The sequence below is a fragment of the Rhododendron vialii genome, chromosome 13a (genome assembly GCF_030253575.1).
Source record: "Rhododendron vialii isolate Sample 1 chromosome 13a, ASM3025357v1".
NCBI lineage: Eukaryota > Viridiplantae > Streptophyta > Magnoliopsida > Ericales > Ericaceae > Rhododendron > Rhododendron vialii.
In genome coordinates, this window is record NC_080569.1 from 11,807,911 (window position 1) to 11,879,999 (window position 72,089).

At 38.8% G+C, this 72,089-nt stretch overlaps 1 long non-coding RNA gene, 1 other non-coding gene and 1 pseudogene across 2 annotated transcripts; all 3 read left to right on the forward strand.

Moving 5' to 3' along the window:
• The first annotated feature begins 25,044 nt into the window (after nucleotides 1–25,044).
• Nucleotides 25,045–27,090, forward strand: LOC131314991 (uncharacterized). The gene is made up of 2 exons (XR_009196559.1): nucleotides 25,045–25,502; nucleotides 25,970–27,090. It is a non-coding gene; the product is annotated as an uncharacterized LOC131314991 (long non-coding RNA).
• A 2,735-nt stretch (nucleotides 27,091–29,825) lies between these two features.
• LOC131313878 (uncharacterized) lies at nucleotides 29,826–31,768 on the forward strand (annotated as a pseudogene).
• A 26,136-nt stretch (nucleotides 31,769–57,904) lies between these two features.
• Nucleotides 57,905–58,013, forward strand: LOC131315435 (small nucleolar RNA R71). The gene has a single exon (XR_009196761.1). It is a non-coding gene; the product is annotated as a small nucleolar RNA R71 (small nucleolar RNA).
• Nucleotides 58,014–72,089: the final 14,076 nt, after the last annotated feature.

Below are 72,089 nucleotides of genomic sequence, written 5' to 3' on the forward strand. Positions count from 1 at the left end.
AATGAATAAAGATAGGAAAAATAAACAAATGACGACTTAAGAAATAAAAAATTTGATTTTTTTTTTAACCTTTTTGTCAAAATTGAAGTGATCTTTTTAATTTTTTGTCAAAATTTTAGGGAGCAATCATTTGTGTCAATGAAAGGAATTAAGAAAGTATAAAAATTGAACCAAGAAAAAAATTACGATAAGGGAACACTTAAAAACAAAATAGAAAATTGCTTAAAAAAATTGTCTTTTGTGATCTTTTATTTTTTTCAGAATATTTTACTTTTTAAACTCCTCCTACCGAGATGACTAACTAATTCTAAAGAGTTGACATATATTTATAAAATAAAAAAAGGTAAAAAAAAATAAAAAACTCTCGAAAACTTGGCAATACAAGTTGAAATCTTAGACCTGAATGACTGGAATTGGTCAAAAGACTCAAAACAAGGGGAAACACATGGATAAGACTAGTTTTGTAATTTAGCTTCACTGCATAAAGCATTCCGTCCAAAGCCTGACAAGCATTGAAGGACGGAATGGAGACTCTCGTTTTTACAGCGCGTGAGTTCCACTGCTGACCCTTTATAGTCAGCCCTATAGGCTGATTTTAGCTTTTGCCATTTTTGAAATCAATGGTTGAGATTGCTTCATAATTTGGCAGGTAAAAAATATTTTTTACCCGTCAAAATTGATTTTTAATTCGGACCGTTCAAAAACGCTTTGAACGCATGCAATTGGGTTCTGTAAACACATTTTCATGATATCCTTCATAAAAAAAGATATTCTCATTACTCCAGTGCCCAGTTAATCCATTTTGTTCCATTTTTTTTTTTACCTTGAAAGTTGAATATATTTATTCAAGTTCAAAGTAGTCTAAAGTCTTAAGGCCTCATTTGGTTAAAATTCTTATAAGTATTTATTTTGCGTTTTGCGAGACATGTTATTCTGTTACATAATTATTTAAATCCATGGGCTTATATTATTTGTGTCAAATCCGAGGACATACATTTGTTTGGGCCTTTTACCTTCCCGTCCAAAGGAATAATCTTTTCATTTATCACCTTCCATTGTTCCGTGAAAAAAAAAAAAAAAAAACTTCCATTGATCCCGTTTGGCTTATGAAAGCAAAACCCTTTATTAGTTGTAGGGCCGTAAATGAACTGAGCCGTTCGTGAACTGTTCGAGGCTCGACTCGGTAAAGGCTCGTTCGAGTTCGATTCGTTTACTAAACGAACTGAACTTGAACCTCAATTTTAGGCTCGTTTCATAAATGAGCCGAACATGAACGCAGCAGTATTCGGCTCGATTACGCTCGCGAACCTGAAGTATATGTGTATCATGGGGATTTTATATAGTTATATAGTAAAAATTTTAAAACTTGTACAAGTCTAAACGTTTACAATTACTAAAAATTTACTTATGTATATGTTTTTATCTTTTTATATGTATATGAACATATTTATGTACATAATGAAATTTTTATTTGCAGTTTTAGATCTGTATAAGAACATAAAAATATGATATTATTGAATCGTTAAGGCTCGTAAACAAGCTCGAGTTCGACCCAAACTTGGGCAAGCTCGGTTAGAGTTTGGCTCGTCATAATTTTCATTGAGTTCGGCTCGAGCTCGAGTTCGCTAAAAAACTTAACGAACGAATCTGAGTATTCTAATATTCGGCTCGATTCGGCTCGTTTACGGCCCTAATTAGTTGTACTTGTTGCCCAAACACGGTTGACCTACATATCGCCTCAACGCCTGCTAGCCGACTCGACTAATCTCTGAAACTAATCACTGCTTTTTGTTGACGAAGGAGAGAGAGAGAGAGAGTGAGAGTGAGAGTGAGAGAGATCAGGCGAGTACCTTAGTTGTAGATGAACAATGAGAGAGAGGGGCAGCAACAACAATGGTGTCCGGCCAGGCCATAGCCGAGTCCTGAGAGTCTCTCCTCCGCGAAACAAACCCTAGAACGGTGGGAATGGAGAGAGAGAGAGAGAGAGAGGAGATGTGCTACTGCTATACGAAGGCTGCCATATGTGGGAATGGTGAGTCGTGGGCGTATGTCGGAATGGGAATGGGAGGCCTTCCAGAACGGTCGCTTCTGAATTCTCCAATCGTATGTTTGCCCTAACCATTATCGATTCTTTTACTCCCCTGTTATGGTTTTAAGATATACATTGCTGATTGGTTTTACCTGTTAGGGTTTCAGGATATTCAGATTTCGATTATCTGTGTCTTTGATTCATAGGGTAAACGAAGAAGGTTGCGGAAGGGAAGTCTCGTCTCTCTGCATTCATCTTGTCTTAGGTACTCTCTCTCTCACGCACACATATAGGCCAACAGAGGTGTAGATAGAGAATATGAGTTTAGGTGATTAGGGTTTTAGACCTATTTTTTGTCATGGAACCAAAAAAATGATGTCGGTATACTTATAGGCTATGTTGCATGGACTCGGGTATTCACATAGCAAAGTATTCATATATCTCATTTGTTTTTTGGATTAAAGGTTTTTTAATATGTGCCTAGGGGCATTTCATGCATGCCATAGGGGTTCTATGCTAGTTAAGTGGAAATAAAGATTTGTAGAATATGCTTGTACTCTACATGTCCAAATAAACATGGTAGACACCCATCCCATACCCTTGTTTGAGTGTCGAGTGTGTGGCGCATGCACTTTATACTCGTTGGAGAGTCATGTAACACAAGTTATGTGTGGCCAACTTGTAGCTTGCAACTGTTGCGACTCCTGATTTACTTCTAATAGTTGTGGTTATTTGTGCCGATTACATCTCTTAAGACACCAGGGTGTTAGTATATCTAGTAAAAATTTGGCGGGCTGATAGTTTAGCCTGCTGTGAACAATTCGTGTTTTATTTACTTACATGGATGCTAGTAGATACATTTGTTGGGTTGAGTCCTCCATTGTTTTTTTTGGATCCGCTATGTTGTTGTTTCTGCATTATGACTGTTCTCGGTGATTTCTTCATTTTATGAGTTCAGAAATATTGTTTATGCGTTACATATTTCGGAATGTATAATTTCTTGTTCTTTTTGTTTAGGTGCTCTGGTGGATTTTTTCTGGATTCCTTTATTTTTTTCCATTCGTGACTTGCTCTCTCTTTATTGATGCATTAGCCTTGTTTGTAGTTGTTGCTTTTGGAGTCGTTTTGGTAGCTCTTTAAGAGGTTACTTTAGTTGTTCCCATAATGTCTTAGTTGTTGGTGCTGTAATTGGATGCGCTTTGATTCCCCTTCAAGGTTGTTGGCTTCATCCTTTTTAATTCGCATTATGGCAAAGGTTTGATAATTACCATTCTATGCATTGCATGCAACACGGAAATTGAAATGTTAATTGAAATATATTTGTTCATTTGTAGCTTCTGTTGCATCATCTCTATGTAGAGATATCATAGTGAAGTATTGTCTCTAGTTGTCCAAATAATTCTGTGGACAAAATAAAATTATTCAATATCATATGAAAGGCAAGTTGCATTTCAAAAGTTAAGGTAATGCATATGATGCATATACTTTGAGAGGAGGTGATAGGCGTGGGAAAGGAGTTTACGAACACAATGCAAGACTTACTGCAAATGACATGTTTCTGAAAACATCTTTGCATGTTCCTTCTCAATTTTTTACTTTGGGTGACTCCCTTGGGTGAAGGATTAAGCGAATCAATCACAATGGATTCAGGGAGGAGAAGCAGAACATAGATTTTTTTCGGCTACATTTATCTTACAGCTTCAAATCTCGGTGTTTCAACTCGTGTAAGTTTCCATACCCCTAGTTTTTATCAAGCTTTCCTCTTCTCTTTGGGCATGTTCTTTCGTTTGAAAATTCGGTAGATCAGAATAGTACTTGATTTGTTATTTTTGTATTGTGCTTCATGGATGGATCACAAAGATGCACTTGCATAGAGCTGCTTGAATGAGGTTTTGGGCATCAACTACTGCCAGCCTAACCCAAAACAAGTAAATCTCACTGTGCTATAAGGAGGATCAGCTAGTATTTTTGTGGTTCCCTTGGACACTTAGGGAATCAAGAAGCATGAGTGTATGATGCTCATCGATGTTTGTGATAATGGGTAGTTGGATATTTGTTTGAGGGTGCTGCTCCTACAATCTCTATCTGGTTGAGTGGTTGAGTGAGAGTCTATGGCTCTAGAAATGGGGAGTATGAGTGATTGTATGTGAATCGTTCTTTGAGAGTCTTCGATTTGTGTGGAACATGAATTATTCGAAGGTGTTTGTGTGTGCTTGAGAGAATGGGTTTTTGTGGGCTTCCCTATGGGTGCGTGTTGCATTTGGGGAGAACAAGATAATACGGATGAAACTTCAAATTGCAGTTTTACAAATACTATTGGTTGACGCAGACAAATGTAGCATAACATATGAGCTACTTGAGTTTCGTTTGCAGTTTTGGCTTGTTTTGATTTCCTCGTTCTCTATTTTTTGGGCATAGTGTCCGAAAATGGGAACTATTGTTGTACGCATATAGTTGGGGATTATACTATTGCGTCTAACTAGTCACTATTTGTTACGCCAGCCATTTTTGATCAGTCTCATTCTTTTTCGTATTGCATTCTCTTATAGTCTTACTTTACCCTGGAATTTATGCTGAAGATTGGTTTGTCCTGTGTTTGAGCAGATTCAAGCTTTGTACTATTAAACCTGCTGGTGTAAAGGATTTCCTGTAGCAGGAATTGTAGCTAGTGCTGCTGGATTGGCACTATCTCCTATTGCAGGGAGAGTGGTATGTGTTGAGTGCTGTTGTATTAAATCTCAATACTTAGTTGCCAGCTCAAGTTGCAATTTAAGGCTTGTTCATTGTTACCGATTTCTCTTAGGTTCACTTTTTGATATGCATTTCTCTAATGTCCACATGTCTGGATGTTTATTTGCTGATATCAATGTTAGTGGCAAAGAACAAGGAAGGTCAACACTGAGCAATTGATGCTTTTCTCTTAGTATGATACCTGTGTGGTTTGAATTTGAATCACTTTTATTATAGTTTGAGCTTCAACTATTTTCCTATACAAGTGTAGATTTTATCATTGTAATACACATGCTTAATCTGAATGGTGTTTTTAAACTGAGTATATTGTTGGAAGTTCTTGAAAGTATGTAATATTTGGAAATTTTGAAACGTAATGGTCAAGTTTGTTGCATTTGAAATGACTTTGACCCATGATTGGCTTTAAGACTTTCAAAAGATCTTTACTCCCTGAAAGGATCATTTTACATGTTTGTGCTTCATCCAGTCACTACTTCCCTTTGCCTCATTCTTAGTACTTGTTTTGAGCATCTTATGGGCATTTATACTTTTTTTTTAATGAATAAATACGGAGGACTTGAATTATTTTTCGTTAGTTATGATTTCAGCTTATGTTTGACTTCATGAACAGTTTTTAGCAACCTCTGTTGGAAATTTGAAGTTCCATGCATATGTATGGCAGCTTTGTATTCAGTTTAATTGTGACCCATAGATATCTATACTAGTATAACTAGAAAGCACAAGTTGGTATCCGGTTCTTTTCGAAGTCTTATTAGGTTTTTCTTTTTATCATACCTAAAATTGCGCTTTAACTTTTGGGACTTGTGTGTTTTTTTTCTTTTGCCTGGCCTATTCTTTAGGGGGCATTTTGTAGGTTAACCTCCTCTTATTCTTCTTCTTTGAAAAGTAGGAATGACTGCAAGGATGGTAAAGCACCCATGAGTTGTTGCTAACTATATACCTGGTATGGAATCTACAACCGTTTAAGGACATGAGAAATCAAGTAATTAGCAAAGGCTTGGTTGGTATGCATAAAGGACAAGTTGGGACCCATGAACTTATGGTTTGGTCTCTAAGCTTATCGCCTTCGTTTTTCTTGAACTTATGGTTTTATTTAGTTTAGATTTTATTTTTTAAATATTATTACGGAGCTTTTTGTGCATCTACCTATAAATCTGTTGGTTCAATATCCAGGCCTAAAACTATAGTTTCAAATATTGCAGTTCTGTATTTTCTTTGAATTGATGTGAAGGATGGAATGCATTTTTTCCGTTTCAGTTGCTTGCTCTTCCTTGACTTTGCTGCTGCTCTATTATGAATTGCCTTGATATTTTCTTCATTTTGTGGTCCCTAAGATGGATTTTTACTCTGCCGTTTCTGGGAATGGATGATGCTAATTATTGAGTTTAGGTGTTTTTCTAGTTTGGTAGAATATAAGTGATTCATAGTCCTACCTGGTTGGTGGCATACAATTATTTACTATTTATTTTATTGTCCTATAGAATTTTTGTTCTCTTTTTTTGATTTTGAGAGAGAAAGAAACAAGGATTTCTTTTTTCTGTTAAGGTACTTGCCATTTTTTTTTATTGTGAGCAGCCATTCAATTTCAAAAGTTCATTCTGTTAAGACTCCAAGAAAATAAAGAGAACAAGAAAACAGATGCTATTGTATCATCTCGACAGATACCTGTCTTACAGAAAAGAAATGTACCGATTCTTTTTTATTCAAATTACTTTTTATTTTTCCATTCATATTCATACGCAATTAAAACGTTTAGATTATAGACTGTTGTCGTGATATATTGGCTGGGAGCAGTTTGATTAACGTAACAATATTTTTCATCGTTTTCCTTAAATATTCTCATGTTCTTGACCTGACCAACATTCTCTCCTTTCTCCTTGCTTATTAATTGGCATCTCCTTCCAAATTAAATAGTTTTTTTTTGTTGGATTTGTTTTCGATATCCCGTTTTTGTTGTGGGATAGTTTTACCAACAATTGTTAAAAGCCGCTATCACAACTTTACCTTTTTCCTTTGTTCTTTGGTTGACATGTGTGTTTATAATGCGCAAATCTTGATTTTTTTGTTTATTTTTTAATTTTTCTTATCACATTCTAACAGTGGGGTTTATGATGGAGGTTGGCTTGATAAAGGATAAGAGGTGGAGATGGGACTGGTGCTCTTGTGGTTGGGGGTTGAGATTGCAGTCCAGTGGATATTTGGGGGTTCATGTTTCCAGCTGAGGTTTTTCCGTTTAGGGAGGTGGTGTTCTGTGGTTGGTGATGATGTGTTTTCATATACTTAGATGGTTTTAAACTTGTAAGCATAGTTTAATAAATTGTTACATTGCACAATTACTTTTCTTTTACAATCGTAACACTTTACTAATCGTAGGGGTTGATGGAAACTCCTTGTACTTAAAAAAGAGGAAAGATGGGAACTCTTCAGAACCAATACGCTTGGGAGGGTGGTAATAAGTTGTCAGGATCAAATTCTTGAGCAAGTTCTTGGGAATAAGTCTTGTTACTTAGCTTACCCTTGTTATCTCGGGATGGGGCGAAACCAAGTATATCCACTTCATCAGGAAGGCTTGTGCATTTCCTAACACAAAGGGCATAAGAGGGGGGCTCAGGAATTTTATGAGCATATGTACTAGCTGAACACAGCACAATTGGAAGTTAAAGGAATCACAACTCACGGTCTATGAGGTATTGAGGTAGTCCTTGTTCAACCACTGGTTGGACAAGTTCATGCCGCAGGCAAGTAGGTTTGCAACCATTGATTGTAAGTGTTCTTTTTTTATCGTTTCATGAATTTTCGTTGAATGGCATGAATAAAATGTTCACCTTTTATCTCTGATATGTTTCTATTTCTGTTCTATAACTATTAGAAGTTTATGCAAGTTTTTTCTCATGTGCAGGCCCGACCCAGAGATTTCCGAGGCCTTAGGTGGGATTTGAAAATGGGGCCTATCATTTTTAAGAATATTTATTAGTTGTTTGATAAAGGAAACAAATCAGCCTTGTAGTCTAGTGGCAAAGCTGTTGTACTCTCTTTAGAACCCCTAGGCCGAGAGTTCGATACTCCATAACACTCTTCAAAACCTTTTCTTTTGTACAGGTTCCAAAATTTTACATTAAACATGTATGGGCCAGGAATCGAACTCGCGATCCCGCACTACTTAAGCGCATGCAACTGACCACCGCACCACATTAGGCTAGTTGTGAACTAATTTACATATATAATATTTAACATAATTTGTTATTTGGGGGCCCAATTATTTGGCCCAAAAGTGGAGGCCCTAGGCGGCTGCCTGGTGGGCTTATGCCCAGGGCCGGCCCTGCCTATGTGCCATTGTGGTTGTTAAAACTGGAATGATTTATCACTCTTACAACTAAAGGAAAATTAGTTAAATTTTTGTGCTTACCTACTAAAAGCCATAAATCCTTTGGAAAGGTACACATATGGCGAGACTTCAACTAAGCAATATTGCATATGTTCTTCTGACTTGAGGTTTATAAGTTATAATTGTTTCCTTTCATATTTTTAGGTTAATTGTGCCTATTATGTCCCTTGTTCGGCACCTTGGTGTTAACTTTTGTAGTTAAAATTAGATTTGCAGATACTTAAGCCTGCAGTGAAAGGTAATCTTTTAATTTTGTTTTCATGGATGCTAGTGCTATGGAGCGTTGCTCGGTAAACTTCCTAGTTTTTTGTTGCCACGCCGCCACTGCTATCCTATAATGAACTACCTTGACGTTTTCTTCGTTTCTTGGCTTCTGTGATTTATCTTTATAGCAAGGAATTGGCAATATTAGTTTGGTTGTGCTGGTGATTTTTTTTTTGAATTCTACTCGTTTTCTTTTGCTGTCACCAGCATTGTTTTTAGTAGTTTCTTGTGCAATGGTTTTTTGGATCTTATTTCGAGATTCCTTTAATTATTCCCTTGATGTGTTATTTGTTTGTGCTGTGACTCGATGAATGGCTTACATCATCCTCTGAGGTTGTTGGCTGCATTCTCTTCACAAATGGGCTTCAAGACATTACTCATTGACTATCTTATGATATGTATAAGCAATGCATACTTGGATTGCCTAGGAAAGGGAATTTAGTGTGTATACTTCCGAAGAGATCCCAAGTGGGGAGATGTTCGTTAGGTAGATGTAAGTTTCTCGGGGTACATACTTAGGATACTTCACAAGGTTTATTGCATGCGTCTATGCATAAATACTCCCTCTTTGCTTTTCTTTGTTACTTCTAGGATATCCATGCCTAATGACGAAGCAACGACTGTCATGAAAGTAGTTGGAGTCCATACAAAGTAAATACTATTGGGGCTGACCGGGAAATATGACACTATATGTATCGTTTCGGATTTCGGTATCACATTTATACTACAAATTTAGATCTCTTGCTATAGGTTTTTGGACTCTTCTTTTGTTGAAATTAAAATGTCACACACAATTGTTCTTTGCTTACTCTTGGGCTTTCGTATATTAGTACATTACTTGCTTCCGTTCGACTCTTACTTCATCTTGGTTTACTAAATAATCTTTGTTGTTTTACTGCCTAGAACATCTTATTGGATGCTTTAATATGTAAAACCAATCTTTTTGAAGTTTTGACGTGTTTCGCTTTTTGCCTTTGATTGAAGATTTGTCTCTTTTGTTTTTGTGACATCATTGTTTTGAGTTTATAATACTATATTTATTAGGGTAATTGACTTCTTAAACAATTAGTTTGCTGTACATGTAAGCCTAGGATTATTTATTGTGTTGAAATAAAATTTGAAGAACAAAGATGAAGTACACCCATACAGGTTAACAGGAAGCAGATTACCCTACAGGCTACAACAAAAATTGGAAATTCGGCATATGTTAACTTATTTTGCAATTTCTAATCAATGTTGGGAGTGACAAGACTTTTGACCGAAGGTTTTATTATTCTTTTAGGTCAGAGGGATAGGGACCTAGTCTCCTACGCAATTAGTTGTGGACTAAGGTTAAGATTGGGAGTTGCTCTTTCCTTTAGGCAGGGGAAGCAAACTCACTTAGAGGGCTAGAAGGTCCATTAAGGGTTCCCTCTCTTCTCGAGACTGGATGCCCATAACCTAGATACCTCCTAGCTCTTGCTATGTGAAGAGGAATGTCTCTATTTATGCATGGCGGAAGGAGGAGTGAACAACTTTTAGCTTATAACTACCTAGATACAAAGAGAAGGAAGCCTGAGGCACTCAACTGAAGGGTTAAACTCTCGGTTTAAAGGCACTGCTGCTGCTGTTTGTGATACAACATGATCCGGGACTGCCTAATATTTTTTCCTCAACTATGAGAGGCTGTGATGATATACATCTCTTGAGTTCATAGTTCACAAAACGAGATCCATTTCTTGGCTTGGCAAGTCTGAGGGCCTGTTGGAGTGGTCCTCTCCCAATGGGGCAACTGTTTTTGCAGCCATGGTGGGAAACCCCTGTTCTTCTCCTATTAAAATGTAGATCCGAGCCTGGACATAATACAACTATATTCACCCTTCTCACTTGTGGGCAAGCTTATGACCTTCTCAGCACAAGGTAGATAAAAGTGAGTAGCTAAATGCTTATGTGCTTAGCCCATTTAATGGAATCTCTCCTTGCTGCATATGAATGTGTTTTATTGAGATTGGTTTGTATGGGGATACTAATTGTTCTTAGCAAAAAACTTAAAGGAAGCATAATATCCCGATGAAATGTTTTTACTTGTTGAGGTTGATAATTATGAATTTGGTGATGGTTGAGAGACTTTTGTGATGAGCACAATATACCAACAAATTACAAGGCCATCGTTGGTTTTGCCAACGGAAGTGGATCTTTGAAGTATTTGTGCTTGATGAAAATGGTGTTGTGATTCTCTATCAATGGTTGCGAGTAGATCATGGATGGGAGATCTATACCCAATACCAGGTAAACTGACTTCTCTATTCTTTAAAAAATGAAACAAAATAGTACCACTCCAAATTATTTATCTGGCTCGCGTACTTCCAATTAATTAAACTCCTAATTTGCTTGGAATAGAAAATCGCATTCATTGGGAATCTTGGTCACTTATGACTTCTCTATCATTGGGAACATTGGTAACATTGGTTTTCTATATGGGTTCATGATCTGGATATATCCTGATGAACATACCCACAATGATTGACATATCAATGTGGATATTGTATGTTGAAATTCACCAAGTTGTAATTTGTTGAGGGTACGCTATTTCCTTTTGATTAATCTTCAAAAGGTCAGAGACTCGTAATAATTCTGGTTTGGGTTAAGAAAAACTTTGTAGGATTATGTGATTGATGTTTTTAGTCAGCTAAGTTCAGTGGCTGTGACTGACAGGAACATTACAGTGAAAAATTTAGATTCAAACCTAGGTTGCTTAGAACGGAATCTTGGTACACCACATGGCCTAATTCGTGAATTGTGACACGTAATGACCGATTCTGTTGCCAAAACTCCAGGATTTAGTTTGTTTATTGTAATACTCTTGGAATTACTTTGAATCACTTTCTCTTGCAATAACTCTGCTATGTACAAGGTTTTATTTATTGGTTTTCCTTTGTCCATACATCATTGAGATCGCTTTAGGTTGCTAAATTTAGTAATTCACCCTTTTGAAACAAGTGTGTATCATATTTTGGAACGTTTGTTTGATCCGGTATGTTATGCATTTGACTTCCAGCAGGAAATACAATGTGTCAGTCTAAGACAAAGGTAACGACGAGAGGAATACACAAGCATTAAAACACCATCTCCACAGGGAGAGGGTGCTAGTTGTTGAATTGGAAATAAATAACTCCGAGATTCGTAAAAGGTGTACACAGACATACCTGGATATTGGTGTGTATGTTGATCTTTTGAGGTGCTACAAACCAGATAAATTTGATGACCCAGGACTTGCTTTTGGATTGGTTTTCTCTCAATCAATGCTCTAGTATTTGATGACCCAGGATTGGGCAACGTATTTGGGAAATAGAGATTGAGAGAGAGCAGGGTTGGCAATGGGGATGAGTCGGGGCCGGAAGGTACTATCCTCGTCCTCGACACGATCCCCAATGGGGATTTGTTCCCCCCCATCCCCGCCCCATCCCCATGTTTACAAACCACTCTCTCCTTACTACATGTACATGTTTTTAAAGAAGACCCAAAGGGGAGGTTGGATGTCCTTTGGGTGGCATTTTGTTGTGTATAACAGGTAAATGAGCAAAGTGAAACTATGTCCTCTTGCCATTTGCCCAATAGACAAAGTGTTCTTATTTTTTTTTGTGTTTTTTTATTGTTGTTGAATTCTAATTCAGGTTCAGAAGCGATGTTTGCTGATCTTAGGTACAGTTGTCTATCAAGGTAAATAAGCCTGTTTATGTTTCCTGTCAAGTACTACAGTTGATATGCCTCTTTTGTGGGATCAAATTGTGGATCAAACATAAAGTAGGCGCCCAATAGATTTTCTGTCAAAGTGATTTTTTGTGTTTTCTAAATACTGTCCTTAAGCTTTTCAGATAAAAGTGTGCTTATTTTTTCCACATATGACATTTACTTTCTGTTTTTAGTCAATGCAATTACTGGGACTAGAATTGAGAATCTTGCGTCCTTGGGCCTGTAAAGTTACATGTCAAAAATATTTATATTAGTTTCTTTATTGTTCTCGTCTATGCTTGAAGGCCACTTATTTGGGTGTAAAATTTATCCCATGCGCTGAATCCAACAGTTCACAAGGGATCTCATTTCCTTTGGGTGGCCAATCCCGCAAGAATTTAGAATATCTAATACTGAGGATTGTATGAAAGGTCTTTGACCGCTACTTTGTAATCATGCTATACACGTAATCCCTTAATTAAATAGTCTTCCATCGGCGCATGGCGAATCGCTCCTGCCCTGGAATAGAATATTCTAAGTTTTTGTGGGATGTGTTTGTCAAGCAGGCAACCAATAATCAAGAGTTAAAGTTGCATGCAAATGAGGACAATGTGGGGCCCGCTAGAATGTACACCCAATCTCAACATCTAATCTGGTAATTAAACAACGCTAGAAGCTCGATCACTTCAAGAATAAACACATTAAATCTGAAACAAGTAGTGCTAATTCAGGAGAGAGTTGTTAATACACTGAAGACTACATTATTTCTCCAGCTGTCCTTAACATTTCGTTGATGTAATCTGCTAAAGAAGCATTTCTTGCTAGAAACTGCAACAGTGAAATCAACTCCTCTAATGGAGAGATTACTTAATTGCGGATTGCGTTCACCTTTGTAGTTTACCCAGCCTTGATCCTTGTGTATATGGGGCAAGCAACTTATCTTTCCAGGCACTATATTATTGAAAGTGATTACCACATTGGATTCTATGTATCAGGTATCGGTAGGTACTATGTTTTTTGCTTTTTCTACTTGCAGTTTCTAGATTTTTCTCGTGGATAAGTTGTGTTGGTATTTGTAGGTGATAACTAATCCAAGAACCTTTAAGTTGAGTTTTAACAAGTAGTGCTCATCTTTTGTTTTTCTTTTTTTGGCCTCTCTCAAAGCCATCCCTTATGTTCTGTATAAGAATTCTTTCCAGTCCTACTTGTGTGGTGCTTTTAATTTGTACTTTTTCTCTTCTCAATTGATAGTCAATTTTGGCTTTTTTGGTTTCAGGTTATTCTATATGGTATCATGGTCTTATTGTTGGATGTGAAAAAAGAAAGAAGCTATCTTTTGCTTTCATGTGAAATCAATTATAAATATTGAAGTAACTAGATTCATGTATAAGTTGTGGGGTGAAAACTTAGCATCATATTTTTGTACCTATGTAGTGTGTTCTATTTTGTGCTCTTTACTATCGTGCTGCTCTAAATGATTGAGTACTATATACATGGTAAAACGAAAGGGGTTTCAGTTGTGCTTCAAATCATGACAACTTGTTGCTTGCTTATTTTACTTTTTACGAGTACATCACTGTAAGGAAATGAAGCCATGGCTGCCATGCATCTGTAGTGATCCATAATATACACTAAGAGAGTTTCTTGCTTCTTTGGCCCAAAGTTATATCAGTGTGAATAGGCCCTTTTGCAATGCTTCACAGTCATATGGAGTATTCACTAAATCTAATGTTAGTTATTGAAAACCAGAAAAACGCCAAGCAAGCAAGCGGTTATCGAATATCTATCTACCAATTACAATTCTAGCCACAGAATGTAACGGACATGACTTTTTCGTGGACGTTGCCTTGCCCATGAGCTACTTGACTTACGTTTGCAGTTTTAGTTGTTTAGCTGTTTTGCTTTCCCCTTTCTCTATGTTATGGCGTTGCAGTGAGTTTGTGTATGCATAGTGTCCGTAAATGGGAACTATTGTTGTACGCATGTTGTCGGCGATTATTCTACTGCAGTTAACTGGTCCTTATTTGTTGCTCCAGCCATCTTTGATCAGTCTCATTCTTGTTTGTATTGCATTCTCTTATACTATTACTTTACCTTGGAAATTATGTTAAAGATTGGTTTGTCCTGTGTTTGAGCAGATTCAAGCTTTGTACTCCTATTATTCCTGCCGGTGTAAAGGATTTCCTATAGTAGGAATTGTGGCTAGTGTTGCTGGATTGGCACTTATCTCCTATTGCAGGGAGAGTGGTATCCGTTGAGTGCTGTTGTAGTAAATCTCAATTCTTAGTTGCAACACATGTTTGCATGTTTATTTGTTGATATCAATGTCAGTGGCAAAGAACGACGAGGAAGATTAACACCGAGGTATGATACCCGTGTGGTTTGAATTTGAATCACTTTTATTATAGTTTGAGCTGTTGGACTCCCCTAAAAAATGCTTTTCCTCAACTATTTTCCTATACAAGTGTATATAAAAGTGTGATTTTGTCATTGTAATACACGTATGCTTAATTTGAAAGACGTTTTCAAACTGAGTATATCGTTGGAAGTTCTTGAAAGTCTGTAACATTTGAAAATTGTGTAACGTAATGGTCAACTTTGTTGCATTTGAAATGACTTTGACCCATGATTCACTTTAAGACTTTCAAAACACTTTTAAAACTGACACAACACGATACCCATCCCTATGAGGTAGTCCTAATTCAACCACAGGCTGGACAAGTTCATGCTGCAAGCAAGTAGGTTTGCAATGCAAGTGTTTTTTTTAAAAAATCATTTCTATGGATTTCTCTTGAATTTCATGAATAAATGTTTGCCTTTTATCTATGATTTGTTCCTATTTCTGTTCTCTAACTACTAGAAGTTTATGCAAGTTTTTTCCCATGTGCTATTGTGGTTGTTAAAACTGGAATGATTTAACACTCTTACAACTAAAGGGAAGTCAGTTAAATTTTGTACTTGCCTACTAAAAGGCGTAAATCCTTTGGAAAGGTACATATATGGTGGAGCTTGAACTAACCAATATTGTGTATGTTCTTTTGACTTGAGATTTATAAGTTATAATTGTTTCCTTTCATATTTTCAGGTTAATTTTGCCTATTATGTCCCTTCTTTGGCACCATGGTGTTGACTTTTCTAGTTAAAATTAGATGGGCACATACTTAAGCCTGCAGTGAAAGGTAGTTTTTTAATTTTGTTTTCATGGATGCTACTGCTATGAAGCGTTTGCTGGGTAAACTTAGTTTTTTGTTGCCATGCTGACACCGCTATTCTATGACGAACTACCTTGATGTTTTCTTCATTTCTTGGCTTCTGTGATTTATCTTTATAGTTAGAAATTGGCAATATTAGTTTAGTTGTGGTGGTGGTTTTGTTTTGAATTCTACACTTTTTCTTTTGCTTCACCAGCCTTGTCTTTTATAGCTGCTTGTGTCAGTTATTTGTGTTGTGACGGGATGGATAGTTTACATTATCCTCTGAGATTGTTGGCTACATTCTCTTTAGAAAAGGGCTTCGAGTCATAGTCATTACTCATTGACTATCTTTTGAGATGTATAAGCAATGCATACTTGGATTGCTTGGGAAATGGAACTTAGTGCATATACTTCCGAAGAGATCCCAAATGGGAAGATGTTCGTTAGATAGATGTCAGTCTCTCGATACTTCACAAGGTTTTTTGAAAGTGTCTATGGGTGAATACTCCCCCTTTGCTTTTCTTTGTTAATTCTAGGATATCCATGCCTAATGACAAAGCAACGGCTGTCATGAAAGCAGTTGGAGTCCATACAATGTAAATTCTATCGGGGTACACCTCGAAGTGTGACCCTATATGTATCGATTCGGCATCACATTTATACGCCGCAAATTTAGATCTTTTGCTATTTTTTGGACTCTTCTTTTGTTGAAATTAAAAGGTGACACAATTATTCTTTCCTTACTCTTGGGCTTTTGTATATTAGTACATTACTTGCTTCCGTTCGACTGTTATAGATGTACATCTTCCATTCGTTGCTTCTTTAAATGGATGTCTTACTTCATTCTGGTTTGCTAAGTAATCTTCATTATTTTAATGCATGCACCTAGAACATCTTATTGGATGCTTTAATATGTAAACCCAATCTTTGTGAAGTTTTGATGTATTTTGCTTTTGGCCTTTGGTTCAAGATTTGTCCTTTCGTTTTTGTGACATCATTGTTTTGAGGCTATAAAACTATATTTATTAGGGTAATTGACTACTTACACAACTAGTCTTCTTTACATATAAATCGAGGAATATTGTGTTGAAATAAATTTTGACGAACAAAGATAAAGTACACCCATGTAGGGTTAATAGGAAATAGATTACCCTATAGGCTACTACAAAAATCGGAATTTCGCCATATGTTAACTTATTTTGCAATTTCTAGTCAACGTTGGAAGTGACGAGACTTCTTGCCGAAGGTCTTATCATTCTTTTCGGTCAGTGGGAGTGGGACTTTGTCTCTTACACAATTAGTTGTGGACTAAGATTGAGATAGGGAGTTGCTCTTTCGTTTAGGCAAGGGAAGCAAACTCGCTTAGAGAGCTAGAAGTCCCATTTAGGGTTCCCTCTCTTCTCGAGACCGGATGCCCACAACCTAGATACCTCCTAGCTCTTGCTTCAAGAAGCGGAATGTCTCTACTTATGCATGGCACAAGGAGGAGTGAATGACTTTTAGCTCATAACTACCTACATACAAGGAGAGGGAAGCCCGCGACACTCAACTGACGGGTTAAACTCTTGGTATAAAGGTTGACAAGAGGCCTTACCTTAAAAGGTAAAAGAAGATTGACGGAGGAAATCCCTAAGGTCACTCACTCATAGATGAGCTTTTTATTTTACAAATACATGTTGCAACACTTGTTTGGGGTCTACAATTCTAGACTCAGTAGGTTGATGAACACAAGACAAGCATTGAATTTAGAAAATACTAGAGATGAGGGAAAGGATGAAGTTAGGGGAATGGGCAAAACATGATGGACTTTATCTGGAGAGGCTCAAGGGCCGAGGAGGATGAGAGACAAGCTCAGGAACTTTGAGGAGGTACAAGCTCAATAGAAGGTAATCGTGAAATTATTGGAAATACAGCTTGAGCTCCTGGAGGTGGATCGAACATTGCTCGTACAACTTGACGCTAGGTTTTCTACCTTGATGCCATTAATGTTTTTGATATTTCAATAATTTATCCTGAATGACGTGAGGAAACTATGTCCCTATTCTATTTATTGTTTTGAAGGTAATTTTCCCTATGCTATTTTTCTTGGTCAAATGCTGTCAAATTGATACGAATAACACTCGACATTGAGGGAAAGTCACTTAAATAACATGCTTGTTCATTTACTATACGAACCTAGTTAATTTTAAATATAGAAGGAAATATAAAAGGATGGCATAATAGATACCATGTATTGATGGAACGTAGGTTTTGTGTTTCTATTTGTCTGGACTCCTGGTTTACTTTTAACATTTGTGGTTTTTAGTGCTGACTAGCTAGGGACAAGGCATTTACCACAAGGCTCGGACATCCCAATCATATTGGCACTGCCATACCTAGACAATCATATGCCACCACAAGCCCGAGAGGGAACAGCTACACAAATGAGTTGGCAAGATATATGCCAACCAAAGCAGTGTTTAGCCAAAATAGAACGCAAACCAATACAATACTAATCAAACAAAAAAGCCAATATACGTGGAATCAACTTACCTTGCATGGAGGGGTAGACTTGACGTTGGGCTCGGGCCCGGGTCACTTTGTTTTTCCCCAACTCAAGGAAGTACTGATAATCCTAGTCGAGTCGACGAAATATCTACAACACATGTTTTTGATTTGTGGAAATTCTACCGTTGTTTGGGCCAAAACGAGGATGACTGATGAGAATTATTAGCAGAAGTCGCCAAAATTGATTGATATCAAGGGGCATGTGCAGCCAATTAACATGGAATATATCAATTTACTACACGGCATTTGGGAAGAACTAGGAGCTTTCAATCAATTATCTTTTTTTTGAACTGCAAAAAAATTTATGGTGGCTACTGGTCACCTTATCTTCCCTTGGAGGCCTCTGGGAGACAAGAAGAAAGGCCCAAAATTATACAAATTCTTTTAACAGCTATTAGCCTATCGCAATTCACAACAACAGCACACCCCTAAGATTGGTACGTAGTTGAGATAGTTATGTTTGGGTGTTTTGTTTCCAACGTTCCTTTTTGTTTTGGTTGGACGTCTTGCCTTCTGGTTTTGGGTCTTGGGTGGCGATTGCCGCTGTGCCCTTAGTCCCTTTAATCTTTGGTTTCTTTTTCAAATATTAATAATTTTTTTTTTTGCCGAGTAAGAAAAAAAGCAGCACACACCTAAGATATTGTAGTAGTATTTTGTGCTTTGTGTGGTATTGACGGGCAAGATGGTAATGAGTTGCGATTGGGATAAATCTTCGGCCCAAGGACGGATCTTAGACAAAAAAATTGATTTAAGTTGGTTCAATGCTAGCTATCATGTTGGTCTCTCTTTCTAAGTGAGAAGAGGGAAACTAAGTAGTCACAAATAATGAATCATCTAATAAGAAAGTAGCACACATAGAATAGCGTAATGAATGTTTCGCTTGACTGGAATGTGCTTCCTTGCTTGAAGCCTATATAGGACCTTAAACGTTATAATTCTGGCATATCCTCTGATCCTTATTTAATGTTAGTATTTATAATTACTAAGTATTCCCTAGAATGTGTTTTTAAGCATGTTACGTGAAGTGGTAGAATCAAGTCAACAAGGAATACATCAGAATTTAAAATAAATGCACGTATTAAATCCAGGGTCTGATAAAAATCGAAAGGGAAAAAAAGAGGATATGCTCCTATGGAACTATTTTCGGGTTTGGTGAAATTGAATCAAGAGTGTGCCTTTGTTTTGGGGTTTTTGATGTGATGAATTAAAATGCACCTTCTAGTATACCCTAGAATGTGTTTGATCACCTAATAAAACCGTACAATACACATAAGATCAAATGCCAAAACTTCATATAGGTCAAGATTATTTCTTTCACATAGGTCATGTCAAAGGAAGATCAAATGTCACAACTTCAAACTTATGGAGGTACGTAAATACTCCTATTTGGAACTCTAACTTGCTAACCTTTTTGTATCCTAGCAATTTTCGGGAAAAAAAATACCTGATCTACGACCAACCTTTTCCATTTTTACCTGGAAGTAGGAAAATGCCTCGAATCAACATGAAGGTGGGACTGAACAAGCACCGGTTGAAGTACAAACTCCATTTGTTGTTTCTTATATTGCAGCTACGGCCTACAGCTGATGATCAATCTACTCCTTTGATCTAGTCTAATAGTTTTTCCAATAGCTGGTAGAGTCCAATGTACTATAGCCAAAAGGCATTAAGCTAGTCAAGGTGTTCACCACTTTAAACAACAAAACAAGAAGGAAAAAAGGATATGCATTTTTTTATCGTACATGCCGGTAAACACTTGGAAATGACAAGTTCCACTTTATGGTCTTCGAATATTACCTTCATACACATTTGGGCTTCACTTCCAATGGATTTCTACCTTCAGTCTCTTTTCATTCCTGACTTCAATTTTGATGGACGAATATATAGTATATCTACCAAAAATAGTAGGTCAACAGATGACATCCAATGTGACAAAAGCTAAACATAAGAATTACGCACAATTTTATATTTCCTTTGGACAATTGTTAAGTTATGGAACACCGACTTCAAGAAAGTAACAGAAAAATAACACAAAGCATGATAATGACCACAATTGGCACTTAACATAAAAATCAAAGGGAAAAAAAGTGAGGATATGTGCCTTTGTTTTGGGATTTTTGATGTGATCAATTAAAATGCACCTTCGTTGTTTGAGTGTTAACCGAACCATCTTTACTTTCTATTATCACCATTTTATCATTGAAGTCCAAATGGAGGAACTACGATATAAATAAAGAATTCTTCTCACGTATTAAAGTCCTAATGCCATCAGATGGTATTTCAAAAATCAAGTGACAGTTAAATGATAGAAAAATCTATGAACCTACCAAAGGAGAAATGAACATACCTAAAAGTTCTTTCTCACATAGAGATATATACATATAGTATAGAAGGAGCCAAAGGCACCTTTAAATACTAATATGTAATTGTCTGCAAGAAACTAATTAATTAACCCAATGTAAAAACAGAGATTCGGGAGAAAGTAAGTACATAGGCAAACTAATTATAAACAAATACCATTAAAGTAATGTTCGAGCATATTAGAACATGAGTAGTAAACGGGAAAATATAACTCACAAATGCCGACACCAAAGAATACGAAGTAGATCGAGTCCAGCGGTAAATCACTGTATCCTTAAAGCATATTTCGCTCTCGCCAAGGTGTCCCCGATTCTGGACGTCCGCTTCCAGGATGCAACAGTCTTTACGCACACAAACACAACACTTCAAATGCGTGCCCACAAACTGAAACCATGCAGAACTCTCTTCGACTATATATGCTAAGTGCATGTGTGCTCTCTGAATTTTGGATGCATGAAATTGCTGGATATTTAAATAGGCGGACAGGTGACTGTCTGAATAGGTACGACTTGGTTCACAAAGGGTCACGCTTGAACAGGTTGCATTGGTTTGGAAATTAACTGTTGCAATGGTTCAAAACTCGCATTGGTTCGGTTTGCTTTCAAAAAACCATGCGGAAACCAACTATTGCAAAAATTGCATTGGTTCAAAACAAAAAGTAGAAAACACTTTCGTACATTTAAAAGAAGTAGTATAGATTTTGTTACTTCCACTTTTAAAATTTGACAGGCTGATATTTAAGCATGTTGTCAACATTTTGTCTTCTATTTCCTCACATGGATGTTATTTTGCCACGCGTTTGTTGTGTTCATTGTTTCTTAGTGTGCTATGTTGTTGCTCTATTATGACTCCCTTGGTGACTATGTGGTAATTTAAGTTTAAGAGTGGTAGTGGGCTTTGACGTGGATTCTGTTTCTTTTTTTCCCTCAACTTGCTTTTCTTTATAGACACATTAGCGTTGTTTTTAGCTGCTGTTTCAGGATTGATTTTTGGGAGCTCTCTTAGACATTGCTTTAGTCTTCCCATACGTCTTAGTCTTAGTTGTTTCTGTTGTAATTGGATAGGCTTGATTTGCCTGTAAGATTGTTGGCTTTATCCTCTTTAATTCACAACATGAGAAAGGTTTGAGATCTCACCATTCTATGCATTACATGCGACAAGGAAACTGAAATAATAATCGAAATTTGCTTGTTAATGTGCAACCACTCTTGTGTCATCTCTATGTAGGGATATCTCATTAACGAATGGTATCCAATTGTCCAATTAATTATGGGTACAAGATAACATCATTGACTATCATATAAAAGGCTAGTTGCATTTGAAAAATCAAGGTAGTTCATATTGTGGTTTGGTTGGGAAAGGGAATTTTGATGCGTATATCATTTGAGGAGAATATATGTGCGGGAAAGATGTTTGTGAACACAATGGAGTCAGGGAGGAGCGGAAGGGCTACATTTATATTACAGCTTCAACATTCGGGGTTACAACTTAAGTTTCATACCCCTGCTTTTGGTCAACCTTTTCTCTCTTTTTGGTCATGTTATGCTATTTGAACACTCGATAGATCAAAATAGTACTTGATTTGTTATTTTTGTATTGCGCTTCAAGGATAGTTCACAAAGATTACACTAGCAAAGAGCTTATTGAATGAGTTTTTAGGCAATCAACTGCCGCCTACATAGCCCAATGTAAGTTCTTCTCACTGTTCTATGAAGAGGTTCAACTAAAATATGTATGCTTCCCCAAGATATTTTGGGAATCGTTGAGCGTGAGTGTGTGAATTGGAGTTTATGATAGTGGGTATGTTAATTGTAGGTGGACAAATTCAAGTAGTGCTCTGAATAGTACTGGAATGCAACGGCTTCACGTGCCTTTTGAACATAACCCTAATTTGTCAATGAAACCCTTGTCCTGCAAAACAGACAAGGAGTGAGTGCACCTTTGCCTCTCGTGGCAAAGGCCCTCCGATGCCTTTGTTAGTATTTTGTACTAATGGAACCCTAATTATCAGTAGGTAAATATCGAATAATGCAATGTATTGCGTACCTCTTTCCTCTAGGTTTTACCTCATATTTATAGATTTTCGTATGCTTGTTGCCCAAGCATTCCTGTTGCCATAGGATTCCTAACTCGTATAGGAAACCCAGGATATCAAGTATTCTCGTTCCCTTATCAGTTTATTTCCTTAATCCTTGTAGGACTCTTTCCATAACAAGCCGAACATCCCATACTCGTTGGGTATCTTTCTTAGATCCTATATTCTTGGGATCTCATCCCTTAACGGAATACCAGTGATTCTGGACCCTTCTAGAATGTTCCCTCAAATAGGACTTCTCTCTTTGTTCGGCCATCTCATGGCCGAACAGACGGCCTGGACCAGTCACTTCACATGTAACTGGTCCTAAGAAAACTTCTTGGACCATATCCCTTCTAAGAAGCTCTCCTCCTGTTCGGCTCTCTCTTGCCGAACAAGTTTCTTAAATAGTGGCATCAATTGTATTTGGTCCAATAACATCTCGTGTTTTTGCACCGAGAATCGTACAACCTCTCTGGACCATTGACTTCTCATGTCACTGGTCCATAGCGTGTTGACCTTTTCTTTGACCGTGCTCGGGCTCGTTTTGTACTTGTTCGGGAATACCTCCCTACATTAATAGTTGTTTGAAAGTACTTAACATTTGGAAATTGTGTAATGTACTAGTCAACTTTGTTGCATTTGAAGTAACACTGAACCATAAATTGCTTTCAGACTTTCAAAAGATTTTACTCCTTGGAAAATATCATTTCACATGTGCTTCATCCAGTTACTATTTTTGCTTGCCTCATTCTTGCTTTTACATATACTAGTACAAGTTTTGAGCATTTTTGGGGTGTTTAAGCTTATTTGTTAAGAAAAAGAGACGGATGACCTCAATTTTTCTTCTTCTTTTTTAAATTTATGATTTCAGGTTATGTTTGACACTTTGACAATAATTATGTTCACAATTTTGTCCAACTTGTGTATTCGGGATTAGAGTTTCAGCTTTGTATTCATTTTTGTTGTGAAAAATGGAAAGCTATACTAATATGAAGGGACAACACAAGTTGGTGTTTGCCTCTTTCTGAAGCCATATCAGTTTTTTTTTTAATCATACCTAGACTGCCTTTTAACTACCACTTGTGTGTGTGTGTGTATATTTGAATTGCCTCAATGTTCTGTATGGAGTAAACTGGGATTTCCCCATCCCCTCTCTCTTTCCCACTTTTATGATTTGCATTTTCGTTTGAATTTTTTTGTCCCACGCAAAAACTTTTGGAATATCCGGTCCTCCATCAGAATTTCTTCCATTCGCACTCAAATTGGCAGCAACATATACAGTTTTGGCCCACTTCCTTCCCTGTACATAACTATTTGTCCCTTGTGATTATACTATTGTGACTTTCTCCATGGGGTATTTTTGGGATTATTCCCTATGTTTGACTACTATATTGGACTTTTGTATTTTACTACTTGTTACACGCAATTCAATGCGATGGAAATGGAGCAATGATAAAGTATTTTCTGTAAAATCAGTTTACACAAAATGGGAGCAGCAGCTGTATATGGAAGAAAAAGGTCTATTTTCCATTTGGAAAAACATCTGCCCTCCAAAGATTGAACTTTTCACTTGGTTAGCTATGCAAGGCAGCATTGCATCCAGAGCAGTGTTGGTCAGAAGGGGAATTTTGTCTCAAACCTAGGAACAATGTCCATTATGCAATTCAAATGCAGAAACACCAAACCATTTACTCTTACAGTGCATGTATCCTTGGGAAATTTGGTCTGAGAATCTCAGACTGAGATTCTTTGGTGGGGTTTGGTGTGGGTTTGCCTTGTTAATTTGGATGGGTTAAGGTGATTATGGTGGGATGCTAAATTCAAAAACCTGGAAAGGCTATGCTGGTTGGCATGTTTCTATGCAGTATTATGGTCTATTTGGACCTGCTGGAATAATTTTGTATTTAATAGTAAAACTTGGGAGAAAGCGTAGGTGGTTGATCTCATCAAAACAAGAATGGCACTATGGATCAAAGGAAAGTAGAACGTCAAGGATTATTCTGTGGAGGATTTTAAAAGGAATCTGGATGGGATTAAGAAGATCAAAATCTGAGTTCTGTTTTTTGTGTTTTGTTTGGGTGGTGTTTCTGTTGTGTTGGGTTCTTGTCTGTGGGGTCTTGGTTTTTTCTTTGTTTTGTCTTGGCTTCTTTTGGTGGGTTGTCTCTTCTCGGTTTTGTTTCTTGGCTGTTTTTTCTAGTTTGGGTTGGGTTGTTCTTGTGGGTTGTTTTGGTTTGGGTTTGTTTGTGTCTTGTGTCTTATGTCCTGGTGTTTCTTGTTTATGTCCTGTTTTAGAGTCTTGTGTCCTGTGTCTTGTGTCTCGAGTCTGTTTTGGTGTCTTGTGTTCTAGTGTGATTGGTGCTTTCTGTGTTTATCTCTTTTGCAACTCCTAGTTTCTTTGGAGGGCTAAGAGATCTTGTTTTATCTTCTGATGCAATATGGGTTGATGTATTTTTATTGGAGATTTTGATGTTTTGCATGAAGATGCTGTAATTCTTTCAACTCCAATGTTTTGGAGGGCTAAGAGTTTCCAGGAAGAACTGATCTTTGTGTTATGACATCTCTTTCAACTCCTACTATGTGGAGGGCTAAGAGATCTTTGGGAAGTAGTTTTGTTTTGTATGATAATATTGGTATTTCTGATCACTCTTTCAACTCCAACTTTTGGAGGGCTAAGAGTTTGGATATGTTCTGCTGTTTCCGAGATCAAAATGTATGAGGCTGGAGGGATAAGAGTTTTCAGGAAGTTATGACATCTCTTTCAACTCCCAAGATTGTGGAGGGCTAAGAGATCTTTGGGAAGCAACTTGTTTTTTGTTTGCTAATATTGGTATCTCTGATCACTCCTTCAACTCCAACTTTTGGAGGGCTAAGAGTCTGGATATGAGCTGCTGTTTCCGAGATCAAAATGTATGAGGCTGCTTGCTCTATGTTTGGGTTAGATTCTTTTCCAAGAGTAACCGATATTTGCGGTTCTGTAAAATGAAACCTCTAATCTCTTATCAACTCCTAATTCATGGAGGGCTGAGAATTTAATATTCAAGGGTTGGCGACAAAGGAATTAGTGACCGAAAATCGCAGCATCGCCAGCCATATAACTGAGGTTTCTCTCCATACGGCTTGATGCTAGAAGGCGTGACGATGACGCAAGAAGATGATAAAATGGCTTGAAATTTTATAGCAAAGGTGCGTACAACGCATAAAATAGCTTGAAATTTTGTAGCATCGCCCCCTCCCTTTTTTTTTTTGCAGAGTCTAGTGGGTTTGGCATGTCTAAATTTGTTGATGTCTTTTTGGCAAAAGTTTAGCTATGTTGTTTGGACTAAATGTGCAAATCTATGTTAAAAGGGGTTGACTTTAGTCAAAAAGCAATTTAGCAAAACTTTTAGTTGGGCCAAACAGACAAAAATATTTTTATTTTCAAAGATTCATTTTTATACTGGTTTGGGTGCATTTTATCCCTGCTAAACTATATGCGTTTGTTTGTTAGCTATCATGATCCTTTGATAACAACAAACTTTTTTCCTAATAAGCTTCCACAGTTCTGTTTATGCTAACTGTAGAAAAAAAAAAACTACAGCTCATGTTTGGAATAGACAGAATAACAGATTTCTGATGTAAACTTTGTGCCTATCTTGATATCATTTTTCAAGCTTGAATTTGCCGATTCAAGCGATGATGAGCGAAAACTTGATTAAGATCTCCTAGATTTCTCTCTTACAGGGAACTAGGTAAGTGAGTCTTAAAGGTTTTTGTTTTGTTTTGTTATCCTTTTTTTGCTTTTAACCTTTTGAAGCGTTTTCTATATTGTTATCGGGGCAAAAAATAAAACGTAAATTGTTAGTGTGGTATTGGTTTTTAGCAGTGTCTTGTTGGGAATGTGTCCATTGCAATGGGTTATGTGCAACAGTAGTAAAATTAACAGGCAGGAGAATATGGTACTTCAGTCATCCCTTTTCATTTTTTTTTGAATGGCGAAAAAGAAATTTTATTAATCTTTGACATTGTTACAAAGATTAATAGAACAAGAAGAGGACAAATAGTCCTATCCGAGACCCAAACCCTTGATTGGCAAGAAGCCAACCAAGGCAACACCCAATGGGGACAAAGCCCCAACACCTAAAAGCCTAAAAGCCCAGATAAAACAGTTAAAGCAAGTGGGACACAACCCAACATCCAAGAGGCCTAAAAGCTCAAATAACCTAGGACAAGCCCAACAAATAAAGCCCATACTGCAAACCCTAGCTACAACAACTGTTGCCCCCACCAAACACCACTCAACCCTCACTATTGAACCCACAGCCGCAACACCACTGTCCACCATAAAGCTGACAGCCAGAGGAACCCACCAGAGCCACCTACAGCTGCCGCTGCATCGCAAACCGTTAGGCAAAGAACCGGTCGAACCCAGGAGAAAGACCTGCGTGAGACAGACAGCTCCACCCCCAAGGAGAACAACCTAGCCGTTAAGCACAACCGGCTGCCTCAACAGTACAACCGGCAGTCGGAAAATCAAGGACGGGAGGAGAGAGCCAAACGGAGACAGCAACAACGAGAAGGAGAACAGCAGCGGGACAGAGGAGATGAAGGAGGGAGCAACAACCGCAGCATCAGGCTTGATGAAATTTGCTCAGAATGGGTATCCAGCTCAAGGTACCCATTTATATTGCTCCTTTTTGTCAATGAACAAGTGTAGCGTTTGTACCAAGTTTGACGACTTTTCAAATAGCCCTTTTTATGAGCATGGTATGGAAGTTTTTATCTTATCTTTCTTTGATTTTGCTTTCATTTTTTGGAAGTATGTTGAATTTCTTACTAAGCTATAATAAAAAGCTTGCAGGATGATGTGGCATTTTCGGAGTAGTAGAATTTGATAGGCTATGTTTGGATCAGGATTTTGCGAAGGAAAAGGAAAGAGAAAAAGGGTTTGAAAAACATTCTTATATTTGGTTTGAAGAGAAAAATAGGGGTAAAAGGAAATAAGAATGAACGGAAAAGATGGGGGAGAAGTTTAATGATAAATCGTTCTCCGTTTTTCTTGTTTTCCTATTCCACCCAATAAATTATGGGATTTAGAATGTATCTTTTCCTTCAACATTCTTATATTCATTTTTCTTGCAAAATACGGGATCCAAACAAACCCTTCAATTATTTGTTCAAAGAGGTTCCTTTTTATATTCATTCTTGTTTAAATTCAGGTAGTGGAACCTGGTCATTGTCAAACGAATTTGTCCAAGTTAATTAATGGGTGGTTATTGCAAGCATGATGGTAGGATACATATCTTTCTTATGAGTTCTTGCAAAATGTTCGATGTATTCAGTTTTATTATGTCAGGGCAAAGAAATTGAGGGCAATTTGGTTTACTTGTGATTGATTAATTGGTATCCAAACCAAACTGCGCATTGTGTCCCAATCAATTGGGGTTGGCTACATGAATGCTATTTTTCCATTGAGCTTTGTCTAGGGCTACTATTCACTTAGATTTAGTAAGCCCAAATGATTTCGTATCATGGCATCCAATGTCAGTTTAGATCTTCCTCCTTAGTCCTCCCCAAGCCCTAGTATCTATACTACTTTTATGTTAGTCTTTTTCACTACTGCGTCTGCAGGTCTATGGTAAGTATGACCAAAACACCTTAGTCTATTTTCTCTCAACTTATCCTGTATAGGTATAATTCTTACTATCTCACGAATAGTTTCGTTTCTAATTCTATCTCTCCTAGTCTTATCATACACCCTTCTCAACATCCTCATTTCAGCTACACTTATCTCACTCGTTTTTTCTTGATAGGTCAACACTCCGTTTTGTATAGCATCGTTGATCATGTAGCAGTTCTATAAAAATTTCCTTTCAATTTTACAGGTATACTTTGATCACACAATACACCAAAAGTGGCTCTCCACTTGAGCCACCCAATTTGGATCTTATAGGTTACGTCATCTGTAATCTCTCCATCCTTGTTAATAATTGAACCTAAGTACCTAAAATGCTCACTTTTTGGTATCTCCTGATTCTAAATCCTCACTTCTTCCACTAAACTTATAATGCATATACTCAGTTTTACTCTTATTCTAAATCCTTTGGTCTTTAGTGCTTCTCTCCAAATTTCTAATTTAGCACTAACCCCTCTTGCAGTTTCATCCACTAAGACTATATCATCTGCAAACAACATACACCACGTATCATCCTAAATATGTCTAGTCAACTCATCCGTAACTAAGGCAAAAAGATAAGGGCTCAAAGCTGACCCTTGGTGTAGCCCTAATGTAGTTGGATATTCACTTGTTTCCCCATATCCAACTTGTTTCCCCTACTGGTGATCTTATAGTAGTGACGGCACTTTCATACATGTCTCTAACTGCATCAATATATCCTTTTGTCACTCCCTTTCGCTCCAAAACCCACCATATGATGCCCCTGGGCACCATTTCGTAGGCTTTTTCTAAGTCTATAAAAATCAGATGGAGGTCCCTTTCACTCCAACATTGATTGACATAATGTTGATTTATATTAATAGCTTGCTAAGGCTTTTGCAATTGCAAAACAAAAAGGTATTATGTTCCTCATCTTCCTATAGTCACGGCTCTCTCTCTCTCTCTCTCTCTCTCTCTCTCTCTCGGATATCCTTCTTTCGATGGGGAGGATGTTTGTTCTTGGACATTATTGGGTGCCTAAGCTACTGTAGGATTGCGGCTGTAATTTCTTAAAAATGTTGCTTGTTTGATCTATGTTTGGCCTTTATTGTGTGCTTTCGATTAACGACTAAGCTATGATATAAACTCTTGTTTGTATGTACACAGTCTTGCAATTAGAAATTTCTCAGTGCCCCCTTTAATGCTCTCATGTATAAGGCATATCTGTGTGCAACAACAGAAATCGAAGTTTCTAACACAACTATTTTTCCATACCCGCTATTTATGAGCTAACTGGTAATTTTACATGCTATGTTTTATTGGTCTTTTGTTCTTTTGCATCTGAAAATTTTGAAGTTTTTACTCTTCTAATTTGAAGTACTGATTTTTTGTCTTACTTGATTGTATTCCTCACACATGCATCGCGTGTACCTTCATGTTAATAATGTTGAAGTATGAACATATCGTGTAGTTGTTCATGCTTTCTCTTACACATTTAGTTTGGAGTAAAATTTTCTTTTATTAAGGACAATACATACAAGGTTCTAATTTTTTCTGACTTCTGAACTTCTCCAGATTGTCTCTACCATACGGATTTTAATGTATATGTTTACGGGTATTTGTACTGAGCCTTGAGGAAACTGATTGTATCCAAATGATGTATTTGATTGTTCTTGACTTTACTAGGAGGCGAGTTCTGCTTTTTAGTGAAGTACCTGAAAAGGTTTTGAAATTTTCTACCTAGTTGACCATCATGCAACATCTCCATCTTCTGAATGCAATTATTTCTATTCTTGTTAAATGCAGTGCCGGGTTCTGTTTAACAATGATGCAATATGGTTTTCCTATTATTCGTATCCTTTTTGGTAAAGTATATGTCCTTTGGGCAAGTCGAAGATACATCACACTACTTTACTTTAAGTGCAAGTAGTAGATAAGTGGTGCCTGTGTGGACCAGAAGCCGGTTTTTAAGATGCCTATGAGGGGCTGGAGAAGGCGCATGTATAGCTTCATGGTTCCGGCTAAAGTATCTCCATATTGCCCTTGGGGCTATGGCCTCATCAGAAAATGGATACTATTCAATTGTCACCAAGGATTTCAAAGTAACTATTTCTAAACATATTTTATGCTGTTTTTTTCATTCTAAAATCAACCAAAAGCAATTTTTTTTTTTCATATCACATTAGTAATTATGGGATACTTTTGCAGGAAGTAAGTGAGACTTGCTACGAAACAATACGAAAGTCGTGGTCCGAAATCGATAGAGTTGCTTCCAATCCCCAGTCTCTCAATCTTGAGCCAAAAATTCAAGACTTGCTTGTAAATTCCACATTTCTAGCTACCCTTATCGTAAATTTACTTGTATTTAATTTCTTTAATTAGTGCTTTTCCCACTGTTGTCCTAATTTTTTTTTCAGGCACTTGAACAATTCTAAGGAACTCAAGAACTACTTGGACAATATGTATGCCGTTGCAGCTCAATGTAATCATCCACCATTATATCCTGTTACAGTGGTCTGTGGGGGAATTGATGGAGCAAATGAAAGAACTGATATTCTTGACCAGATATTTGCAGGCCTTGTTGCCTATACACCGGAACAGCCATGTTATCCCGTTCATGAAAAGCGATATTCTTTCGGAAATAGATATAGGATGGAATTGGCAAGTAAGTTTACATAGTTTTATGAGATGGTCTTGTTTCTGGCCGTGCTGTAGAAGCACCAACCAATAAAAGCCGTCCAAAAGTGTTCTGTACGGTCCGGATCTTAATGAAACCTTTTCCTGGAAAAGTTTAACTCTTTCCCGGAAAAGTTTAACTTTTCCAGGGAAAAGTTTCATTAACATCCAGACCGTTCAGAACACTTTTGGACGGTTACGATTTAGTGTGTTTACAGCACAACCGAAAACAAGTTTTTCTCTAGTTTTATATCCTTGTGAGTACCTTGTCTCTTACTAAAAAGTAAGGATAAAATGCAAACGACAATTTTCCTCTAGATTTTTTGTTACTTTGTAGTTCAAAGTTTTAATTTGGTCAATTTTTTTCCTCGCTCCATTTTCCTGCATTTGTCTCTATCCAAGTTTAAAATGTAACCGTATCGAAATATTAATAACCAAAGTGAGACATCAAACATAATTTAGGAGTGATATGTATATATACTTTATTGCCATTTCATTAGTGATTTATACGTGAAATTGGACAATTCGAACTCAAACTTTTGTACTTTAGGCCCAATTTTATGAAATTAGAACTTGGAGACTAAGATCTTCCAGGAATAACTCATTCACATGAATATACTTTTTCCAACCAAAGTGGAACAATATAAAAAAGGTCTTGATCCCTATTTTTGATACGTACAATCAAGCCACCAATATATAAAACCGTAAATTCAAGACTTGCTCGTAAATTGCCCATTTCTGGCTGCCCTTATCCTACAAAACTCGTAATATTTACAAACAAAATGTCACTTTCTTCTTTTGTGATTGTAGTTTGTGAGGTTCTTTTCCATTTTCTAATTGTAATTGAATAATAGTGTAGACATGTAGTGAGATGGTGTTACCCATCGGCCGTGGCACCGACGACCCTATCAGTTTCCACAAGCGCCTTTCAATCTAACGCAATGCACCATGGATTGCATAAGTTTGTACGGGTCCCACCGCGTCCCCACTGGGTCACAACCTACTACAACTACGGAGGTCATGTAAGTGATCTAATAGATTGTGCTATTTAACCACATCTAGTTTAGTCGGTCGCCTTTGTACTTTTTTTTGGGTGTCAATTGGTCAAATTTTGTCGATGAACAAAATTAATTTGGCTCTGTTCCGCTAAGGTTCTTATTTTGAAGTACTTATTTTCCGTTTGGGTTAAATACCGGGACACCCCTTGAACTATTCCTGTTTGTCTCGCTCACCCCCTCATAGAATTTTGCCTACGGCCAGCCCCCTGAGCAAAGGTTTTTTTGTCCTATACACACCTTCCGTTAGGGTTCTGTTTATAAATGTTAAAATTTTGGACAAAATTATTACAAAAATAATAAAATGTTCCTATATCGCCCCTAATATTTGCCCCACCCTTCCAACCTCCTCCACCACCGACCTCCACCCTTCCAACCTCCTTGCCAATAGTTCCACCCTCACCATCCTCTACTCCCTCTCCCTCTAGCTCATCACCTCCCTCCTTCCACTCCTCTCTATCCCCCATCCTCACCTCCCTCCTTTGGTTGCCCCATCCTCTCTCTCCTCCTCCCACCACCCTTTTCTCTCCTCCCCTCTTCGCTGCCGGCAACTGCCAGGGCCACATCGCCCTCCTCCACCCCCTCATTAACAAATCCCCCATTCTCTTCCTCGACTTCGATCACGACTCCAAGTTCGACATCCAAGATCTCTGCTGGATCCAGACCCAACTCGACAACAATTCATTCGGAACCCTTACTGCCCTCTCTGGACCCTCCCTCCTTTCTTTCGCTCTCCTACATCCAACGCGACCTCTTCAACTTGAGAAGGTTCTGTGCCCTAGGACTCAAAGGATTCTTTTTGTCATCGTGCACGGAGACGAGTCGGAGAAAGACGTTGTGTAATCGCAGCAAAGAAGTGTGGTGGCGGGTGGTAGTGGTGGTTGGAAAGAGGTGGAGGTGGATGGCGTTAATGGTGGTGGGGATTTCAATTGGGATTTCAATTGACACACAGAGAGAGAAGTGAGGAATGACTATTTTGGGTATATATATGTAAGGGCAAGATGGTCTTTTCATTCTTTCCATCCAATGGAGTTAGGTCCTCCAAATGGAAACTTTAATGAGGGGGTCTGGCCGTAGGCAAAATTCTATAAGCGGGTGAGCGAGACAAACATGAATAGTTCGAGGGGTATCTAGGTATTTAACCCTTTCTGTTTTCATGAGATATGTCATTCTCTTGTAATACATCACCTTTTAATTCAAGGGAAAATGACGGCCCAGAACGTGTTTTGATAATTAATACCCTTCAAGGACATTTTCAGCATTAACAAATGTTCTTAACTTGTCATTGGCGGGTATTAATTATCAAAACACGTCCTTAGCCGTCATTTTCCCTTAATTCAAAAAATAAGCTCTTATTTTAGGAGTTGTTTGATAACCTAAATTCAGTACTTAAAACTGAATCAATTAAGTAATAAATGATTAAGTAGATTTGATAACCACATTTTACATTGCTCAACAAATTAAGTATCACTTAAAATGTAGGCTACTTAATTTTTTTTTAATACTTTTTAGCCTACATTTTAAGTGACAAATTGTTGAGCAATGTAAAATGTGGTTAATTTGCTCAACAAATCAATTAAGTAATAAGTGAATTCTTGCGTGTTTGCATTCAACCACCATATCACCACCACAACCATTCCTACCACCACCACCACCACCCTTCCACCACCACTAGTTCTACTCCACTACCACTACCGCCATCACTCCACCACAACCACTCCACCATCACTACCTGTAACGCCCCGACTTTTCGGAAGCAATATAAAATAAAATCTTAAGAAAATTTGCTAAATAAATATAATTTTCCAAAATAAAGTTTAGCTATTACAGTCACAAGATAAATTTACTGATTCAAAATACATTAATTTCAGAGCTGACTCTAAGCTTGATACAAATCCGAAACATACTCGATCTTCATTCCTGATATTCTTTCCGTGTTGAACTGCAACATCTTTGAATTCTCTCCATTGAATCCTGCACCCATTGGCAAATTGATCGCCGAAGCAAACGATTTGTCAGGATACAGACGTATCCGTGAGTGATAAATCACCCAGTAGAATAATCCAACCCAACTACCCCTCTTACCTTACAGTTAGCAAGCAGCATGATAAATATGGTACGAAGAAGTAAAATAGAGATTCACAAACATCAATTTGTTACTATTCATTATTCTAATGTGAAATCTAAGATCTCTCCGCAAGATTTTTCCTCCCCAACCGCTAGCCATGTCCTGTCCCATGAGATCACTTTCTTTTGTTGTCGCGGATTGCACCTCAGTTATGTACCTAGCGTGTATCCCTCTCATTACAACAAAAGTAAGCTTATCATGCCCGAATCATAACTAGGGTTCGCCTATCTTATGCACCACTTCACAATCATCACAATCATCACTGAGCTTACTTTGCCAGTCTATCAATTCATCATTGGACACCCGCCAGTTTCAATTCATCACTGGACACCCGCCAGTTTCAATTCATCACTGGGCTTACTTTGCCAGTTTCAAACCATCACATCCAACTCATCACATCTCAAAATTCCGCCTGCAGGCATTCTAAATAAAACAAAACTTTCCAATTCATCCATTACCTAGCATCATCTAAATGAACTCTATTCGCATACCACCCCATGTCTCTAGGGTCCAATCTAGCATTCAATCAAGCAGTGGTGTAACATACAATTAATCAAATAATAAACAAAACAATCAGTAAGTAACGTAATCACGCATCTTTTTATGAATGGGCCGTTGCCCTTAATCTCGTGTGGACAAGATGATAATAAGTAAGAACTTTTTTTAAAAAAAATATTAAAAAAATATTTTTCTAGACTCTCATTAATTATTTCTAAGTAATTAGATTAATTAAAAATTAATTTAATGCATTAATTAGGTAAAAATATTAAAATAATTAACGTGACCTGATTAAGAGTCCGAGAGGTCCTATGCAACCAGTTGAGTATCAAAAGTTGGGTTCGGAGGGTCGCGGGATTATTTTAAATAAAGACGTTAAATAAAGTGGCCGAAAGTGAAGTAAATAGATAATAAATAATTTACTAATTAAAATATGTTGAGGTTAACAAAGTTTCATCTTCGGAATGTAGGGAGTCTAAATAAAATTACTCGGGCATTAATAATAAAGTTTATATGGTCGTAAGGTAATTTTAATTGGAAACACTATAAAAATAATAATAAATACTAATTTAAATAAAAAAATATTATATTAACAAGATATCATCTTTGAGATGCAAGGAGTCTGGAAAAAATTTGTTTGGGTGTTAAAACGTTGTTTGGAAGGCCGCAAAGATTTTTCGTTAGTAAACTTGATAGATAACTAATAAATAATTCAATAAATAGATAATTAAATAAAAAAAATATGATCTTAACAAGTTATGATCTTTGAGATGTGAAAAGTCTAAGAAAAATAGTCCGGGCATCAAAAATGAGGTTTGGAAGGTCGCAAAGTTGTTTCGAAACATTTAAAACCAACTCAATCTACCAGATAAATTAAACTGATATAATTAATACGTTTTATACTAAGATGATATTATATTGTAAGAAAATAATATCAATTCAGTAGTTTTTTATAATATTAATATCAGAAAGATTGTAAAATAAATATCATAAGGGTCATCTTTTTCGTAAATAATTACAAATAAAGTGTCAGGCTCAAAAATAATATCAAATTGGTGAATACAGCAGAAAACGCGCATTGAACTATATTTTTTTTTCGTTCGGGACATATGGTTAAGCATATAAACACTTAATATACTTGGAGAAGAGGTTTGATAGGATTATAATACCTTGAATTGGATCAGATTGATTTAAAAACGAATCTTAAATTTTGGGGAAGAAGACTTCGGGTTCTTTGATCGGGAGACTTTGGAATCAGATTGAGGCTTGTTTGGGGATGCTCTGGGTTGTAGGAGGTGATCGGGATGGTTGAATTGAGTTTCAGTTGGGCGTAGTTATGAAACCCACTTTTCTCTCTCTTTCTTTCTCTTTGTAAAACTCCATTGATTGGAGCTTGAGTTTCTTCTGTTTTTCTCTTCTTTTCTGGTCGGTGGAGTGTGGAAAATATCGTGGTATTTTCGTGGGTCAATGGGGTGGGGTATTTATAAGAGAATTTTGGTGGAAGAGGATAAGAGTAAATTTAATGGGGTTGGGTTCATGGGATTTGGAATAGACGAATTGGGCTTGATTTTAGGGTTAGGGAAGAAGTAGAGACTGAGTAGGAGACAGAGAGACGGAAAGAGTTTGTATTTGTGCATGCATGTAATTTGTGTATAGGAAAAATTTTAAAAGAAAATATGTATATATTGCATGCATAATTGTATTTAAAAAAAAATTGCATTAAGGAAAATAATTCTAATAATATTATATTTAGGAAAAAAAAATTGGGTCGAAAATCCGGGTCGTTACACTACCAGCGGCGAAGCTAGGAAATGAAATGGGAGGGGGTCGAACCATGAAAGAAATTTTTGTTCGGTGGTTTTTCAAAACTAAATCCAGTCATCTAAGTTTTTATCGAATGATTTTGATAAATTGAAGAATTAATGTAGTGTCATTATCACATGATCTCATTTAAATTTTTTTTTTTACCACACGGTCTCATTTATATAATTTAGGGTGCTCAAAATGAAAATGAAATTGGGATCTATATATGGACTAACATTTGTTAATCCTTAGAGCTATTGTATTACTATGAAAGAATAAAATTTAAACTTTACCCAAAGTTTATGATTCCTGAATGCAAAAAGTTGATATTCAGAACTTTACGTAATCCACCAATAAAATGTTGGTGTTTAAAGCTTCTTCAATAATTAATTGATATAAATGAAATATAAAACTTATGTGGATAAGAAAGATTAGTCTAGAAATACAAGAAGGTAAATACTCCATCCGTCCCCTTATTATAGTCCGGTATTTCATTTTGGGCTGTCCCTTAATAAGTGTCAATTTGGTAAAGTTAGTGGATAAAAGTTGGTACATTGTCTATTTTGTCCCTAAAAGTAGATTCCATTTTGAAAAGTTAGTGAGTAAAAAGTGTAATGATGATGGGTAAGTAGGGAAAGTGGAGGAAAAAGTTGATGTGAAAGGTATAATGATGATGTTTTTTTAATAAGTTGGAGTTACGAAATAGGACATTTAAAAATAGACGGAGGGAATATGAATTAGGGGCCAAGCCGCAAGAGAGATTTCTTGTAAAACCCCTAGCCCTCTACCCAATTGGAGAGAAGAATAATCGAGGTGCACGTTTAAGCAGACCTGGACAACCCTTACATTGGAAAAACAAAAGATATATATATATATATAAATTATGAAGCAAAATACATATATTTATTTCAAAAAAAGAGGGAGGGGGGGCTGTGTGCGCGCTTATTATCTTTGCTGTTGATCACTACTACTTCACCACCATAACCATCAATCCACCACCACCACCCCACCACTGCCACCACTTCCACTAGCTACCACCACCATCATTCCACCACCACCACGACGCTGCCACCATTAATCCACCACCATTACACCAACTCCAACTCCAACACCACCAACCCACCACCACAATTCATTATTTTTTAATTCAATAATTAATAATATGTTTATCAAACTGGTTTTTAGCTTAAAAAATTCCACATTAAATACTTAATTTTTTAGCTTTTAGCTTTTAGTTTTATCAAACAACGTTAGTAGAAGACACCCTTAATGATCCTTCTTTATACAAATTTTCGTCGTTAGTTTATTTCAATTTTGTATAGGATTATTTCTTTGGTTGGTTTGTACTGAGTTTGATGTAGTTGTTGTGGACTTCACATTATGGACGTAGTCTTTCTAAATCTTTGAAAGATATCTTCTATCACTAGATTAATAGTGTACGTCGGGAAAAAAATTTCTTCCGTTATGTATGGGTATGGCAATCAAACTTGGAATTTTCTTGATGCATTTGAGAAAAAGGGAAAAAGATGAGGAGATAATGAGTGAGGAGAATAATTTCATTTTCAATTTAAGTATTTTTTATTCTGTCATCAATATATATTTATTTTCATAAATTCTTAATCTGAACACAACATTATTTCTCCCTATATTCCATTTGTAGGATATAAAATTGGTTCTCCATAGGTTCACTAGCAACATCATTTTCTCCAATGATCTTAGAGATTCTTGCAGCAGTGGAGGGTACATTAAACTCAGCATTTTCAAGTACTATTAGGAAAAGAAATTGAAAGATTCCTAGTTGATCTAGTTTAAGCCCATTCTAATTATTTTTTGTTACAGGCCCATCGGAGAACTTATCAGACACTCTTCTCGCTATTCATACCACTAAAGGTATGTGCTCCTCAGGACCTCAACCATCTTAATCTTTATACACAATCTGGATTCATAATTTTGTATCCACAATCTTGATGGAAAATTGTGCAAAATCTCTGAAACTGCTTAGAGGTCAAAGTGTAATTTTCAAAACTAAACTGGAGTAATTTCCTATCTAGACGCCCTACTATAAAGCCGTGTCTCAGCCCATTTCTTATAGGCAAACTGTTAGATTGTTAATTTTGCAAGATCCCATTGCTTAGATATTCTTATGGCGAAGGAAACCAATCCACAATGGTTGATCAAGCTAAGAAAGGTGGAGGTCAAGATCATTGACGGATGGATCATAAAGTATTACACTGATCTTCTTGGTTTGTCATAGTAGATACATATAATGGTTAAAGAAAACACTACAAAGTGTAAAAGCTCCCAGAATAATCATAAGCAAGCAGAGCATATGCTTCAAATGCTCTCATATGCCTTGTTCTTCTTGTTTATGTTATTGAACCTTAAACCATTCTGGTGGAAATAATTGACTTTCGGGTCTTAAGAATGTGGCAAATGAATGGCCAAAAGTCCCATTGCTGCCAGAAATCATCACTTGCGTAATTCTTCAACACCATATAGCTAGGATTCCACAGCTTGAACTTATTTTTAAGCTTATAAAATACTACACCAAACATGGGGTCTAGTGAAGTTGGTTGCTCACCTCCCTTTCTCTAGTAGTGACCAGGGTTTGAGTCCCACGAGGGGCGGGCTCTAGGGCCAGGTCTATGGATAGCCTCTAGACCCCCCTAAATAGCCTCTCCATTTAATGCCCAGCATAGTCTCATATCCACCGCTAATGGTGTGTGCTCCTTAGCCATCTTCATCTTCATACACAATCTTTATTTTTCGTAACAAACATAAATAGGGAGGACAAGTTTCAAACAAAATATAAATCTGAAGCCAAAATTTCAATGGGAAATTCGGAAAATCTCTTAAAACTACATTTGTATGTAGAGAATATGATTTTCAAAGTGAATGGAAGCAATTTTCCCACTTTCCCTCTAATAGCTGGACTTGGGCTCTTGGGGTGCCTTGGGGCACTACACCCCCATTGTGCCCTAAATTGTGGTTTCTCTAGAGTTTACATTTGTGATCGGAACCGCACGTCCATTTTTTTAGGCATGTTGAGCATATCATGTGTACAAAAAATATATTAATTGGACATTGGAAAACATACGATTGCGACACATTTGTCTTAAAGTTCATTCTCTATGGCTACCAATATGCAATCAATTTGATTTCTTGCACAAATGATATAATCACCATTCTTGACAAAATAAATGGTTCAGATAACGAACATACATAATAGAGGGGCCCACAACATAAAGCACTACGGGAGTGTTATCCTTTGGGGCATTACGGGAACCCCAAGACCACTATGTGGATCGCCTTTGTAACAACCCTGATTTTTACCCTAAATTTTTTGAATTAAAATTTGTAATTCTAAATTCAATAACTAATTATATTGACTAGTTAAAATATATTATCATGTGTATAATTGATATTACTTACAAATTGGTATAGGATATATATTGATGAGCGTAAAATATTGACATCTTGAAGCCCCAATATCATATGTTTCCTAGTTCTTTATTGTGCTTAATTAGATGTAGTTATCATCTTTTCTTTTCTTTTTTAATCATTTTACGTGAAATTATTTAATTATGCAGGAAAGATGATAATTGCATTCAAATTAATGTAAATGGTGGGTCCAATTAAGTTGTGATTTGAAATAAAAAATAGGCTGCGAGAATTGGTTCCGATACGATTAAAGATTTGCTACACATGCCATCTTGTCTTTAGCATTGTGTGCTGGATTTTCATTGTTAACTATGAAATTGGATCTTTATTGTGATTTGTTGAAAGCGGATACAATTAAAATCAAGGTTAAGATCATTGAAGGATAACTCAAAACATACTATGTTGATCTTCACGTGGTATACTTTGACATAATATATTTTTTGTTTATAAGAGTTCGATTCCGAGTTCCAACAAGATATGTTGATCTCATTTTTCTGTATGGTTACATACATTGGATGAGTCAAGTTCTAGGTCTAAAGCCCTTGAATATGGATATTTTATACTCCATTTGTCCTAATTTAATTGTCATTTTTGAGAGTTCGTGTCATTTTTCAATTGATTACATCTTTTAATTTATAATGTTTTAGGTGATTTCGAAAACATTATATTGTAGAACAAATCAAGATCGATCAAACAAGATTCATATTGGAAATAAAATTCATTACCAATTTAAAGATATAACTAATTTTTTTTATTCAGTTAGAATAGAACTGAGACAAGTAAATTAGGACGGAGGAAGTATGTTTATAAACATAGCATGCATGGTAGTCCCATTAAGCAATGCAATGAGGATAACAATGATGAGTATTTTGAGTAGAGCTAAAATGTCTGAAAACAATCATATTGTGTATGAATAGAGAATATGGACCGACAATGATGATTAATGTGAATAATCATCTAATCTTTCAATCAACTAGCTACATATAGGGATGATAAAAAAAGGGGGCAAATTCATGGACAGTCTAGCAGATACATCCTTTACATATGAGAAATGACAATAAATATCTAAGGTTTCTATGTGCATTCACCGACTTCTCATACTGGCAATTAACTGTCCAAACATGACATAGAATGTGCAAAAAATGACTTATATCTTTTATTCATCATTTTTTAATATCTAAAAGTAATAATAATTAAAAAAACCCTCTACTTTCATTTATTTTGAATCAAAATGACTTTGTTCAACCCATATTAGAAAAATTGTTTTGATCGAAAAGGATAAAATTTACTAATAGCCCTTTATTTTTTACTCGTTGAAAGAACTGTTTAGGTTAGAAAGGATAACTCTATTACTTCTATGTAAAAGAAGAAGAAGAGAGAATTGAGAGGTTTTATTACTTATGTTATTGTCAAATAGGGTGAATTTGTCACTATAAGCCACTTTTGACTGATTCCATCACGTTTTTGGTCAAACAATTGTCGATTAAATGAACATTGAAACCAAAGAGGGTTTATAGTCACTTGTCATAGATGTGGGGGTAAAATAAATAAAAAAAATCAACCTGCTATGTGGGGAGACTTGGCATTATCTAAGTAGTCAATAATGAGCGTGTAAAAGGAATAATGGGGCTCTAATTAGATATCCCATCATCCCATGGTAGATTTTGGATGATTGCACTTGCATAGCTCAAAAGTTAAGGCCTCACATGGAATCTAGCTAGAAATTTCAAGGAAAACAAGAAAAAAACAAACAAACAAAAAAAAGATGTTAACTTTTCCCTTATGGTTCTTAGCGGCATGGCATATTCATCAATTGTTAACTTTTCTCTTATAGTTCTTAGCGGCATGGCATATTTCATTGTCGGAGTTCTCTATGCTCTGTTTTGATGCCTTGTACTATGGATCCTTTTAATCTTTGTAATATGTTTTCAAAGATTAATAATTTTTTTTTTCTGTTAAAAAAAAAAACTTTTCATCAATTGTTTGGAAAACAACAAAAATATCACCAACAGAGATTTTGGAGCTCTTGCATGCGCACCTCACTATTGCCTTAATTATCTTACACAAACTTCAGGCCATATGCTGATAAAAAAGAAGAAGTTGTGAGATGTGCTTTGGGGATTAGTCCGAGGTGTGCGCATTACTAAAAAAAAAATGAGAAAAGGACGACAAAAAGACTGAACAACAATCAAGTTCCAAGTAACGTCGACCCGAGATAAAAGTATATAGGACCTCCTATTAAAAAGCTCTACGCAGTTGCCCTTTTCTGCTCACTTTACCCTGCATATATATGGTCCATATCATGTCGTACTCAACCTTTTAAACCGCACTTATCTTTGGTTGACTGGTGTGTTGCACGACAATGGCAAAATTTTCTGACCGAGTTTCATGATCTTTCAAAAAAATTACTCACTTGCATGGTGTATTAGATTATGTTCCATTTAATTTAGTCTTTTACGATACTCGACATTGTATATATAGGTAAGTATGTTCTTATGCAAGAATTGAGAAGTCTTCGATTAAATGGGGATGGGAAAGACGAATCTCTTTTGATAGAAAAATAGAACTAGAAGTCTTTATGAAGGATTTTAAGGCCATTCCATGGGTGTTTAATTCGAAGATCATTTCTTGGATTATGTTAGGTATCGGGGAAATTTTTGGCTTCAAAAGGGACGTCTCTTTTGATGAATAGAATTCATCCTCCAAAAAAGGTCTCTTAGTTTAAATATTTCACCACTTGACCCTATCAATTTATTAGAACTAGTAAAAAAGCATGTGCGATGCACGTGAAAGCTTGGCCAACTAATGTAATAGAATCTCAGTATTAACTTTTAGTCTGGACAATGGAAAATTTCTCATTCAGCCTTGGTGTGAGAATTCGATAATAATCATCAACATCTTTCTTCCTTTAATTGTGGTTGTTGGTCTCTCTTTCTAAGTGAGAAGAGGGAAACTAAATAGTTGCAAATAATGAATCGTCTAATAAGAAAGTAGCACACATAGAGTACCGTAATGAATGTTTCGCTTGACTGGAATGTGCTTCCTTGCTTGAAGCCTATATAGGACCCTAAACATTATAATTCTGGCATATCCTCTGATCCTTATTTAATGTTAGTATTTATAATTACTAAGTATTCCCTAGAATGTGTTTAAGTATGTTGTGAAGTGGTAGAATCAAGTCAACAAGGTATACATCAGAATTTATTCTATTGCCATTCAGGGGGATATGTTTACCCTTTGGATGTATGTTCCTGGTTTGGTTTAATAATCCTGTTCGATTATTCTTTTGTTGTTTTTGTTTTTTGATCAGTAAAAGGGAAATTTCATTAATTTTTGAAGACATTACAAAGATTAAGAGAACTAGCTAGAGATAAGGCATTTACCACGAGGCTCGGACGTCCCAATTATATTGGCACTGCCATACCTAGACAATCATATGCCTCCACAAGCCCGAGAGGGAACAGCTACACAAATGGGTTGGCAAGATATATGCCAACTAAAGCAGTGTTTAGCCAAAATAGAACGCAAACCAATACAATACTAATCAAACAAAAAAGCCAATATACGTGGAATCAACTTACCTTGCATGGACGGGTAGACTTGACGTTGGGCTCGGGCCCGGGTCACTTTGTTTTTCCCCAACTCAAGGAAGTATTGATAATCCAAGTTGAGTCAACGAAATATCTACAACACATGTTTTCGATTTGTGGAAATTCTGCAGTTGTTTGGGCCAAAACGAGGATATGACTGATGAGAATTATTCGCAGAAGTCGCCAAAATTGATCGATATCAAGGGGCATGTGCAGCCAATTAACAAGGAATATTTCAATTTACTACATGGCAATTGGGAAGAATTGGGAGCTTTCAATCAATTATCTCCATCAATTATCTTTTTTTTTGAACTGCAAAAAAAGTATGGTGGCTACTGGTCACCTTATCTTCCCTTGGAGGCCTTTGGGAGACAAGAAGAGAGGCCCAAAATTATTCAAATGTTTTTAATAGCTATTAGCCTATCGCAATTCACAACAACAGCACACCCCTAAGATTGGTATGTAGTTGAGATAGTTATGTTTGGGTGTTTTGTTTCCAAGATTCCTTTTTGTTTTGGTTGGACGTCTTGCCTTCCAGTTTTGGGTCTTGGGTGGCGATTGCCACTGTGTGCTTCGCCAAAACCGAACCGTTAAAATAGGTTGATTTACCCCGAGCATAGGGCTAGGTCGTTGTCAGCATAAATACCGAAAAGTCCGGAATCGTTCCCACAGAGACAATCTTTATAGCTTGCTAGGATTTTTAGATGTAAGGGTTTGTGGCGTTTAGACGGTCAACTTTTGGTTTTACTTTGAAAGGTGGAAAATACTCGTAAGAAAAAGACTAGAAAATGAGTTTGGACTAAGAATTAAAGGCGGCAAGGCAAATGAAACCAATAAACACTAAAAGTGTAGTATGGAGAACAAGTGAGCTCTTTTGTTCTTTTGGCAAACACGAACCGAGACATCGCTCCGGAACCATGTGAGCAAGCACATGATCACCAGAGATTAACATCGGTAAGTTTTGTTACATAAAAGGCGAACCCTTCTATTTTTCATACCAAACCTCAAGCCATGAGTTGAGAAAGGCAAGATTAACATAAGTCACAAGGTGTTAATCACCCCATGGCCGAGCCTAATAGACTACTCACTCATATTGAAAATACTAGATAGCATGCTAGAATTGACAAATATTTTTAACCGACAAAAGCAAAAACGAACTTGATATTATAAAGGATCCAAAGCATACGAACAACTTCAATACTCGAGAAATTAACGTAACGTAAATACCTTAATGTGTTCTTGAGGAAAAATGACTTAAAAGCTTGGAAGCTTTAATGGAGTTCTCAAATTTAAAAAGACTTAAAAGCTAATAATGAACTAGATACCAAAGGGGTGAGAGGAGGGTCCTATTTATACAAGGTAGAATCCTCTCTCCTCAAAAGTTAGCAAATATCCCATAAAGTTACCTATTAAAAGAAACTTTCCATAAGTGGAAAGTCTGAAAAAGTAAGAAAAATATTTGCTGGGAACAAAGGTTATTCGATTCCCTAGGCCAAGGAATCGATAACTTCATTCAAATCCTTCCCCGGAGAAAGGAATTATCGATAACTCCATGCTGATGTTATCGCTACCCTCAGGTCTGGAAGCTTGTGGACCAAAAATGATGCAAAGGTATCGATAACACCCTCAATGTAATCGATAACATTCTACAGAAATGCAGATTTCAGACTGCTGATCTGCTTCTCTTGCCTCGCCACCTCCCGAGCTTCATCCAAAACATCGTCTCTTGACTTTTAGGACTTGGTGGCACCACACCTCATGGCCTTGGGTGCTCGGTCACCCTTATAGACGTTCTTGGCATCAAGATGCTCCTTAATTGCACGTTACACCTACAAGGCTCAACAAAACACCTTACGTGCAATATTCAAATTAAACGATCATTTAAACATAAAAAACGTCACATTTCGGAGGATTTGAGCACCAAGATTACACAATCTTGGATGCTTATCACACCCCCCAACTTGAACGTTGCTACGCCCCGAGCAACACAAAAAATATTACTAAGAATAACTAACAATACTTCCGACAAAATAGCTAAGGCACATGCGCATATAGAAACCGCTAGCAAGAGTTCCGAAAACAAATTTATTCAAACTCGTAACTAACAGCTGAAAACCAAGACAGATAACTAGGTAATGAGCATATTCCAACCAAATTACAAAAGATTGTATCCAAAACCAAAAGGGAGGACACGGCTATCACATATGTAAGCGCATGCTACGAACCATATCCCAACGAAGAGTGCTCGAAGCTAAGCCATGGGGAACAAAAATACCATGCCTTATATGTGGAGAGCACCTCTAAACAGAATTTGTAACTATAAAGCCATAAACTAAAACACCGAAAGAAAGCATGCCACGAACTAAATATGCATAATATCAAAAACTAAATCAAAACAGAATAAAGGCGTACCACAAATCAACTAAGGACTTTAAAGCATATATTGACCTTGGTTTAAATGAAAGAACGGTTAGCAAAATGGGGTGGCGGCCATATACTAGCATGGTTCACTACCCTTTGGCCACCACCAACCCAAACTACCAAGTCAAAGCCACATGTCGGCTGCAACAAAAACTTGTTAAACTACTAGATAAAAGTTTAACTACTAAAGACAATAAAAAGATAGAAAGGTGGGCTGTCAACCACCAAGCACCAAGACCAAGTAGAGGGATTTAAAACTACTACTAGTACCACCGACACAAGCATCCTCCTCACTGCGCACCGGGATCAGTGCCCGGTCCAAACAAAACCTCCTCCTCACTTTCAGCTTCCTCAACCCTCGGTGGTGCCTTGTACTTCTCATCCGAAGTGCTCTCAATGTATTGTGTGTGCCAATGCAGCTCATGCTTAAGCTCACCCACTTCCCTAGACAACTTCTTCCTTTCCTTTTTCTCTTTCTGAATGCAGTTCCAGATGGCTATGTTCTGGCAGCACAATTTCCGCCAGATACTCTCTTTTGATGCCTTAGGATTAAGGACCGACCATAGAGATGGCTCGGGTGGAACGGAAGCCGATGGCCCTGCTGATGTACCTACTGCAGCGGCCTTGGAATGGGACTTACTTTTAACAAGCACAGCCTTAGTGATAATTCCCGGAGGTGGTTCCTCAAGCTTCTCATACACCCCCTTTGAAATACCTTTTTGCCTCAAGAACGTAGTGATCATGCACGGAAAAGGTAAGCGGGCCATGCCAAAAGTATCCCCCTTAAAATCCACAATCTGCCCAAGAATGAACTTTGCCCAATTCGCCCTATAATCAGCATCATTCATGAACACGTACAAAACCTTCGCACTCTTTCTCGAAGGCTTATTCTCTGCCCCACGGGGATAGAGATTGTAATGCATAACCTGATTCAAAACCCGATAAGTATCTCCAAACTTCCCCGGTTTGTGCGGAGGGACCCCAAAATTAGGAACGGTGGGGTAAAGGTCACCGATAACCACATCCGAATCGATCGGATCAGCACGAGGGTAATTTACCATGTCTCCTTCAGGCCTATCGTAATGCAAATACTTAGCGATAGCATCAATATCAACTACAATAGTTTTACCATTGACTTTCGACTTAATTTTTTCTTTGGTCAACGCCTCACTAGTATCCAAATTCTGATAGAATTCAATGACACCCTTTTCATATAACCGTTTAGAGCTCTAGTCCAGAAATGCAAACCTTGATTTTCGAGTTGAATGATGATGTTGCTATCATTGCCAAAGCTTCTCCGACTGATTTGCCGCTCACTTTTGAAACCCCTGCCCAGTATCGACTCCACCCAGTCCAATTTAGTGTCCGCCTCCATCTCCTCTAGCGTCCTACGCTTATGGCATTTCCCACGCTTTCTTGTTCGACTCTCCAAAGGGGCAGAGTCCTCATCATTGTCCTCAGACATGGAATCATTCTCACTCTCCTCTACAATATCTTCCTCATGAGATGAGCAAGCAATGCTCTTGCCCGAACCCTTCTTACGAACCATTTTGGTGGTGGGTTAATAGGGAATTTTGGAATTTGAGTGGGGGTTTCCAAATTTTCAGATTTTAGCTAGTGCAGATGAAATTGGTCAGTGGGGATTGAGAATATAGGTGGAGAATATGAATATTATACGGAGGAATTCGAAATTTATAGAGAGAGAAGAGAAATTTCGGATTTACCTTATTTCTAGGGATTTAGGACTTGAAAACTTCAAAAATCCTTCCAAATCTTTGATTTTGTGGAAGAATCATGATGATGGAGGGTGGAGATGAAGGATTTGGTGGGATTTTTGAAAGATTTGGACAAATTTGGAGGGGTATGAAGGTTAGGGTTAGAAGGTTTTGGGAGGAGGGACGGTTATGGAGGAGTAGAGAGAGAGTGTGGGTTTGATTAAAATGATTTTGAACGTGCCTTTTTAAATTATAAACTGCCTGTAACACGACGGTATCGATAACTCACTGAATCTGGGAACCCACTGAACATAGAGTTATCTATAACTCAGTCCATGTTATCGATAACATTTGTTATTTTCCTGAGAAATTTGCAGCTCTTCACCTGTTTCACTCCCAAACACTTGTGACACATCCTCATACTCTCCAAAACACCTCACAACACTGAAGCACGCTTCCCAAAAACCTTCCAAGCATCCGGTTCCTTAAGTTAATGAACAAAAAGGAAAGACACGGACTAGGATACACAATAGGACGAGGGGACACATATGTGGTATAATCAAACAAAGACTGTCTTGTATCACTTCCTAAGTACGCCATATATTCCTTAATGATTCAATAAAGACATCAAACACACTTAGGCATGAACATGAGAATATTTACCTAAACTAAGAATGTAAGAAGAACAAAGACGGGATATGGACAAAACTTGATCGAAACATACTCTAACATCGTGAATTCCACCTTAGTCCATTCATGCAAGTTGCGGTATACAAAATTTGCATGAAACGAACTCTTGCCAAATAACACTTAATGAGCATGTGCCAAGTTATTTTAATCGACTAATTTTGTAATAACGGAAGGATTGCAAACTAAAAATGAAAAATTTAAGCTAAAAACATAACCATATATATATAGCATATATATATATATATATATATATATATATACACTTGGCTCTGATAACAATTTCCTACTTGACTTAGGGAGTAGGGATAGGGATTGTGGTAAAACTAGGGTTTTGAAAGCTTTTTCTTGAAAAGTTTCAAATACACATACGCTTTCACCATCATCCAGTGGGGATGACTGCACATGTACACCTTTACTACCATCCAGTGGGGATGATAGTTCTTTTACTTCTTTTACCAGTGGGGTAAAAGAGGTCTTCTTGTCTTCAATTAACTGGTTCTTCAATGCAGTGAGTTCGGCTTTGAGCTGATTATTTTCAGTTGACTGCTGGTAATACCTGCAATTTAAATCAAAATATTTGCAAGCCATTGATTCACAATGCTTACAAGAAGGGAGGTTAGTAGATGAACTGGTGTTGACTAAGGATGGGTTAATTGAAACTCCACCCAAAGAACTAGGGAAAACAACTCCACTAGTTTGCTGATTAAAATAAATACTTAAACAATTTAAGCTGTCTAATAATCTATGATGATCCCCACGTGTATTCCAGAGATTATCCAGAAGACATTGTTGGGTCTCATCCATGCTGTCTAAGTAATTTAGCTTCCTAAATTTTGTGCTTGCTCCTTCAGGGAATACTGGCAGCAGGATTTTCCCAAAGGGAATGTACTTCTGTTGACTTTGAGACATCTGTAAAACAATCAAATGAATCATCAGTGGGGTAAATAGAACAACTTTGCAATTGACTTAACTCAGATTGTTCTGGTGTTGATAAAAATTCAAAGTTTACTTGTTGACTGAAAGCTGTAGTGGTAATCTTGCGCTCATTAGCAGTGAATGGATAAAGCAAGTAAATAAAAGGGATATTTAAGATTACTTTATCAGTTAAATCTTTTACTAAAACAAATGAGGTTTTGAAACAAACTCTATCTTGACAAATATTGACTTCAGGTAATTTGTATTTAATTTGCATTTTACTACCATTGGCTGAACACAATCATTCAGTTGTTTCTAGGTAATACCTGCTAGGTATTATACCTTCTTGAATGCAATTTAGGTCTGCTCCTGTGTCTATAAGAGCAGTAATTTCAATTCTAAAATCTCCTATGATTAATTTGACACGGGCATGCCATTTTTGTATTTTTATTCTATTTAGTAAATTTAATCTGTGACTTTCTGAATCAGTATTTAATAAATCAAAATTTTGTTGATTAGAATAGTTTTCTTGATCAGAAAGGTCATTATGTTCAAGAGATGATCCAGAAGATGATTTGTCTTCCTTAATTCGAACAAATCTTTTTCGTGGAAGTTGAGCTTTGATTTTTATGATTTCTGTTTTAATAAGATTTATTTCTTGTTGTAGATCTTGTAAAGTAACTTCTTTTTGTATTTTACTAAATCGTTCTAAAGTATCATTAAGATTTATGACTGGTTTATTATATTGGGGTTTTTTACTTTGCTAGATCAATAATTGTTTGAGTTTTCTGACATATTGTTGTTTTAACTCATGGTCATCTATTTTACTGATTAAATCAATTAATAATTCTTCCTCTGGTAACTCTTTGGTGAGTACGTTGATTTGTTTGCAACAGGTGTCAGTACAACCAATCTCGATGTGATCGTCACTTGGACTATCCGTAAGAGAATGATACTCTGAGGATTTAGTAGTATTGTCTTCACTATCTGAAGTATTTAAATTCTGTAGTTTAAATATTTCTAAAATTTGTTGTTTATCAGATTCAGATATATCAAGTTGGCTGATTTTAGCTTTAACTTTACATTCAGTTTTGTAGTGGCCTTTTTTGCCACAGTTATAACAAGTAATTTTACTTTTATCATTGTTAGTGGTTTTATTCTTTCGGGTCTTGGGTTTTTTGTAGTATACATCTTTGGAAGATGTAGGTTTACTATTTTTAAAATACCTGTGACTTTTACGATTAGTAGTGGGTTTATTATGTGGTTTAGGTTTCCTTCGTGACAGTGCTACAGGGGGTAGACCATATTATTCACAAAAGTTTCCTAATTCATATTTAGCTTTGTTTTTGTCTTTTTGGGCTTGTTTACTGATCTTCATATCAATGCACATTCTTAGTCCTTCTTTTTGAATGGTACTAATAATGTCACCGTATGTTAATTTATCATATTCAATGATTCCTGTAGGTTGACTAAGGACATCGCGAATTTTATGGGCAAATAAATTTGATAGTCTATTAATAAATTTTTCTTTCCAAAATGATTTTGTACAATCATCTCTAAGCATAACTCTAGATGTAAAAACGTCTTTGTACCATCTAAAATCACTTAAGGTTGGACAATGCAAATTGCTTAACTGGTCATGTATCCTAGAAGTAATGTTACTAGGTTGCCCAATAAAGTGTTTAATTATAGTGTAGATTAGAGTATTGACTCCATCTGGTGCTCCCATACCAATTTGGTTATCAAAAATTGGGAAACCGTTTTCATCAGCCTGGACAGCATGTTTGACTTCATCTCTTGACTCATTGGTGAGGTATTTGTCCCACCATGATTTTAACATTCCAGTAAACCCGGAAGTTAACAAATCAACAATTTGTGGTTGAGTCAGGTCAGTATTTCCTAAGTAACTGTTAGCAGCCATTGACATGTGATTTAACTTTTATAAAATTTGATGTTCAGTTAATCCATCAATATTCCATTCATATAATTTATTAGAGGAAACAGAAAATTGATTAGTTAAAGTATTTTCTTCATATTGAAGATCAGGAGGGGTTGGTCTAGAGTACCAATTTTTGGTAAGACTAGTAGAATTTGTTGGAGGATAAAGGCGACTGATGCCTTGGCCAGAAAATTGCTTCTGTAGGTGAGAAATGTTGTCATCAGAAGAGGTAGGTGATGCTTGACTAGATGTATTAGTAGTGTAATGTTTTGTAATAGTAGTAACTTGGGGTGATTCTGGTTCTTGCTTAATAGCTAATTTTGTTAATATTTCTTCAATTTTTTGAATATTTTGATTATGATTTATGCTAATTTTCTTTCTTTTCTCAGGGAGATGGATGAGAGGTTTTTCAATATTTTTACTTGAAGAAGGGAAGCTGCAAGAAGATCTTTCATCAATCTTAGTTTCAATTTTATCTAATTGTTTACCTATAGTCCTGAGGCATTGATTAGTGTAATTAATTTGTTCAATTATTTGTTTGCATTCAGTTCTCTCATTCGGTATTTTGAATGGAGATGCAGTTACTGAAGATCGTTTGTAATCAATAATTATTGAATCTAAAGGAGGATGACTAGAAGTTGTGATAGTATTATCTGACTTTTTCCAATTGACTTTGGAAATAGTATTGACTTTTTTGTAAAATTTCTCTAAGTAATCGAAAAAATAAATTTCTACTCGGGAGTCTTCCATGAAGTTTTCCCAATGAGTAAAAACTCTATTTTGTTTACTAGTTGAATTTTTAGCAAAATAATCTTTTCTTTTTTGTTTATTCTTTTTTGACTTAAATTCAGCATATAATCTATCAAAATCTATTTCAAAATCTTTACTAATTACTAGTAGGGACTTATCAACAGGTTCTGCTGATATCTCTTCAAAATCTGTTTGAGTTGGGGACCCTTGGGAGGTGTCTTCATCCTCAAACTTTGACTGTGTTGGAAAACATGGTTTACTAATTTGTGAACTTGACTCAACACCCTTTAACTTAACTCTAGGATCAAGAAGATTTCTATCTTGCCTAGATATAGCAATTGAACTATTTGATCTACTTAAATTTGTAATTCTTGGAGGTGGGTTTACTCGTTGTTGATCAAAACTTATTCTAACAGTACCATCTAGGTATTGTTGAATATAATCTAAGTTAATAGTGTCATTCTGGAGTTTCTGTGGGAAACTCTCATTTTCACTAAGCCAACTAGTTGGTAGCTGGATATCACTCCAGGTGATAGTTTTGGGTACTTGAATATTAGCATTGGTACTACTTTGAATAAGGACGGTTTTGTCCTTTGGACTTTTGACTAATGCATGAATATTTAAATTAGTTTTCATACATTTATAATATAAACGATAAATTAATGCAATTGACTGCTTGACCGACCGGGTGTTAATAAATAAAGACTAAAAACGCGTCCCAAGCGTAGGACTCTCGACCAATGTAGCACAATAATTCCGGAAGTACCGGAGTCGAACCACAGAGACGGACGGACGGTGTTGACTCAATTGTGATGAACTTTAGTTTAATCTGGCTCTTAGGTAGCCACCCTTTGTTTGATTGATTGATTTACTACCTAAATCACTGAATTGATTTAATTAACTATAAATTTAAAGGAGAGTACAGCCGTGGGAACCCAGCGTCTGCAACTAGCCTAACCAATATTTACTCGGGACACAATTATTCAATTCACTGATCTCAGAATAAGAAAAAAGGGGTTCCTAATAAATGCCCACCACTTGTCACCAGCTCTCATGCGCATTTAAAATCTGATGATGCCTGGATTTTGTTTATTAGAAAGGAATTTTCTTTCATATCCCAAAACTGTTGGAAAAACGAATTAATTCGTACCCGAGGTAAAACATTGATTAAACTAGTCACAGGACGCCTTCGTCCCGTGGCTGCACCCTGGGGAACTACTCACGCATGCTTGAAATAACAGAAAATAAAACCCTAGATCGAAACATGATCATCTATTGCAGAAGAGACGGAAAAAACAAATAAAAGAAAGATCCACGTAGAATAGATAATAACGAACAACTTTAATTAACGAAGAAATTCGACAAACGTTACCAGAATCCAAGCGATTGAAAGAAATAGTGCAGAAAACTTAAGAACTGAGAGAAAACAAAACAACGTTAGTGAAAAAGCTGCTACGTAAAAGTCTGGAATGAAAAATCTACCCTAAAACTAACTTAAAACGAGGTATTTATATTAATCCCCGTTAAAAACAATAAAAATCCTAAAATTAATCGGAATTGGAACCGGCTTAACCCAAAACGTCAACGTTTTAGGCCCTTTAAACACCCTCGGTAGCGCTATACAACAAATGGTATAGCGCTCGCGAACTTGTTTGAGGCGTTGACTCCGTTGACCTAGCTTTGGCTGTTGTTCTCTCTTAACCTTTAGGTAGCGCTACACCAAAAAGGGTGTAGCGCTAGCCAACTCTCTGATCACTTTGTGCAACACGCTATGCCACTTCTGAGCGCTGAACTCATTCCCCTGTAGAGCTCACGGAGATTCTGATCACTTCCTCTCGAGTTCTACTTCAACACTTAGTCTCCAAAGCCTTCCTAGCGCTCTAACTCCATCATGGTCTTTCCGAATACTTCTCATTAGCGCCAAAACATCTCAATTTCCTGCAAATCAAGCTCAAACACAAAATCCAACCATGTGCACGTATTAAATGGAAAATGAGAATTAATAGCACGTCTAACGCGCTAATTTCTCTTACTTAGGCGCTTAAATTCATGAATTCCACGCGCCTATCACATCCCCCAACTTGAGCGTTGCTAGTCCCTAGTAACGAACGAAAAGAAAAATAACAAAACAAAGACTAACAAGACACGAAGGGGAATACAAAGGTTATGTATGCTGTACAAGAAATAGGCGGGTCGAAAAATTTTCGCCTCCTCACTCACCTGCAACTCAAAAGCATGCATGCCTTAGCAAAAAGATGAACAAAATTAGTGCCGAAACACATGCAAAGATAAATGCCCCCACGAAGGCAACGATGCTACACTCGCTCACCAGAACACTCAAACATTCCATGCAAAAAGCGCTTGGCGAACTACGTGGGACCGAAACAAAGGCCACCACGCGCCAATCAAAGACAACGCTGACAAAGAATAAAAGCACAATATATATACAGTCACGATTCCACAAAATTAGCAACATTAACATAAAACCTGCATGAACGAGAGTTTAACAACGTGCACAAGGTCCACTAAGGACTTAATTAGGCTTATAATGACCATGGTTCCGAACGAAAGGGAAACTACAAATTAGGCGGCGGCCTATAGTAGCGCAAGGTCATCTACCCAGACTAGCCGCCACCTTACCCTTAGCTACCAACATGCTTCCATTGGTGCCAACCAAACAAAGTCCAACAAGAGATTTAAACATCCGTAACTAAATTTTTACGGACCCAAATATTAGAAAAACAAATATAATCCACCGACACTGAAAAACATGAAATAAACACATAAAATGACACCACCACCCTAGCTTCATGCATCATGGAAATCCAAAATCAATCCAAACTGCTCTCGGCAAAGTTGTCGCTGACCTCTAAATCTGGAAACTGAGGCGGTTGATACAGAGTCGAGGACTGCCCTATAACATGATCAAACAATCACTTATTCTGATGTGCCAGTAGGTGCTGATTTCTCCCAACTTGCCTTAACTCCACATTTTCTTTTCTTTTCTTTTTTTTTTTCTTTTTTTTTTCGACTTAGCTTTATGGCCTGAAGGTTGGGTTTGGTTACAAAACATGACACCCATCAAGATTTCTTCACTTTCACTTCCGACGACAACGATGCTCCAAATCCAATGCAATAAGACACCCATGATGCACAATGCTAGACCCCCCAAACTATAGTCCAACCCACACACCGGTTTCCTAGGTTAAACTCAAGAACTGACTCGGACTGGTTTAAGATTGGACAAAGGGACACATATGTGGTCTAATCATGCAAAAATGCCTTGTCTCATCCCCTATGCACGTTACCAACTCTCACAAATGCATGCAAAACATCTAGCTACTCAATTGTGAAACAAAAGCCTACTATTTTCCGCAAATGCGAGAAAAAGAAAACAAAGAATATGGGAATGTTTATCAGGATGCACTATTAACTACGTGGGGACACTTACTCAACGTAACGACAGCACTAACATGTTCACAAAGGCGCCAAATATATGCATGAACTTGAATTAAAACAGGCACAATAATTCGGCTAATTCTAACATGCTCGCCTAACAATACAATCAAGCATAACAAATGTATCCCCTGGAAAAAAAAAAAAAAAAATAATAAAAAAAAAATTTACCCTAAAATTACCCTAGCAACGCAACAAAACATGTACAAGGTACACCCTCCCCCCAACTAGAAACATGCTATGTCCCCAGAGCATGGAGACACATCAAAAGAAAGCACAAAGGGAGAAGAAATAGACCTACGGGTGGCAGCCAACCACCATGACCTCGGCCGATGTTCGAGGAATTTCCTGTCACCCGGCCTCAGGGCCATCACCGTACCCTGCAAAAGACATTAGTTCCGCCCGGTTCGTGGTATCCGAGCTCCCAAAACAAAAATAAAAAGAGAAATACTCCACCAAATCTTCACGCGATCAACGTGTCATACTTTTCTCCCCATCCCTCGCCGGTGGGCAAGAAACGGGTGGCTATACAAGACCATGATGCAATTTTTTTTCGCTTTTCAATTTTTTTTCTTTTTGAAATGAGAGAAGAAAAATAACTAAACAAAAGACAAGAAATAAAGAACTAAGAAATAAAAGACAAATATAAATAGATTGCCCAAAAACAACATAACTTAATTAGTAGAATCCAATGTTACCAACACAAAATTGCCCTTACTAACCGGAGCTGGGCACACGATCCTTATTTTAATAGCGGCGTGCGAAAGCTATAAGACCCAAGTCAATGATGGGTACCCCTATTACTAGGGGCCGGGTCCACTTCTCAATGAAGAGAGTGGTACGCAAAAGCTACCCGTCGGAACGTAGCCACAACGGCTACACTATAGGGTCATCCGAATAAACAGGATTGACCAACGCCTCAACCAGTTCACCTACTTCACCCAGGATCGACCAACACCTCCATCAAACTCCCTAATTCTGGAGAATTTAAGAATGATGCCTCCTTGGCTATCTCTAGAAGATCCTTATATAAAATATTATCGACATGCTCCTGCACCAGCGTGTCGATCAAACTCACCTCATCAATCTTGACTCGGCTCTCTGCATTAAACACTTTCACCTCCATTTTCAAGTCCCCAAACGACAATTGGACTTGTCCAGTTTTACAATTCATGACAGCACTGGAAGTGGCTAGAAAAGGACGGCCAAGGATGATAGGAGTCTTCTCAAAGACCTCCGGTATTGGGCAAGTATCTAGGACAATAAAGTCGACAGGAAAAAGAAACTCGCCCACTTGAATTAAAACATCTTCCACCACCCCCTTTGGAACTCTCACACTCCGGTCGGCCAATTGTAACGTGACCGGTGTGGCTCTCAAATCGCCTAGGCCAAGCTTTAAGTATACCGAATAAGGGAGCAAGTTGACACTTGCTCCTAAATCCAACAAAGCCTTATCGAATTTTTGGCCCGCGATAGCTATAGGGATGGTGGGACAACCAGGGTCCTTGCACTTAGTAGTGATCTCAGCCTGGAGAATGGAGCTCACTTGCTCCGTCAGAAGCACTTTATCCTGACTCTTGGTTCTCCGCTTTGACGTGCACAGATCCTTCAAGACCTTAGCAAACTGGGGAATTGCGTCAATGGCTTCCATCAAAGAGATAGGAAATTGAACTTTCTTGAATAATTCAAGCATTTGAAAGTTCACATTGACCTTAGGTTTCGCCACCAAGCGATTTGGGTATGGAGCAACGGGTGGCGTTGGAGTCATGGGGGCCGCAGTTGCAGGCACTACCACCTTAGGTGACTCCTCATCATCCTTTACCTCCTTCCTAGGGACATCAACAATATCAGGAGTTGCTCTTGGTGCATCAACCGGCTCCGGGGGTGGAGCTGGTTTTTGCTTTAGCAGGATGGACTTATCGATCTCCTTCCCGCTCCTGAGAATGGTGACTGACTTAGCCTCCTCCTGATTCTGGTTTTGAACATTAAGACCTGAAGAATTTCCCAAATAATGGGCGCCCGCTGCACTACCCTGGGCTGGAAACTTACCCTTCTCCTGCTGCAGTTGACTGACAACCGCAGTGAGTTGTGACATTTGGGTTGTAAGGGCCCCAATTTGCTGTCTTGATTCCGTCTGAAATGTCATTTGTGACTGCATCAGGGAATTGACAGTATCCTCTAACTTATGATCACGCGCGGTTATTTGCGAATAACCTGGGGGAGGACCACGAGTTGATGGACCTGCCCCCCTACCAGGCTGTGGCTGGAAGTGAAATGGGATGACCTGGCCCTGAGGAGGCCTGGACGATTGGGCCTGTTGAAACTGCTACGGCGGAGGTGGCGCAAAGGATTGAGCTTGGCCTCCGCCTACGGGTCTGGAGTCTGACCACCCTAAATTGGGGTGATCCCTCCATCCCGCATTATACGTGGTAGAATAAGGATCCCAAGTCCTAACTGCATTGACTTCTTCCTGATTAAACTGACTCGCCCCCTTGGCGGCAATAAACCCAGGACAAACCGTCGCGGTGTGCCCTTTACATTCACACCACACGCATACTTCCTCAATTGATACCTCATGAACTGGACGAACCTGCCTCACCTCTAGCTCCTCTAATCTCTGGGCCATTTTCTCAACCTGAGCCTGAAGTCGCTGATCACGAATGGTAACTGGGACAACGCTGGACCCAGAAGGTCCGGATCGCTCAAAATCGGATGGTTCTAAAGCCCTCTGCCTATCAGCTAGGTCATCTAAGAAATCCCAAGCCTGGTCCGCTGTTTTGGACAAGAAATCGTCCCCTTTGCAAGAATATTCTATGTGCTGGACTGACTCAGCGTTGAGACCCAGATGAAAGAAACCGACTAACTGAATTCTCTCAAAGCCATGGTGTGGCAGCCTTAGGAGCAATTCCTTGAAACGCTCCCATGCCTTGAGAAATGACTCATCCCTCTCCTGCCTAAAACCTTGGATTTGACGCCTAAAAGTTTTAGTCTTAGCCTCAGAAAAGTACTTCCTATAAAACGCGTCACACACTTGTGCCCATGTGGTGAAGGATTGAGACTTTTGCATTCGGAACCACAGAAGCGCACCATCTTTCAACGTCACCTCAATCAGCTTGAGGCACGCATTCTCATATTGGGTATTAGACGCAAGGTTGCGCACTAATCCCTCGAATGTCCGCACATGCTCGTACGGATCATCGCACTCCCTCCCGTGGAAACTAGGAAGACTATTAAGGACACCAGGTTTGACTGTAAAGGCATTGCGTGCTTCTTGTGTCTCTTGAGGGAATACAATGGGTCCGAGAGGAGTAGTCCTCTCGGGATGCATGTGCTGTCTCAAGGACGGCGGATTCACTAATTGCCTATCTCCCATCTCGACTGACTCTGATTCTGACTCTGAAACTGACTCTGGAACTGACTGGAAAAGTGGATTACTGACACTAACTGACTCAAAAGGCAAATCTATATAAAAATCACTAATGGGAATAGACTCTGACTGGTGCTCAGCTGAGTCTGACTCTAAACTAGAAGATGAAGAACCAGACAACACAGGCTGACTCGACTCCAGTTCTTTTCGAACTAAATGATGAGTCAGGTCGCGATAATAAAGAGGGTCCTGTTTAAAGGACACCTTTTTCTTAACACCTATGGTGACTCACTAAAAGCCAAACGACACGAAAACTCACAATCTTGAACACACGTCGCCGTCCCCGGCAACGGCGCCAAAAATGCTTGACCGACCGGGTGTTAATAAATAAAGACTAAAAACGCGTCCCAAGCGTAGGACTCTCGACCAATGTAGCACAATAATTCCGGAAGTACCGGAGTCGAACCACAGAGACGGACGGACGGTGTTGACTCAATTGTGATGAACTTTAGTTTAATCTGGCTCTTAGGTAGCCACCCTTTGTTTGATTGATTGATTTACTACCTAAATCACTGAATTGATTTAATTAACTATAAATTTAAAGGAGAGTACAGCCGTGGGAACCCAGCGTCTGCAACTAGCCTAACCAATATTTACTCGGGACACAATTATTCAATTCACTGATCTCAGAATAAGAAAAAAGGGGTTCCTAATAAATGCCCACCACTTGTCACCAGCTCTCATGCGCATTTAAAATCTGATGATGCCTGGATTTTGTTTATTAGAAAGGAATTTTCTTTCATATCCCAAAACTGTTGGAAAAACGAATTAATTCGTACCCGAGGTAAAACATTGATTAAACTAGTCACAGGACGCCTTCGTCCCGTGGCTGCACCCTGGGGAACTACTCACGCATGCTTGAAATAACAGAAAATAAAACCCTAGATCGAAACATGATCATCTATTGCAGAAGAGACGGAAAAAACAAATAAAAGAAAGATCCACGTAGAATAGATAATAACGAACAACTTTAATTAACGAAGAAATTCGACAAACGTTACCAGAATCCAAGCGATTGAAAGAAATAGTGCAGAAAACTTAAGAACTGAGAGAAAACAAAACAACGTTAGTGAAAAAGCTGCTACGTAAAAGTCTGGAATGAAAAATCTACCCTAAAACTAACTTAAAACGAGGTATTTATATTAATCCCCGTTAAAAACAATAAAAATCCTAAAATTAATCGGAATTGGAACCGGCTTAACCCAAAACGTCAACGTTTTAGGCCCTTTAAACACCCTCGGTAGCGCTATACAACAAATGGTATAGCGCTCGCGAACTTGTTTGAGGCGTTGACTCCGTTGACCTAGCTTTGGCTGTTGTTCTCTCTTAACCTTTAGGTAGCGCTACACCAAAAAGGGTGTAGCGCTAGCCAACTCTCTGATCACTTTGTGCAACACGCTATGCCACTTCTGAGCGCTGAACTCATTCCCCTGTAGAGCTCACGGAGATTCTGATCACTTCCTCTCGAGTTCTACTTCAACACTTAGTCTCCAAAGCCTTCCTAGCGCTCTAACTCCATCATGGTCTTTCCGAATACTTCTCATTAGCGCCAAAACATCTCAATTTCCTGCAAATCAAGCTCAAACACAAAATCCAACCATGTGCACGTATTAAATGGAAAATGAGAATTAATAGCACGTCTAACGCGCTAATTTCTCTTACTTAGGCGCTTAAATTCATGAATTCCACGCGCCTATCATTGACTGACTACCTTCAAGCATTTGAGTAATTGCTCCGGCAGTTTGAATATTTAAAGTTAATGCTTTTAAAATATTTTTATCTTTTAAACTAAGGGGTAAATCAGGATAACAGTTAAAATAGACTGGACCATTATGCAGACTTGACTCCATTATTCCTAACAAACTGTCACTATAAACGGTGATCTACTGTCTCGTAAAGACAGAAGTACAGAGGAATTTAATCCTTTTCTTGTTAATGGTTTAATAGCTACTTGTATTAATCCTACATGAATATAATTATATCCTCTGTCGAGGTGGTGTTTGACAGATTGTTGATTAAGAAGAGAACATCTCTCTTCATGTTTAGTAATAGCAAAAACATGTTCAGCTGTTTTAGCTACTTGGTCAGTGCAAAAGGTATTGTTTAAAAAACTTGACTTGTAAATTTCTTTTACTGGAATTTTGGGTATATTCCAATCTCCTAATCCTGTATCTAAATCTTGATATACATGTTCTTCTTGGTTGACTATGTCCGACAACTCAGATAAACTAGCCATTGAAGAACTGGCTGAAGAACTACACTTGAATAATCTATTCATTGTGTTTATTCCTAAAGATTATTCGTTTAGTAATTTACTCCTCAAGTCTTCTCGTTTAGTATTTTAATCCTAAATTATCCTGATAAAGACATACCCTACTAAACACATACCCATATCCTACTGAACACATACCCTAAGTTTTTTCCCAACCCCTCACTGCCCACCTGGGTCTTACTCACGGGGACTTTTACGGATTTCTAAGGGTGGTCCAAAGTGGGTGGTCAGTACAAGGTGCTCGACCGAAGATAACTAGAATTAATCTACTAATAGAAAATTCAAACAGGAATAAATAACTAAAGGAAAGATCAAGAGAAATAAATCAACTTACAGTTTACTCAGTGTTTACTTCTTCAACAATTTCTTACTTGGCTCTGATACCAAAAGGGGGCGGAAGCACAGACACAGTAGGAGAACATGAGCATTATCAGAGTAGGGGAGATACAGAGTGGGGGGAGGTGTCCCAAAGGAGGAGGTGACAGAGATATTTAAGTAGGAATATGACTGAAAGATTAATCAGTCATGTACAGTAAAAGCAAAAGGTGAATAGTAGGTTAGGTTGAATTATGTGAATGGAATCAATTATGAATAGTTGGTCACCATTTTCAAGAATTCCTATTTGAAACCCTTACTAAACTAGCCAGTCAACCAACCCCAGGTTTATCAATCACTTGGGAAACCCACTATAATGAAAACCAAGACCGAGTCACCTGCCCAAAAACTAATCCATTGTGTCTAGAAACACCATTAGAAAGATATGACTGCCCATGCCAATTAATTTTTAGTATCCCCAAAGCCCGTATCCATATGCAGCACTTTCAAGACCTTGTTCTTTCATACAAGGGACAAACTATCCAAGTCAGCCCAATGACCCTACTAGACCATGGATTCCTTAGGCAACTTATCTTTACTGACCCAGAACAAACTGATCGAGTTACTCGAAAACTAGCCATATGTGTCAACAATATCTTTGATAAACACAGGGCAATGAAATGCCAAGTACTCATCACCAGTAAGATGCCCGAATGGACAAACACAGGGAATGTGATACTGGCACAACATGTCATGTATCTCTCTACTAATTGGCCTTTCAGCAGGTTACATGCACCGATTGATCTTATTGAAGATGAATGCCCCTGGCCATGTTCTAAACCCATTAGAGCACAAATCAGACATCACAGGGCCAAGTCAATTGCAAGCAATCTTGGAAATGATGATTATTTCCAAGAAGGCAGATATTATTTAATTTGTGAAGACTCCATCCAGAAAATCAAGTCCACTAATCCTATTCAAGAAGTCCCATTTATTTTTTATACAAAATTCCAAAATCTTGTCAGAGACTACAAACTCTATTGGGATCACAATATGGGTTCCCAAACTGAAGAAGACCAAGAATCCGGCCCAGACATGAACAATGAAGACGATGGGCGAGATTATTGGGATAATCTGACAAGTGAAGAGTTACAGAATCTAGACAACATGATGGAATTTTAGTCAAAAGCAATAATCATTGCTACTTTTGGTCCCACCAACACCGAAAGTAGCAATAGTCATCATTTCTCCTTTTTGCCCCATATGCACCGAAAGGAGAAACAGTCAGCAATCATTTCAGCTTTTCAGCCCACTTTCACCGAAAGCAGCAACAGTCACCTACTTTAGTCATCATTTCTCCACCGAAAGAGAAAAGTCACATGCTTGTACTATTTGTAATACTCAGGACTTTAGTCTATAAAAGGATCCGAGAGTAATGAAGAAGAGGAGTCAATTTACTCTAAGAGAGTTAATTTGATATACTCTCACAGAGTTACTTATCTATCCCAGTAAAACGCTGAGTATCAATCTACTCCAGCTTTCTTTGTAAACCGGTAAACTACTCATGTACTGTTTTTAATTCAGCAATTGAATTACAGTTCCAGTAATTACTTTTGCTCATATTTTTGTTCATATTAAGTTATTCTATACTCAACTATAGAGCTATTATATAATTGCACTATTCACACTATTCATCCGAATTACTATTCATTACTGTTCATAGTACTATTCACCCACGGATTTAACTATTCATAATTGATTCCATTCACATAATTCAACCTAACCTACTATTCACCTTTTGCTTTTACTGTACATGACTGATTAATCTTTCAGTCATATTCCTACTTAAATATCTCTGTCACCTCCTCCTTTGGGACACCTCCCCCCACTCTGTATCTCCCCTACTCTGATATATATATATATATATATATATATATATATCCCTCCCCCCAACTTGAAATAGGCTATGTCCCCATAGCATGGAGAACAATAGAAAGGAAAATGAAAGAACAAAAGATGTTACCTCCGGGGGAATGTCAACCCCCGCATACCTTGACCAAGTTAGAGGTTTTTGCGTCACCGTCTCCTTTCGTCATACGAACAGATTTCAAGGTCGACTCCTTCGGCTTTTCCAACGGAACCACAGCTAGTCACACAGGGTCATGGTCAAAGCTTTATTGGACTAACAACCACGACATGTAATCGCACCCATGCTTAGGGCTCCTGAATGCCTCATTCACTCCAACTTTAGACCCAATCCACCAAGGCTAGTGTGGTAGCACGTACACCCGGCAAAAGACTTAAGCTGGAACTACCTACTAAGAGAAAAATGACATTAGAATCGCCTGGCTCGTGTTATCTGGGAGCCAACAAACATATATACAAAGGAAAAATTAAAAGACAACACCGATTTTCATGCAATCTCACGAGTCATACTTTTCTTCCCGTGTCTCACCGGCGAGGTAAGACATGGGTGGCTATACTAGACCGTCACATTTGTTACATCAACGCCCGAAGTAAAATTTACCGCTTGACCTTGCTAAGCAATTAAGCCCAGCATTCCCTATGATCGAAACAAAGTGAGACAAGACAGAGCCTAGTGCCAAAGCACGGGAATACCAAATCTCACCCAAAGACCTAAGCTGCCCCCGATAGGGACATATCTGAAAAGCATGGATCATTAACGGCAAACTACTACAAAGAGAACTAATTAAAGCCCTTTACAAAGATGCATTGGTGAAATCTCATAATGTTAAAATCCCAATACTAAATAAATATGCAAATATGTACAAGAAACGAAATATTGCCCTTAACCGGAGTTGGGCACACGATCCTTTTTTTAATAGCGGCGTGCGGAGCTATATATACCCAAGTCAATGGTGGGTACCCCTTACCTGGGGGCCGAGTCTGACAAACAATTAAGTTCAGCGGTTACACTTTCGCTCTCCGTGCATGATAGATAATACAACCAGATCAAACAACAATGTCGATCGGATACACCAGTGCGACCAACTCCTCCTCAATGTCTTCCATCGGAAAATTTTCTAAAAATGGCTTAAGCCGTTGCCCATTTACCTTAAAAATATTACCATTCATGGGATAAACAACTTCAATGGCCCCATGAGGGCCAATCCAACGGGAGCGCAACTTGCCCGGAAAAAGATGAAGTTTTGAATTATAATGAAGAACTTTTTGACCAACTTCAAATTTTTTCCTTTGAATGTGCTTATTATGAAAATCCTTGACCTTAGGCTTGTAAATATTTGTATTATCATAGGCATCTCTACGGATTTCTTCAAGCTCATTCAATTGGAGCTTATAGTGAACTCCGGCGTCGGGCAAACGATAGTTTTATTGCTTAATAGCCCAATTTGCCTTATGTTCTAACTCCATCGGAAGGTGGCATGCCTTACCATATACAAGCCGATAGGGCAAAGTGCCCAAAACGGTCTTGTATGCGGTACGATACGCCCAAAGAGCATCGGCCAACCTTAAAGACCAATCCTTCTAATTGGGATTTACCGTTTTCTCAAGTATGCGTTTTACCTTACGGTTGGCAAGCTCGGCTTGACCGTTGGTTTGAGGATGATATGCGAGGGAGACCTTGTGCGTAATGCTGTATTTCTTCATCAAAACCTCGAAAGGCCTGTTATAAAAATGAGACCCTTGGTCGCTAATAATGGCACGAGGGACCCCAAACCGCGACAAGATATGCTCCTTAAGAAACTTGAGCACCACCTTGTGATCATTCGTACGAGTTGCAATGGCCTCAACCCATCGTGACACATAATCGACCGTCAAAAGGATATACAAGTTACCAAACAACATCGGAAACGGCCCCATAAAGTCGATACCCCAACAATCAAAAACTTCAACAACAAGGAATTTCGCTTGAGGCATTTTGTTCCTTCGGGTCACACTTCCCAACTGTTGGTAGCGGTCATAAGACTTGCAAAAGGCATAAGCATCTTGGTTCAAGGTTGGCCAATAAAAACCGCATTGGAGTATCTTGGCGGTGGTCTTCCTTGCAGAGAAATGCCTGCCACACGCTTCAGAATGGCAAAACTGTAGAATATCATGGTGGTTAGAGTCAGGCACATGACAGCGGATGATCTGGTCGGGACAAAATTTGAACAAGTATGGATCATCATAAGTAAAGTGTTTCACTTTTGAAAGGAACCACCGACGCTCATGAGAGGACCAGTGTGTTGGAATTAACCCCGTAGCCAAATAGTTAACAATGTCAGTAAACCACGGGGCAGTTGATACACCAAAGAGTTGCTCGTCGGGGAAATGTGAAGTATGATCCTCAAACTCCAAGCGCGACAAATGGTCGGCTACCACATTTTCCACCCCTTTCTTGTCCTTGATGGTGATGTCAAATTCTTGTAAAAGAAGGATCCACCGGATCAAACGAGCCTTTGCATCCTGCTTGGTGAAAAGGTATTTGAGTGCCGAGTGGTCGGTGTAAATCGTGATCGGGGCACCAACGAGGTAAGACTGAAATTTGTCCAAGGCAAACACTATGGCAAGAAGCTCCTTCTCCGTAGTGGAGTAGTTCATCTGAGCATCATTAAGGGTCTTGCTTGCATAGTAAATCACCCACGGGTGCTTATCCTTCCTTTGGCCAAGAACGGGCCCGACGACATAATCGCTTGCATCGCACATCCACTCAAATGGAAGATTCCAATTGGGCGTTTGAACAATGGGAGGTGTGGTGAGACTAGCCTTGAGCTTAATGAATGCTAGCTCACATGCATTGGTCCACTCAAAAGGAACATCCTTGGAGAAAAGGTGGCAAAACGGCCTTGAAATTGCAATAAAATCCTTGATAAAACGCCGATAGAAACCTATGGGCAGCATGCCCTTTGGAATTTCTGGATTCCAAAAATGCGAGGGCCCGAAATCAAAGGGAGTGCTTTAGCGGGACATCAAGCGCTCGCAAAATACAGAGTCGCCACTTGGGTTTTGAAGGTCCGACACCTAAGGAACCGTATTTTGAAGCACTTGCTGCACTAATTTAATTTTGAAAAAGTTAAGGCACCAGTCCATCATAACCATATCTGGGTTCGGGAGTCAGGTTACGAGAGGGGAAGGGTTTTAAGGCACCCGTCTCGCCCAATCCGGAGATTGGTCTCTACTTAAGCATTTTGTGAAAAAGTTTGCGATTCTTCTTTTATTAATCAATTTTTAGCCAATTAGGATGGGGTAACAGTTTAATGGGGATTAAAGCTGTAACATATTTGCAGGATGTGATTAAAGACGAAATAAATGGATTGCATGTTTGAAAGATAAACGAGATAAAACCCAACACCATTATCGGGCATCAAAACAGCGCGTTGACATGAATTAGGCACAAGTAGCAGCCAACTTGCATGCATGGCCCTGCCTGCATGCAAGTAAACTGTCGCGCGACTAACTCACACCATCGCGCGATGGTTGTATCCCTCCAAATAGGTTGAATTTCATCTTCTTCTGGGCTCTGGAAGGACCAGTGCACAACCAGGGTTCAAACTAGGCAGATTATAGAGACTGAAAGGAAATAATTATTACAAACAAAATGGATAGGAGATGAAAACAAACCCCTAAACAGTGGGGGCATTTAAACAAAGATCATGGACCAAGCTGCCCATGCAAGGGCAACTTCTGGAAACAGACTGACCATCACGCGATGGAGTCACTTCATCGCGCGAGCATCACTACTGGACTTCCAGAAATTGCTTTGCATGCCTGAGCTCTGAGACATGTTCAAGAGCAACCCAGGGGCATTCCAAAGTTAAATTACTAAGAGCGAGGAGTTAAGCTACAAATTTTAGCATGCAAGACTGGTGGGTCTAGTTTTAAACATGCTTCACAATTATCCAAAGCACCATAAAATAGAAAATAACTAGCATCCCATCCCCATGAGGACTGTCACGTGCTGACTCAAAGCGTCGCGCGATGCAGTGAGTCCATTGCGCGTGGGTTTGCTTGTTACACGGCTCTTGTAACCCTGCTGATATTGATTATCAGCCTTGGCTCTGCCAGCCCCCCTCAGGGATCAAAACAGTAAACAGTAAAGGAATTATTTCTTTGCTTGTGTGTTACAGAAGTGGATCAAGCTAGGTGGAGTGGCTTGGAAGATGAGTATAGGGGAATGACTTGAGTAAGGGAGTAGGAGGAGTGTTTGAAGGTAATATTGTCTTTCCTTCTTGATTTTTTTGTAACCCTTTGGAAGATGAACAATGGGGGGTATTTATAGGACAAGAGAGGGTGTGAGGTGGGTGAAGGACTTGGCCTAGTGACCAACTAACAAGGCTGGCCAGCCCTCCTTGGTGGAGGAAGTGGCCAACAAGGTGAGGGGAGTGGTTGAGAGGGTGGTGCAACCCATGCACCTGCAAACGCTGTTCAGCCCACGAAAACGGGGTTCCCAAGTCAGTAGCCCCCTGATCACCACAAAATTCAGCTGGAAAAAGGTGAAAAGGAGAAGAGTTGACCATCGCGCGATGATGTTACCCACCCATGCGATGGTCAACAGTCAAGGTTTGACTTTGACCAACACCTGGCAAATCCAGCATCGCGCGAGAGAATCAATTGGTCGCGCGATGGTCAACCCTTGTGGTCAGCATTTTGACTTAGGGTTTTAAGGTTCAAGATGGATCTTAGCCTACTCCGAGCTCAAACCATTTCACACTCAACACTGTTTTGACCTGATTCATCATCGGGGAAACAAGAAACCGAAAAAGAAAGTAAATCAATTGGGAAACCAGATTGGGGTGTCTACAGTAGTCCCTCTTTGACGGCACGCGGAGCACCATTGGCTGGTACGGGTAACGTCAAAGATTTTTAGACACCCCTCCACTTTACCCAAAAGACGATAAAATGGAAAAATGCAAACAAGTATATAAAATACCGTGCACCGAAGGACCGAAGAGCTGACCAACCGCTTGAAACAATTCTCCTAGGGAATAAATAGATCGGACAGATGGATCGTCGTTGATGGATAATCAGACGGATGGATCGTCATTGATTTTGAAAATGGACGGATAGATCGTCGTTGATTGATAATCGGACGGATGGATCATCGCTGATTTTGAAAATGGATGGATAGATCGTCGTTGATTGATAATCGGACGGATGGATCGTCGCTGATTTTGAAAATGGACGGATAGATCATTGTTGATTGATAATCGGACAGATGGATCGTCGCTGATTTTGAAAATGGATGGATAGATCGTCGTTGATTGATAATCGGACGGATGGATCGTCGCTAATTTTGAAAATGGACAGGCGAACCATTGCTGGGGATTCAAAAAGTGTTCAATTTGAAAGTCATTAATTCATGATGACCATCAAAATTACTGCGGTGCCATACCCAAAAACGATGGGCTTTTTGTAGGAGAGATAAACCTGATCGGGCTGGTCTTGAAGCTGTGTTGGGCCTGGAGGCCCAACCACACTGTCGCGCGACAGAGCCACTCTATCGCGCGAGGGTTCCTGCTAAGGCTTGGGCCTGAAAAGAGCCCAGACCCGGCCCACTCCTGTATTCTTCCATACAATCGGCGGGGACGTCTTGAAACCGCTCACAGCAGTTTCAAACTCCCTCTAACTCTCTTTTCTCTCAAAAACTCTTCCAAACCCTTGATTCTCTTCCAAAATCAAAAGCCCCAAACTCACTCACTCATCCATGGCAGACCACGGTGAAGGCGATAATGAGGGAGAAGTGGTTGATCGTCCAGAAGACCAAGGAGGACCAATGGCGGTTGAAGCAGGAGACCAACAGCTAGTAGAGGCTGTCTTGGGTACCGGTGCAGTGACAACAGGTGGCGGCGATAGAGTACAAGTCCACGAGCAGGAGGTAGGTGGCGAAGGCAATCGTCGCGCGACGGAGTCAGATCGTCGAGCGATGGAGGGGCCGAGGGCAGTTGGGCCTGGAGTCGAGCCATTAGACCCGAGCATGGCCGTGAACGGCTCGGTGGTGATTGGTGGTGATCCTAGAGACGCCGGTAGCAATGGTGCTGATGGCAATGGCACCGGGCCAAGTGGGTCTCCGCCGAGGGATCCGACGAGAGGCAAAGGCGTGGCATCCGAGGAGGTAAGGACCACGGGGATCCCCTTTGCATACAGAGAGGAGGATGTACTCTTTCGGCCGATGGCCACATCATCGGGTCACAAGCCGATCACAAAACAGGATGTTGCCAAGCTTCTGAGCGACGAGTAACTTGCTCAACTATTAGAGGACAACCCCGCAATAGGGGTTGCTGTTTTGGAGGCCTGGGAGGAGCGCGAGAGAGTGATAGCAGCTTCAGAGGCCGCAGCGAGGGCCGAAAGGGAAAGAGCCACTGAGGAGGAGGTTTTGAGAGGCTTGGAGGCCGAGGAGAGAGCTAGAGTTAGGGTGCACGAGCCTAGAGTGATGGCGGTGACAGAGGCGGAGGGGCTGACTCGGGCTCCTTTTTACAGCAGAGGGATACGTGCCACCCACATCACACTTGTTTGTGCCGTCGGGTTTCGCAGCGTACAGGCCACGGCAGACGGAGTGCAACTCTGAGCTTGTTTTGAGAGATACCGAGACCCACATTTCAAGCAATTGGACAGAGGTAACTTTTCAAAATCCCCCTTTGTAGTTTCAAATTTGAATTTGCCCACTGGTGCTTGACTGTTGAAACGTAGATGGTAATTCTTGAAAGGAAAGACCAACGTTGTAAAATCACGAACTCGACCTTGAATGCCATGCATGCAACATAATAACTTGAACCAACCATCTGTAACCAAACCGTATTGATTATCTAGAACTCGAGAATAAAAGCCTCGCATGCTAACATACCCTCTTATTGCTCGTATTATGTTTTGTGTCTGACACAGGAGAGAGCGAGGCAGAGGGATATCCGCGGCTTCAGAGGTGCATGCAGCTCTTTGGCGTTGTACCAGGGTTTGCCTACCAGGGTGAGGCTGTTAGTAGATGAGGCAGGCTTTGGCGAGTTCATTCAGACGCTTACTCCAGCCAGAAATGACCATGCCGTTTTAGTGGTACTGGCAGAGAGGTGGAGGGACACTACCAACACCTTTCACTTACCTATAGGGGAAATGAGAGTGACACCGGCTGACTTTGCAGTGATCACCGGCCTGAGAGTCGGAGGCGAGCCTATCCCGTTTGATTCGGGCATTCAAGAAGATCCAGTGGCTCTGGAGTGGTTCTTGGGTGAGGCGCCCAAGATTGAGGAAGGGATGGCACGGTGTAGGCAGTTCACCAAGTACCTCAAGAAAAATGTGACAACTGAGCAGGAAGCAGAGTAGATGGCTTAGGCGTACTTGTTGTACCTTTTTGGCGCAACCCTATACCCGAATAGGCGCAGCAAGGTTCACTTGTCGTACTTGCCCGCGCTGAGGGACTTGAGGACGGCCTCGTGGTTCGACTGGGGTGGAGCGGCACTTGGCGCGGCCTATGGCTTTTTGGGGGATTCGTCAAGGACGGAAATGAGCACAGCTGGGTACTAGAGAGTCTGGGAGGTATGATTTCTGTCGAACATAATCTCAAATTACCCTTATGTTCATTTAACTGCGTAACCTGCTTAATTGTATTCTTGCATGTACTAACAATTTGATCTGTTGATAACTATGCAGCTCTGGGCTTACGAGGTTTTGAACATTTGTCATCCAGCGACGAAGAGCCTTGACTTGGGGATCCTCCCGCGTGCTCATATCTGGAGTAAGAAGAACATGGGAGAAAAGAAAGGGAGAGGCGATCTGAACGGCTTCAGGATATACTTAGACGAGCTCCGACCCTCATAGGTATAATCACGAAATTTTATCAAGCAGAAATACACACCCCTTTCTATTGCTTTAATGCTATCGCTGACCGATACTTGCATTGTCTGCCTGTCTTGTGTGCAAATCGAGTGGGATCCTTGGAGGGTGGCAGGGCCGGAGCCCGAGTACTTGGCTAGGAGCAGGGTTGTGACGGCGAGCAGAGTGTTGCTGGAGTCTGCCTTTGGTTGGCAGTGGTACTTCGGAGATCAGGTGACACGCCAGTCCCTTGGCCTTTCTGAGTTCCAGGTGCCTGGGCCACTTCCACCACGGGCCTCACACATAAGAGAGTACACATTGGCAGAGCTGGAGATGTTCACGCAGCCTGACACTAACCTGACACTAACCTGACACGCCACTTGCGTCCTAACATGGACTACGCGACATATCAAAGGGAGCGTTTGGCAGGACCACTGAGAGTCCGGGAGTTCAGAGAGGTCCGGAGTCAGGCTCGTGGAGCTGCTGAGGAGAGGAGAGCTACAAGAGAGAGATAGAGCGGTGGCGAAAGCTGTGTGAGACGAGGCCTGAGTGGTCCAGTGAGAGGTGGGCCGCCGGAACTGCTGTGGAAGATAGCAGTAATAGACTCTCAGTGGAACCCAGCTGAGCTACACCTAGCACCTGCCAGAGTTGAGCCTTCACCAATCACCATTCCAGTAAGACATCATCGTTCCCTTTTATTGCATGTCACTAGAATAGAATCATTGCTGAAATGTCTGACAAATTCTTATTCACTATTGCAGGTACCAACCGAGTGGGCGAACGAAGCTGTTCATCGCATGCTTGCGCTGGAGAATGCAGTGAGAAGAGCAGCAAGTGGTTTGCCATTGGACTTACGCTGGATAGCGCAAGCTTCTTCATCGGCAGCTCAGAGATCTCAAGTATACCCTTCAGAAAACGATACATTCTTGCTTTCGATACTCGATACATGCTTCCTTGCCCGAGACACATTACACCTTTGGTAGATGTTGATTTGAAATTGATCATACCTACTTTCAATCATACAATATGCACAATGTATACTAATGCATGAACAATTACAATGCAGGCACAAAGACAGGCGGTTCCTAGGAGGAAAAGCGCTAGAGACCCTCCACAGAGGATGCTGGCAGAAAGGGTTCCTTCTCCTCCGATCACTACTAGACGACAGACGAGAGGCCCATAGCCGACCGCCACAAGTGAGGAGGCAGCTCGAGAGGCTGTGGTGCGCGCTAAGGAACGCTACCAATTTAGGATGCGCCAGAGGCCCTTGTAAGACGAGCCGGCC